The sequence below is a fragment of the Rattus norvegicus genome, chromosome 6 (genome assembly GCF_036323735.1).
Source record: "Rattus norvegicus strain BN/NHsdMcwi chromosome 6, GRCr8, whole genome shotgun sequence".
Taxonomy (NCBI): domain Eukaryota; kingdom Metazoa; phylum Chordata; class Mammalia; order Rodentia; family Muridae; genus Rattus; species Rattus norvegicus.
In genome coordinates, this window is record NC_086024.1 from 35945575 (window position 1) to 36017663 (window position 72089).

Genomic DNA, 72089 nt, shown 5'->3' on the forward strand with positions numbered 1-72089 from the left:
GTCTCTTGTACACCCTCATTGGCAGCCTTGTCACAAACAGTAATTGGCTTTGCCATTTGCTGTAGAATACCAGCAATTGTTCTAGTTAATAGCGAGGCAGGAGGATAATGTTGGGATGGGTATGCCTGCAAAGCCTACCGTGGGAGAAGAATGTAGAGATTTGGCTTTTGATGGTTTACAAACTAGAGTATTTCATCAGTGAAAGGGAAGAAGAAAAAAGGTAGGGACTGAAGAAGAAATATAATGACAGAAGGAAATATGGAGATGGAAAGCAGATAGGGGAAGGGATGGGATTGTAGGAGAAATACATTACTAGAGGAAAGTATAATAATACATAATCAAAAAGCATTTGCACCTGTCCTAAAAGAGAATGAGTTTTCATTCTGACAAGATTGGAGTGAATGGTGTGACACTATTTCTTTATCCAGAATACTGTTCTTCCTGACCCTAGCTGGTGATCAGATGTTCAAGGAGATGGGGAATGTATCTCTCGCTATTTAGATCTTTGCAATGGAAACTACCACTGCAATCTCCTCAAACTGTTAAATGCATTTTAAAGAAATTACTCCAAAAATCACATAACTTGCAGATGAACAGATATGGAGGAAATTGGAATAAAAGAAAGAGAATTTCAAAAAAATTATACTCTTTCTGGGTCCACTCGGGTGTTAAAGATGAAATATGTATTTTATCTTACTTAATTGTGTGAGATGCTATACATATTGGTCAAAATCACTATTGAACCTGACAAGCCATTGAGTATCAACAGTTCTGGTTAGAAGTGAAAATGGTCTTTGATGGTGTATTCTAAACATAGTTGTAACTAAATTAGAAAACTTGTAGTCTCTCAGAAGACTGAAATATAGAGTCAGATATAAATGATGTTGGCAGAGTTTCAGTGACAGAGACTAACCAAAGACCCAGATGAACTACTGAAAATAAGATGAATTTTTTAAAGTTAATACAACAGTGTCAAGACATAAGCGATGTCACTGAGTGGGAGAATCTTCCCATAGCATAATATATCCCATAGCATATATCAGTCCATGTACTGGGGTTTTGGTTTCTGATATCATGCATACTACTGATTTTAGATTGTAATGTAGAAATTGACAACATGGTTTGGCCAAGTATTTGATGGTGCTTCACTGCTATTATCTTTTAATGGTGGATACATCTTTTCCTAAAAGATACATTATTATTGAGGGAATAAAAATTTTATTTAGTACATAAACCAACTGTGATTTATACAGAGAAATATTTTAGGCATTAAATCTGTTATATCCTTTCCCTAAAACTGATTTTATAGAAGTTCATGAGAAAATATTAGATTCATAGCATATACCATGAATGTCAAAAATGTACCCAAAAATGTGGCTTTACCCCTTGACTCATTAAAGTTTTCAGAGCTAGAGTTTATATGAAGGCATAAGTGGCTGTTGGCCAAGTCTCCAGATGGTGTTAAGCTAAAATGGATGAAACCAGTGTCTGATGAGAGAGCTGGATGGAGGGAGAAATGGTAGGCTGAAACTAACAAGAATAAATTTAAACAGCATAAAAGTAAAACTCTATATTTTAGGTGAAAACATCAGAACAAACATAGGGAGTGTGGGACCATATCTCCCTATAATTTGTATATAAAAATAACATGTTTTCTTAATAAGGTATAGGCCTTATGCTGTTAGTATTTGATCCAGTGTTCAAATTGTGTTCACATGACTATTCCTTCTTTGTTTTCAACAGTATAACTCAGTATGAGTCAACATCCTAAAATTCTAATTTAGAATAGAAGTACAGTGATGGCATCATCAATAGAAAGGAAGTGAGATGACTTCATACTCCCAGAAAGAGATGCAAAGACTCACTCAATCCCTCTTCCTTCAATCTTGATTTTGGTGTGGAAGTGAAGGAGAGGCAGATTTTCTCTCCATATTTACAGCATGGAATCCTCCTTGTTTCTGTACTGCTATCTTCCTTGTCAATAAAATCTGGAAATTTTGAAATGCTTCCTCTAACAATCATTCATGCTGCAGTATTTTTCATTTTTAGTTAGTCTTATACGTGAAATGATGAAAATCTGTCTTATTTTTCTTTCCAGTGAGCTGTCTTCCATTTTCTTTATTTCAAAATATCTACATTTATGAGATTTTGTTTCTTTTAAGGTCTTTCTTACTTATCTTCCTATCAGAAGACTAAATCTTCCAAGAGTTTATGTAGAGTTACTGGGGGATGTGCATGTGTTTGGTGTGTGTGTGTGTGTGTGTGCGCGCGCATGTGCGTGTGCTTGTACATATGATGTATGTGTGCATGCATGTCTGTACTTAGGATAATTATTGGCTACATGATCTAAACTTACATATTTCTGGAAATACTTTTCTAAAACTCTTCACTTTCCTACATGTAATTCAAGAAGAGTGAATAAAGTCATCTTGCACCACATTTTTTTCTGTAAAATTCCATAAGTGTTCATTCATTATTTTTTGGGGGTGGGGAGCTGAGGACCGAACCCACATTCATTATTTTTTTAAACAGCTTTTACATAGCAAAAAAGGAAGATTATTTAAGATTAATTTCCTATTAAGAGGATGTATTTCTAGACGTTGTTTTATCCTTTGCTCAATGTTTAGGAAACATAGCTTCTTTTCACATTTGTTACCATTCAAATTTATAACTTTTATTATGAAGTATAAAGTGTTTCTTCTTCAGGTGAAAAATGGATATTAGTCTGTCCCCTCTCTTTCTGGTTTACATGGTGTTACTGACCAGAAATCCTGTATGTCACTCTTCTCTGCCTACCATATTCATTCATTTATCTTATTCTGAGATTTTTCTTTCTAATCGTGCTGCATTCTCAGAGACATCACATCAGTTTCCAACATTCAACGTTCAATTGTTGTGCCATCATACTTCTGCTTGGCCTTTACTTGTCTCCATCACCTTGATACTGTTCCTACACATCCTATTGTTTGCTCTTCATCTCCTAGTAGCTTTCATTCCCCATTTTATAAATCATAAGCTCCCATCCTGAAGAGATGCCAAGCAATAGCTCAAAACAACCTCTCAAGACTTTGAATATAATAGTTTCAATTTTTCTACTAACTTTCCCTTCATTTTTTCTGGATCCCCACCATTTCTTCGCCTCTCATTCTTAAACCAGGCAAGGCCAACCCATAAGCAACACTTTTCAGTTTTGAACTCAGTACAGAGCATGATGTTTCCTTTCACCCGGGTGTATTTTTACCTAATTTCAAATTAAGGGCATCAACACCGTGCTTGCAGCTGTATCAAATGCAACACATTAAAATAGTAATTTTCAAGTCATTCTAATATTGTCTCCCCACACTCACTTGCATTTGTACCCAGCAGTAAATATTAACAAATTCACGTCTTCCCTTTGAAGCCACCATGCCTCCCCCACCAAGGCACTGTGATCTCTGATTTGTATCATGTGGTTTCTGAGCTTCTCTTAATGCATCTACCCTTGTCATAGCAAAAATGACTCAATCATCTCGTGCATGGCTAGAGAAGCGTGCTTGCCAGGTTGCTTATTTATTTACATTACTTTGCTTATTCATTCAACTTACATCCAATCACAGTCCCCCTTCCTCCTGGTATCCACCTCAGACATCCCTGCCCTTCTCATCTGAGATAGGGGAGTCCCTATCCCTGCCCCATACCAACCTACCCTGACATATTAAGTCACTGAAGGACTAGGCACATCCTCTCTCACCTGGGCCAGACAAGGTAGCCCAGATAGAGGAAACAGGATCCAGAGGCAGGCAACAGAGTCAGGGACAGCCCCTGCTCCAGTTGTTGGGGGACCCACAGGAGCACCGAGCTGCATATCTGTTACATATGAGTGTGGAGGGCCTAGGATTAGCTCTTTAGTTGGTGGCTCAGTCCTGGGAGCCCTAGAGGTCCAGGATAGTTGACTCTGTTAGTCTTCCTGTGGCATCCCTGTTCCTTCCGTGTTCCTCAATCCTTGCCCTGACTCCCCAAGCTCCATCTAATGTTTGGCTGTGAGTCTCTGCATCTGTTTTGTTTAACTGCTAGGTGAAGCCTCTCGGAGGATAGTTATGCTAGACTCCTTTCTATAAGCATAACCGAGTCTCACTAATAGTGTCAGGGATAGGGTCTTACACATGGGATGCATCTCAAGTTATGCCACTCATCAGTAGACCACTCCCTTAGTCTCTCCTCCATCTTTATCCCTGTAGACAGGACAAATTTGGGGCCCAATGTTTTGTGAGTGGGTTGGTGTACTTATCACTCCACTGGGGGCCCTGCATGCTTGCCAACTTTTTAAAGAAGGTATTTCTTTGTGCCAAAGAATCTTTCCACCTGTTGTTTCTCCTGCCAAGAGGGCTTCTTATCCCCTAACATAGAAAACCCTACCTTAATACAAACTACACTCTGTCCACACAAACAGATCCTTCAGCATCTTCACCAAACCTCAGAGAAAAATCAAAGTTCCCTTTGCTCTCCCTAGAGTGAAGTCCTTCTCCTTTTTGCTATTATTTCACTCTCAATTTCTTCTGCATATCTAGAAATTCCATGAGAAGATTATTCTTTCTGTTTTAATCAACATTTGCCAAAGTTATAACTGTGTGCTATTCTCAGATCTATAATTCAGAAAACAGGCTGAAGTAAGGAATTTAAATTCAATCTTGCATTTCAGGTGTCTCTTCATACTCTACTAAAAGTGTAGTAGATATCTTTAAAAGGACAATTTCCAGTTTATTCTAGAAACAAAACTTTTTGGCCTTGCTTACAATAGTTTCTATGTGAAGACTCCTTTCCTCTCAGAATCCAGCTCTACTAGGTAACTAGTCCCCCAGCCAATTTTAGATCAAGTTGAACTCATATAAAAAGCAATTTCCCTCATATTGGTAAGCTGGCCTCTTCAGTTCACTATATCTTGTACCAGTATTTTATTTGATTCTTAATAATTAATGCAATTCATATGATTCCTTCTTTCTCTGGCTTCTCCAAAAAACTCACTTTCACTAGTCACAAGAGCACTACTTTTCCTATTCCCATTATATTCAACTGCACTCTGCCTTGGAATAAAGTCCGATTTAAATAAGAAGATATAAAGCAATAAGAATTGACTTGATTTGGAACTCCTAGGGAGAGCCTGTGGTATCATTCAGTGTCAGAGTGCTTTCCTAGCATACAGAAGGTCACCACTTCGCTTCCCAGTAACACTAACACACACATACACACACACACACACACACACACACACACACACACACACACACACACACACACTACTTACTTAACACTTTCTGTTCTCCTAAAGACATACTCATGGATGTTTCCCCCACTACACGTGAAGGACAAGAAAGGGAAGTTGCTGTGACTCATCCACATTTCTCCTTCAAAGATCACCGGGCCCCAGAGTAGCAGAAAAGGAGATAAGAGTGTTCCGGGGAGACTTTGTGCCACACTGCAGGCAGACAGTTCTTGAAAGGGACTGAAGCCAGAGTACTCCAGACATCCTCTCACAAGTATTCAGTAAAGGTGATACAAAGCAGAGGCAAGAATATGCAGCATACAGAAGCCTTTCACCCAGAACCATCATGTCTCTTCATATTTATCTCCTGTCAAAGCTGTTTTTCAACTGTCACCTGTGCCTATCAGTAATGAATGTGTACCTCATGATTAAAACTGAGGTGGCACCTTCTTAGAAATCAGTGTGGCCTTTCAGACTTGAACAGTTCCAAGGAAGCCTAACTCTGAGCCTTGAAGATACTCAGAGAAGAATAGTGAGCTGGCAGAAATAGAATACAGACCCAAATGATAAGGTGGCCCATGCCCATGTGGCCCCTGTTGTTAACTAGGAGTCCCAGGCCTGATCCAAATTGTCCCTTCTAAGCTGATCCTTAGGGGAAATGCCATGTTGTAATTATGACAAGGCATATACACCTCTCCCAATGCCTAGAACAAAAATTAGCCCTTTCTTTTCATCTATTTTTTTCTCAGTCTTACTTAACTCATGTTACTTTGGGAAGCACAGAAAGATTGTTCTGTCTAAAGAGATGTGAAATTTTCCAGACATATTGCGCCGGGGGTGTGCATCGCACAAATCAACTTGCCTTGAGCTTCTCTGACACACAGCCAGTGTTTTAATGCTCCCATTTATACTAGTCGGTAATACATCTTCATAGTGTTGGCTTAATCAGAAATGACAACGGTGGAAGATGCAATAAAGACAGGGGCACATTAATCCACTTTGTATGAAAATGTGGAAAGGTAATCCAATTTTGAATTGCTTGCTCTTAAAAAATATATAAAAGTTTGTAAGATTTCTGCCTCTTAGTTGAAGAAACAGCAGACAGTCTGAAGGACCCACATTTCAAGTAACAAGCTCTCAGTAGCTTGAATTTGTACACAGAAGTAGTGACCTAGGTTGAGAAATGAAGCCAGAGCCCTGGAGCATCACCTTGGTATCTTCTAGTAGCTTTCTAATCAGACCAGCCTTCGGGTGGCATGCAGGTATCCTCATCCCCTGAAGGCCTCAGAGAAGAAGTTCGTGGCTGGGGATGCTATTGTGTCTCTCCAATTGGCTCAGAAGGCCCATTCATATGAAAATGCAATTCTGACCTGTGCACCCAAGAGAGGCTAGTATTCATTTTTTTCTGAAAACTGCAACCAAGACCCAACTGCAGCTCACGCTTATATCAGGAAAGCAGAGAGGAAGGAGAAGTTGGTGATGACGTTAGTTTGTTTTTAGGCATCAATTGCTGTCATCCCAAGCATTATGTGAACTTGTTCTAAGTGGGAAAGCATTTTGTGTCTATGTACATGTGTATGCATGGACATGTGCATGTGTATGCCTGCGTGTGTGTGTGTGTGTGTGTATACAGCTGTGTCTCCAATGTTCAAAGAAGCATAAGGACTTCATATCCACTGAAGCCTGATCTCTTTCTTGGCTCTCTTACATGGTCATTGGTTTAACTCCTCAGAGCCTCAGTTTCCTTGTCAGTAATATAGAAAATGGGATACTTACATCATAGGGGTTGTACGAAATGTAGCCTTCAGCCATTTCATTCCCAGATTCTTATGTAAGAGAAACAAAAATGAAATAATACAACACTATTCAGAAGCATGTTTATGAATGCCCACAGCAACATTATTGCTAATAAGTAAAAACCGGAAACAAACATTAATCAACGGACAAACATAAAACAAAATCTGGTACATCAATGCAAGGAAATATTGTTTTGCTTTAGAAAAACAAGGTACTAATGTTTGCTGCAATGTGGATGAGTCTTGCTTAAATTCTTATGCTACTTGAAGAAAGCAGGTTGTGTAATGCCATATGTTATGTGGATCCTGAAACATGAAATATCTATAAAGCAGAGGGAAATCTGGAATAAATAAAACATGATATCAGTTTCCAGCTTTTGGCCAAGTTTCTCGTATGTAAAAGCAGCCTTTGTTTCCCATCTGAAGTTGATAGCCTCTTTCTTATGAACGTATCACAGTTGTTTCTGCCATTTTGTTGTCTGGCAAAAAGACTGTCTACTGTCCTGTATGCAGATCTTCCGCACATTTTGTCACGTCTACTACAAGGAGAGTCAAACCTAGCATATGAGCCACAGAAGGTAAGGTAAACATTTGGAATTATGAACACATCACAGAACAGCATGATCGTTACTGGTTTTGATCCTTCAAATACCCATGTGGAAATAAATTCTAGAGCCTTTGGGAATAATGAAGGAATGTTCTGTTGGACTGAGTCAAACTTACTGATATGATTTAATGAAAGAGAATTTGGATTTGGTGTAGTACACTTCAAGTGTGTAAGAGTGATCCTATAGCTGCTTGGGTGGATTGAATAAAATTTGGTCTCTAAATGGCCTGTATTAAATGAAGTCCAAATATTCCCTGGCATTACAGAAAAATATCCACTGGCTTGGGAAAACTAAAACATTGGAATGGATTTTCTGCACAATAGCTCACTTTGCTATTTATCTCCCAACGAACACGTCCTTCACCAAAGTTATGAGATATATTGACAGGTACAACCCTAGAATTCCAAAATAACTCAGTGGCAATGACTTCATGTATGCTAGGATTGTTGATGGAAATGGTTACCATTGACTAGGGTTCTTTGAATCCATTTCGGTATCGATGGGATTTAAGGTTGGCAAAGCCAAGAGATTCTACTTACTCAACAAGGCCAAATTAGGAGTGGTTGCTGTCACAAAAGATGGAATTAAAGCAGGCAGTAGTCACCGAGCAGTGTTGACTATTTGATAATGCTATCTCGACAACTGAAAGCAATGGACAGACTCTTAAAATATTTTTGTTCAAAAATACCTCTGGGTCTCAGATGCAGAGTTCTGACTTGACTCAGTTGGACAGTCATGGCTGGCCAACCAATTTCTAGTTTTGAGCTAATTCACAGATGGATAATCTCATTAAAAATGAAACAAACAGTGTACTGAGGTTCTTGAGAAAGGATGCTAGCATATTGGTAAAAAACTTTACCCTATCCCTTTACCTAACCTCTCATAAAAGAATCTCTGTCTTAGCTATTTACCATAGTTGATTTCTATTGGGAAAAGGAAAGCAAACGTGCTTGACTAATTTGAAGTCCCAGAGGCCAGTTATGACACATTAAATCACCCTTCAGAGCAGAGATGAAGGTGGGGAGGTGAGAAAATAAATAGAACTTTGCTGGCTTCTGAGCCAGTGTATCCAATGGTCACTTCATGTCTTATTTCTCCTGTTTCAGAGTATATATGAGAAATACTAAGCATCTGTCAGAATCACCATAGTTGCTACTTGTCCTATAGAATGTGTGCTTATGGGGAAAATCACATTTAAAACAGTGTAACTACATCCTGGCAAGATAGCAAAGACTACTGCTATATCCTTGAAAAGCTGCAAAGTCTAACAGAAGAATCAAGAACTAAAAGATAAAATAGTGGTGCTGTCTCCAGCGCTCTCCCTCAATCCAACCTGCCTATGGAAAACATCAACTGATCTCAAAAACTGACAGTGGAGTATTGAAAACTTAACTGTTTAGTGACTTAAGCCAGGTAGGCTGTTTTAGTGTTGGAGCAAATTTCACATGTCCTGCTAGTATGCAGAGTTGACCTACTAAATTTGTGTCTCTGTGTCTAACAGCAAAACATCAAAAGTAGTTTCCTACAGATAGGACCAGGAATAGGGCTATTTTGCCCACCAAGAACTAACTTCATATTTTATATAACAATCTGTCTATAGGTTCTTGGCTAGTCTTTCCCTTCTTTCTGCAGTACTTCTGCTGATTCATTATATTAGTACAAAGAATGCTAATATATTACATTACTACAAAGAGTGCATAGTATACTGAGTGTAAGACATCTAGCTTTAGACCACAGAGATATTTGAGTTTCTGGTGCCCAATTTACTAGGTTCTAAATCATCCAAACAGTTCCTAACTTCAAAGCTTTGGGCCAAATCAAAATTTTAATGATCCTTGGGTATTCATACACTGAAAAATGAAACTTCAGTATTTTCCTCAGAGGAGTTGAGAAGACTAAATGAGATAATGAATCCAAATGCAAAAGCTGGTTCAAAATAATGGCTAAGTAAACATTAGTTATTTACCTTGGCAGGTTCATGTGTGCAAAAGCAAGGGTGTAAATTCCGCAAGATTGTCAGAGTTTGCTGCCTCAGTGAAATGTCTGGGAGGATCTGGCATTGAAAATTATCAGAAACTCCTTCTAAAGGGAAAAGTAAATTGCTTGCTCTTGCCCCTCTTGGCAGTAATCATCACAATTCTCTCAGTCTCTTTTCAGATGGCAGAGACACCGCTAGAGTATGCTGGCCTATTCCATTTTCCAAGGAACCTCAGAAGTTACAAGAACAAAAGCCCACAACAAGGAAAGCTCTACACCGGGGGCTTGACAACCATGCCAGCTTTCTTGCCACTTAGCCCATGAGACCTAGCAGGTACTCTACACCTTGAAGTGTCTGTGGCAGATAGAAATGCTATCAAGAGTCCTTGTCAGACTTCTCTATGTGAAGCTTAGCACATACCGACCCTTAGAAAAAGAGCTTTGCCATCCACTAGTAATAACTATTCTTTTAAAAATCAGTTCTGGTTTGTTCCTCAGTCTTTGTAGAGACTGAATATTTAATTACAGACTGCTAAATTCCAAGGCAATCTGAGCAATCATCTTGAATTGGATGTTTTTGTCTCAAAAAGTCACAAAACTAGGTGTGTTTAACAGTCTCTCAACCAGTAGTGACATAAAGCAAATATGAGACTTAAGCAAATCCTTATTGCGAGGACACTTACATTTGTCCTGAATGCAGACTTGTATTGTTTCCAACCTGCAATATTTCTACTAAACACATCAATCTTAATCACTGGCATTCATAAGTATTGCTATTCAAGCAAGGTTATGATTTGAAAAAAATCAGCTACAGCAATAGGTCCATCTCTATGAAATCCCTAAAAAATCATATCTTTTTCTATCACCATGAAGTAACTGGCTCAAAGAAATCACAAACTGGTTTATTTAACAATTCTACAGTTCAAGCTGTAGCATATCTGCTAGGTCTCATGGGCTAAGTGGCAAGGAAGCTGGCATGGTTGTCAGGACCTGATGTAGAGCTTTCCTTGTTGTGGGTTTTTGTTCTTGTAGCTTCTGAGGTTTCTTAGAAAATGAAATAGACCAGCATGCTCAAGTGATGTCTCTGCACTCTGAAAAGAGACTGAGAGAATTGTGATGATTACTGCCAAGAGGGGCAAGAGGAAGCAATTTTCCTCCAAGAAGTTTCTGATATTTTTACAATACTTGGTAAAATATACAGAATAGGAAAGGAGAACTTAAATTTCAACTAACCACAAAACTTTCTCCCTCTTGGCTAGCTCATATAGAAATGCTCATAATAACTCATGTAGCTCATAACAGAAAATGTTATACAGTGTAAGAAAATGTATTAATGCTGTTGTTCAGCAGGGAATGCTACAGGTCATAATATAGACTCAACTGTCAAGATTAAACCCACTAGTGCAATAGTGTCATGATGGTTAAGGGGCTAACCAACTGCTTCCTGTTTCAGTATGTAGCTTGCCCCCCAAAAAGGTATATCATGTGTTTTACTGTAAATCTGATGAAAACTTCATGACCAGAAATATCATAAATACTACTTGAAGATCATTGTTGTCAAACTGCCTTTTATATATTACACTTCTCTCACATTAGGTCAGAGGAACTTCATTTTATAGTAAGTGACAATATGGGGATTCATAATTGGTCAAAGTTCCAAGTAACAGTAACCATAAGTGTTCACTTGTTCATGAATCATCTGTAAAAACTTATCCCCATCCAAGGCTCTGGGGAAATCATAGAAGGGTGGCAGAAAGAATAGAAAAGCTGGAAGATAATGAGGAGAGCTGGAAAATGCTGACTTCTGGATATGACATGACTGTTACATAAACAACACATAGCAACTATGGTTACCCAAACAGTACCTGAATAAGGTAAAGCCATGCAAAATTTGAACAGGGATAGGGAAGGGGCTTCCAAAGCCCCACCACTGGTGGAAGAGCTACAGACAGTTGTTGGCTGCTGGGGGAGAAAGAGAGAGGCACTCTCTATCTGCTGATTAAAGTACAAGTAGATTGCCATGTTTTGGTGGATGGGTCCACACCTTTGTCTATATGACCAGCACTGGCTGGAGTCAGAATGTTATCAAACAACAAAAATAAGGAAGAACATGAAGTCATGATGGAGTACAAATGAGTGTCACTAAGGAACTGGAGGGACATAATAATAGATGGAAATTATCAAAGTACATTGTGTAAATGAACAAAGTTTTTGTTTTTCTACAAAATGGCACAGCATTGGGGATCTGATAGAAATTGTACCGGATCTACAGGTTGCACTTCTTCACAGTGTCATCTTCTCATCCATGAACATGGGTGTTTTTCACATTTATCTGTGATGTCTTTAATGCCTTTAAGCAACGTTTATCTCTTCAGTTAATTCATAAGTATTTTATTCTTTCTAATACTACCATAATAAAATTTTCTTTGGGGGATTCCCATTGTGAATCACAACATGCAGCTAATTCCTCTATGCTGATTTTATAGATTGCTACTTAGCTTAATTCATTTATTAGCTCTAACAATTCATGAGCTCTTTAGTTTCCCACATCTGAATTCACATGATGTGAAAAACAGGGACAATTTTACTATTCCCTTTTCAGTCCAGGCAGACCTTGCCCTTTTGACAGACTAAGGGCTCAGCCTAGAATTTTCAGTGCCCTCTTAAACAAAGGTGAAGAAACCAAAAGGCTGACTATATAGCAGAGCAGTGAAGAGGGTTTATTGGTCTCTCAGAGGGCCTGAATTTTGTTCTAAGTCCTACATCAGACAGCTCACAACTGCTTATAACTCCAGTATTAGAAGATCTGATGTGTTCTGGCCTCCACAGTCTTCTGAATGCATGTGGTACACATAAAGCTTGTAAAGGCACATACACATAAAATTATTTTTACTTACTTATGTAAGTAAACATTTAAAAGATCATGGCATCAGATGGTTTTACTTAGGTCTGATCTTCATATGAGTGGATTTAATTTGAGGTGAACTCCTCCCATTTCTAGTTTATTGAAGGATATCAATAAAGAATGTTTAATGTTATAAGGAGCATTTTATGCATTGAGTACAATAATTTTATGGCTTTTTCTTTATTCCTGGTAATGTGGCACATTAAACTTTATAGTTTTTATATAGTGAGTCAATCTTGTGCCCTAGGAATAAACACAATTGGCCATGGTATATGAGTTTATGATATGATGCAGAAATTCATTTAGTAACTTTAGAATATTATCAGTGTTCTCAGAAGACAATAAAATGTAGCTTTAGTTAGTATTTTTATTAAATATTATAAATTAAATATTTGTTTCATCTTTAATTTATTATTTTTATTTCTATATTTAAATAATGTTTTATTTATTTTCTCATATGTTTCTTGGAGTTCAGAATTATGGTCCTGTTGATCTTGTGGATGAATTGGAGAATATTCTCAACTTCATGTTGTTTTGGGAAATTTTGCAAAGGCTTACTGTTAGTACTTGACCTTTAAATGGTTAATGAATTGCTCAATGATACCAGCAGGTCCAAGAATTTTATGTCTGGAGGTTTGATGAGACAGATTCAAGCCATTTAGTGATTATAGGATTTTTTTCAGCCCTTCTGTTTTAGGTGACTTAGTAGAATTTGTGTTTCTAGCAATTTGTTCATTAGAGCGGGCATCTAATTTGTGGCTATACACTACCTTTTGTACCCTCTTGTAATTATTTTTATCTCTATATAATTGATAGGAATGCCCCTGTTTTCCTTTTAGGTTTCAGTAAAAAGTTAGTTTATCATGCTTAAAATTTTGTCAATTTTCTTGAACTTTTCAAGGAACCTACTTTTGACTTTATTGATTGTCTCAAAACCTTTTCTATTCCCCATTTTTCTTATCACTAATCCTTATTAGTTCCTTCCCTCTGCTGACTTTGGATTTAGTTGGGTCTTTTTCTAGCTTCTTAAGTTGTAAAGTTCTGTTCTTTACTTGGTAACTTTCTTCTTGTGGAATGCTCTAAATATGTCTGTTAGATAAAGTGCTCTTATTGTGTTAAGTTCTCTGCTTCTAATTTATTTTTCTCTAGTTGCTTCATGTATTATTGAGAAGAAGATACCGCAGTTTCTCACTAATTTTCTTCATTTTTGCCTTCAATTCAGTTATTTTTATTATTACATCATAATGGTCTATTGGTAACGATGTAAATATTTCTAAGGTTTATACCCTCTTACTGTGTTGAATATTTTATTACATATAATGTCTTTCTCTCTTATAAGTTTTTCTATTTCTTTAAATACTCAAATTTTGTTTTATCTAATATTCCTACTGCTACCCTGCTCTGCTAGGTTATATTTTGGAACATGTCTGTTTCAACTTTTTCAGTATAGTTATGTCTTCTTACCAAAACTGCTGCTTTTTAGACATAATGTTTACCATTTTATGCAATCTTTGTTTTTTCTTGAATAATTTAATTCATATGCATAACTTAACTACTAAATATCAAGAAGAAATTCTTTCTATATTCACTTTATCTATGTCTTATAGCATACTGGCTTGTTAGGTTGACTATTTCTCCTAGGATGCATCTTACTATGTACCCAATTGATATTTGGGAAACATTTCTTTCTCATTTGTTTGTGAACACTCAATAGCTATTTAGTATGGGATTACATTCATTATCTTGGACTCATGACTTTCTGAGCTGAATTGATATAGGATAACATCCAAACATTCTGCTCCTTCATAGCTCAGACTTGTCTTTTTCTATTATTTATCTCATGTGGCTTCGGCATACTTCACTTGAACCTGACAGGGTCCAGTAAAAATTTCCTGGAGAACATTGAACATTTCTTCAGTAACACGTTCTGTTTATCTTGGAATGTTTTATTTTCTCCCTTCATAATTCATAAGGGGAGGTGCTTTTTTTTTCTTTGCCAAATACGGAAGTTGTGGTTGACAGAGATTCTTTTGTGAAAGTCAAAGAAAACTAAAATAATAATATTCACAACAGACAGAAAATCTCAAGAAATTAGGAGTGCTATATCAGAGATTGACTATGTAGCAAAGAACAGAAGAAAACAAAAAATACACATAAAATCTTATACCCATTAAGTTATAAGAATTTTCAGAGATCTGTCCTTGCCCTCTGGTGAATAATCTGAACCTTTGTCATTATTGCTAATTTTGCAAGTACTTATCCACATACCTCACTCTTGAATTTGCAAGATTTCCAAAGGATAACTCCAGTCTTGGATTGGTTTACTGTTCTTATGATAAAATATCCTGAAAAACATTACTTCAAGGGGAAAGGTTTTATTTAGTTCACAATTGCAAGTTACAGTCCATCACTCTGGAGCAGCCAAGGTAATAACATTCTCAAACAGCTAGCTACAGCCACTGTGAAGAGCAGAATGGATGGATGAGTACTTTACTCAGGCCCCTTCTCCACTCTCACACAGTCCAAGATCTCCCACACAAAGAACAGCTCTATGTACAATAGACAGGTCTTCCCATTTCAATTAACATGATCAGCATAATCCACCACAGATAAGCCCTTAAGACTCCACATATAGGGCCATAGATCAAAGAGGTCTAGACAAGTCCTCAATAAGACACTGCAGGTGATTCTGGTTTATGTCAAATTCACAATTGGAACTAATAATTTTAATTCAGAATAGAAAGTTATCCACTTCTCAGCTGGGCATACCTAAAACACAGCCTGTAGAGGTGAGCTACATGCAGTCCCTTGAGTCCCATCATCTAGCTCTGAGCTCACTCATCTGCCCCCCTCAAAGTGTCCTGCTTCCTTGTGGAAACCTTTTGGGGCCCCAAAACTAACCAGCTTGGAACATTGCCCCATCATTCCCTTGCCAGTGAAGTCCACCTGAGGCACAGCCAGTAGAGTTTGGTACACTGACTACCATTGTCTGGCCCATGACTACCCCAACTTCCCAAGAAAAACGCAATCAGCAAAACCCAGGGCAATAAAGCAAGTTCAGAGAAGCTATCCTGTGATAACAAACCCTGGACATCTTAACAAAACTGAAGCACAAGGATCTTAAATCTAGTTTTAAAAAGATGACAGCGGCCTTTATGGAGAACATGAATAAACAAATGCATTAAGGAAAAACAGGAAAATACATTCAAACAGGAGAAGGATATGAATAAAACAGTCTAAGAAGTAAAAATGGAAATAGAAGCAATGAAGAAAATACAAACTGAGGCAACTCTGGAGATGGACAAATCTAGGAAAGCAAACAAGAATTACAGACACATGCATCACCAACAGAATACAGGACATGGAAGCGAGTATCACAGATGTAGAAAATATGATAGAAGAAATCAACATATTAGTCAAAGAAAATGCAAAATCTCAAAAGTTCATGACACATAATATCTAGAAAATTTAGGACACTATGAAAAGAGCAAACTTAAGAATAGTAGGATAGAAGAAGAGTCCCAGCTCAAAGGCCCAGAAAACATCTCCAATAAAATAATAGAAGAAAATTTCCCAAACCAATGAAAGAGATGACTATACATATATAAGAAACTTACAGAACACTGAACAAATTGGACAAGAAAAGAAAATTTTTCTACCACATAATAACCAAAACACTAAATATACAGAATAAATAAAGAATTTTAACAGCTGAAAGGGAAAATGGCCAAGTAACATGTAAAGACAGACCTATTAGAATTATACCCTTTGTCTGAACTGAGACTCTAAAAGCTAGAAGAGCCAGGGCAGAGGTTTTGCAGACCCTCGGATACCACAGATGTCAGCCCAGACTACTATACCCAGAAAAACTTCCAATCTATATAAATGGAGAAACCAAGATATTCAATGACAAAGCCAATTTTAAGAAAACCTTTCCACTAACCCAACTCTATAGAGGATACTAAAAAAAGAAATTCCAACCCCATGAGTCTAACAACACTTAAGAAAGCACAAGAAATAAATAATTTCACATGTTAAAACTAATAAAAGAGAAGCACATCACACTACTGCTACTACTACTACTATTACTACTACTATTACTACTACTACTACTACTACTACTACTATTACTACTACTATTACTACTACTATCAAAATAACATGAAGTAACAATCACTGGTCATTAATATCTCTTGACATCAGTGAACTCAATTCCCAATTAAAAAAACACAGGCTAACAGAATGGATTTATAAACAGAATCTATTATTCTGCTATATACAAGAAACATATCTCAGTCCCAAAGATAGTCATTATCTCAGAATAAAAGGCTGGAAAATAGGTTTTCCAAGCAAATGGACCCAAGAAACTAGTTAGAGTAGCCATTCTAATATTTCATAAAGTAGAATTTCAACAGAAAACAATCAAAAGAGAAAGAGAAGGACAGTTCATACACAACAAAGGAAAAATCCACCAAGAGGACATCTCAGTTCTGAAATTCCATGTCACAAATGCAAGGGCCCCCACATTCATAAAGCAAACATTACTAGAGTTTAAATCACACATCAAATGCCACACATTAATAGTGGGAGACTTCAACACCCCATTCTCATCAATGGACAGGTCACAGAGACACAAACTAAACAGAAAAATAATGAAAGAGAGGTTATGATTCTAATGAACCTAACAGATATCTAAAGAAACATTTCACCCACACAAAAGAATTCAGTTTCTTCTCAGCATTTCATGGAACCTTGTCCAAACTTAGCCTTACAATCAGTCACAAAGCAAGCCTCAACAGATACAAGAAGATTGAAATAATCCTATGCATCTTATCAGATCATCATGAACTAAAGCTAGACTTGGGCACAGAGCCTACATATTCTTGGAAATTGAATATCTCTTCTGAATGATCACTGGGTCAAGGAAGAGTTTCAAGAATTCAATGAAAACGAGAACACAACATACCCAAACTTATGGGGCACTATGAGAGCATTGCTAAGAGGAAAGGTCATAGCACTAAGTTCTCTCATAAAGAAAAGTGTAGAGTTGTCATACTAATGAATTAAAAGTACATGTCTTAGTCAGGGTTTGTACTCCTGAACAAAACATCATGTCTAAGAAGCAAGTTGGGAGGAAAGGATCTATTCAGCTTAAACTTTCAAATTCCTGTTCAACACCAAAGGAAGTCAGCACTGGAATTCACACAGGGTAGGAACCTGGAGGCAGGAGCTTATGCAGAGGCCATGGAGGGTGGTTCTTAATGGATTGCTTCCCTTAGCTTGCTCGATTTGCTTTCTTATAGAACCCAGGACTACCAACCAGGAATGGGACCACCCACAATGGATTTCATGGAGGTATTTCCTCAAGGGAGGCTCCTTGCTCTGTGTAACTCCAGCTTGTGTCAAGTTGACACACAAAATCAGCCAGTATAGTACATGTGAAAGTTCTAAGAAAAAAAATAGAAGTAAGAATACCCTGCAGGAACAGACAGCAGGAAATAATCAAATATAGTGCTGTAATCAATCAGTTAGAAACAAAAAGATCAATATAAAAAAAATTATCAAAACCAAGAGCTGATTCCTTGAGAAAATCCACAAGATAGAAAAAGCTTTAGCCAAACTAACTAAAAGTGAGAGAAATAGCACCCAAATTAACAAAATCAAAACAGAAAAGACAAGAATAGCTACAGACACTGAGGAAATTCAAAGAATCCTTAGTTCTAAGTTCAAAAGCTTGTACTCTACAAAATTAGAAAAGCTAAATAAAGTGGATGATTTTCTAGACAGATACTAAATACAAAAGATAATCAAGACCAGGTAAACTACCTCAATACTCCAGTAACACCTAAGGTAATAGAAGCAGTCATTAAAAGTCTCCCAACCAGAAAACGCCCTTAGCCAAATGCTTTTAGCACAGAATTCTACCACATTTTCAAAGATGAGCTAATGCCAATACTCCTCAAACTACTCCATGAAATAAAAACAGAAGGAACACTGCCAAACTCATTCTACAAGAACACAGTCACCCTGATACCTAAACCACACAAAGTCTCAAAGAGAATTTCAGACCAATTTCCCTTATGGACATTGAGGCAAAAAAAATAAAATAATTTCAGCCTACAGCTGAAAAACACCTTCAGATATGTGGGTGGATACAAAATTAAATCAAAGATATAAGTAGCCTTCTCATAAGCAGGCTGAGAAAAGATAGCAAGACAAAGAATCTAAAATACCATGGTGTAACTCTAATCAAGCAAGTCAAAGACTTATATGACGAGAACGTCAAGGCTCTGAAGAAAGAAATTGAGGAAGATTTCAGAAGATGGAAAAGTCGTCCACAGTTTGGTAGGATAAACTTAGTGATGGACATCCTACCAAGAGCAATCTACAGATGCAATGAAATCCTGATCAAAACTCCAACACAATTATTTACAGATCTTGAAAGACAAATTTTCAACTTCATATGGAAAGACAAAATATCCAGGAGAGCTAAAATGATCTTGAACAATAAAAGAACATCTGGAGATATCACTATGCCTGATGTAAAGCTACTACAGAGCAATAGTAATAGGCCCATCGTGAGGTGCCCTACAGTTAGATACCACACCAAGGTCCGGGCTGGCAGGGGCTTCAGCCTGGAGGAACTCAGGGTGGCTGGTATCCACAAGAAAATGGCACGCACCATCGGCATCTCTGTGGACCCAAGGAGGCGAAACAAATCCTACTGAGTCACTGCAGGCCAACATGCAGCGCCTGAAGGAGTACTGCTCCAAGCGCATACTTTCCCGCAGGAAGCCTTCTGCTCCGAAGAAGGGAGACAGTTCTGCTGAAGAACTTAAATTGGCCATGCAGCTAACAGGACCTGTGATGCACATCCGGAATGTGTACAAAAAGGAAAAGGCCAGCACCATCACGGAAGAGGAGAAGAACTTTAATGCTTTCGCCAGCCTTCACATGGCCCGAGCCTATGCCCACCTCTTTGGCATCCGAGCAAAGAGGGAGAAAGAAGCCGCAGAGCAAGACGTTGAGAAGAAAAAGTAATGCGCTGTTGGAAAGTTGTAATAAATTTTCCATAAAGCAAAAAAAAAAAAAAAAAGAAAGAAAGGAAGGAAGGAAGAAACAAAACAAAACAAAACAAAACAAAAAACCCTGTATTGTATTGGTATACAAACAGACAGATTGATGAAGAGATTGAATCAAAGACCCAGAAATAAACCTACACAACTATGGACACTGGAATCATACAATGGAAAATGGAGAGAATCTTCACCAAATGGTGTTGGTCTAACTAGATGTCTGCATTTAGAAAAATGCAAATAAATCCATATTTATCACCCCCCACAAAACTCATGTCTAAATGGTTTAAAGACCTCAAAATAAAACCAGATACACTAAATATACTAGAACAGAAAGTGGAGAGTAACATTGAAATTGTTGGTATAGGAGACAACTTCCTGAAGAGTACTCCAATGGTACAAGCATTAAGATCAAGAATTTTTTTTTAATTTTATTTTTCTTGGAAATTTTATGTATTTACATTTCAAATGTTATCCCTTTTCTCCTCTCCCTTCCCCCTGCTTCTATGAGCAGGCTCCCATTCCTACCCACTCATTCCAACCTCAACATACTGGCATTACCCTAAACTGGGGAAATAAGATTTCACAGGAACAAGGGCTTTTCCATCCTCTGCTACATATGTGGCTGGAGTCATGGGTCCTTCCATGTGTGCTCACTGATTGGTGGTTTAATCCCTGGGAGCTCTGGTGAGTCTGATTGGTTAATATTGTTGCTCTTCCTATGGTGTTGCAAACCCCTTCAGCTCCTTCAGTCTTTTCTCTAACTCCTCCATTGGGGTCCCCTTTTTCAGTCCAATGGTTAGCTGTAACAATCATCATCCATATCAGTGGAGCTCTGGCAGAGCCTCTCAGGAGACACTCATATCAGCCTCCTGTTAGCAAGCACTTCTTGGCATCAGCAATAGTGATTCGGTTTGATGGCAGCATATGGGATGGCTCCCCATGTAGAGCATTCTCTGGATGGCCTTCTCTTCCGTCCCTGCTCTGCTCTCTGTCCCTGTATTTCCTCCCATGAGGATTTTATGCTCCCTTCTAAGAAGGAATGACGCATACAGGAAACACACTTCAGTGACAAAGACACACATTACCTAAAAATAAAAGGCTGGGAATTTTTTTTTCAAGCAAGTGGTTCCAATAAATAAGCTGGAGTAGCTATTCTAATATCAACTAAAATCAACTTTCAACCAAAAGTTATCAAAAAAGATAAGGAAGGACACCTCATATTCATCAAAGGATAACTCTCCAAGATATTCATACTTCATACTCATCCAAGATAAACTCTCAATTCTGAACATCTGTGCTCTAATTACAAGGGCACCCACATTCATAAAAGACACTTTGCTAAAGCTCAAAGCATACATTGCACCATACACAATAATAGTAGAAGACTTCAACATACCACTCTCATCAATGGACAGATCATTGAAACAGAAACTAAATTGAGACACAGTGAAACTAACATAAATCATTAACAAAATGGATTTATCAAACATCTATTGAACATTTCATCCTAAAACAAAAGAATATAACTTCTTCTCAGCACCTCATGGTACCTTCTCAAAAATTGACCGTATAATTGGTCACAAAACAGGGCTCAATAGATACAAGAAGATTGAAATAATCCCAAGCATTCTATCAGATCACTATGGACTAAGGCTGGTCTTTAACAACAACAAAAACATCAGAAAGCCCATATACCCATAGAAGTTAAACGATGCTCTACTCACTAACAATTTGGTCAAGGAAGAAATAAACAAATTAAAGACATTTTAGAATTTAATAACAATGAAGGCACAACATACCCAAACTTATGGGATACCAGGAAATAATTAATAAATAGTACTTCATGAAAACCTTCTGTAAGTCAAAGGACACAACAAAGGCCTACAAATTGGGAAAGATCTTTGTTAACCCTACAGTCTGATAGAGGACTAATATCCAAAGAACATAAAGAACTCAAGAAGACAGGCACCAACAATCCAAATAACCCAATTAAAACGGAACTAGAAAATTGCATCCTGAGTGAGGTAACCCAATCACAAAAAAACACACATTGTATGCACACATTAATAAATAAGTATTAGCCCAAAAGCTTGGATTACCCAAGATTCAATCCACAGACCACATATAACTCAAGAAGAAGGATGACCAAAGCACAGATACTTCAACTCTTCTTAAAAAAGTAAGCAAAAATATTTATAGGAGAAGATATGGAGACAAAGTTTGGAGCAAAGACTGAAGGAATGGCCATTCAGAGCCAGCCCCACCTGGGGATCCAGCCCATATACACACAACCACCAAACCCAGACAATGTTGCTGATGCCAAGAAGTGCATTCTGACAAGAGGCTGATATAGCTGTCTCCTAAGAAGTTCTGCCAGAGCCTGACAAATACAGAGGCAAATGCTAGCAGCCAACCATTCAACTGAGAACATGGTCCCCATTGGAAGAGTTAGAGAAAGGATTGAAGGAGCTGAAGGGGCTTGCAACCCCATCTGAACAACAATACCAACCAACCAGAGTTCCCAGGGACTAAACCACCGTCCAAAGAGTATATGGCTCCAGCTACATATGTAGCAGAGGATGACCTTGTTGGGCATCAATAGGAGGAGAAACCATTGTTCCTGCCAAGGCTGGACTTCCCAATGTAGGGGAATGTCAGGGCAGGAGTCAGGAAGGGGTGGGTGGCTGGGGGTAACACCCTCATAGAAGAAGGGAGAGGAGGATGTTTATGGATGGGAAATCCTGGGAAAGGGGATAACACTTAAAATGTAAATAAAAATTATCCAATAAAAAAAGAAACCATGGAATGCAGAGATAATCAGAATGCTGAACAGAGGTATCTCAAATAACCATGAAGCACCTAAATAAACGTTCAATGTCCTTACTCATCAAGGAAATGACTCTGATTCCACTCATAAGAATGGCTAAGATCAAAAACTCAAAGATCAGAACATACTGGCAAAGATGTAGAGCATATGAAACATTCCTCCATTTTTGGTTGGAGTGCAAACTTGTACAACCACTTTGGAAATTAATTTGGTGACTGCCCCTAATCGAGACCAATCCCTTGGGCAAAAACCAATCCCTGTCACTATTCATGATTCTCTTTTATGCTTGGAGACAGGAACCTAGCATAACTGTCCTCTTAGAGGCTCACTCAGCAACCAATGGAAAGAGATGCAGAGATTCACAACCAAACATTATGTGGAGCTTGGGGAGTCTTATGGAAGACTTGAGGGAAGCATTGAGGGAATCTGAGGAAGACAGAGACAGCACAAGAAGACCAACAGAGTCAACGAATCTGGACTCTCAAGCACTCTCAGAGACTGAATCACCAACCAAGCAAGCATGGGCTGGACCTAGGTCCCTTGCACATACATAGCAGAAGAGCAGAAGGTTCTTCATGTGGGTCCCCCAAATAACTAGAGTGGGGAGGTACCTGTTACCTGCCTGCCTGTGGATCCCGTGCCCCTAAATGGACTGCCTTGTCTGGCTTCAGTAGGAGAGGATGTACCTCTAGTCCTCCATGAACTTGGTGTGGGGAGGAGAAGGGGCAATTAGTATGGGGAAAGTAAAATGGGTGGAAGACTAATATGAAGAAGTACAGGGAGGAGGAAGGTTGGTGTTTGGATGTAGAGTAGAAAAAATAATTAATGCTTTTTTAAAAAAAGAAAGTTGTTAACTAAAGATGGTTAAACACACACTTTTAAAAAAAAACAAATGATCTTCTTTGGGAAGAAAATGTCAGTTTGGTTTTCATTGTACAAACAATATTTTATACTAACCAGCTGAAAGCTAATTTTGTAGCTATCTCTATTGAAAGTTAATCATAGAGGTTTTAAGAATATACAGTTTGGCATAGCATGCTTGATGCTTTGGGCAATGACAGACTGCCTATGTGAAGATGATGGTAGCCTTATCAATACATAATGAAGCTGGAAATTTGCTACCCTCTCCTAACACTGTAACTGCTATAAATTTGGGGCATAAAGCAAAACATTGTTCTTTTTTTTTTATTATTAACTTGAGTATTTCTTATATACATTTCGAGTGTTATTCCCTTTCCCGGTTTCCGGGCAAACATCCCCCTCCCCCTCCCCTTCCTTATGGGTGTTCCCCTCCCAACCCTCCCCCCATTGCCGCCCTCCCCCCATAGACTAGTTCACTGGGGGTTCAGTCTTAACAGGACCCAGGGCTTCCCCTTCCACTGGTGCTCTTACTAGGATATTCATTGCTACCTATGGGGTCAGAGTCCAGGGTCAGTCCATGTATAGTCTTTAGGTAGTGGCTTAGTCCCTGGAAGCTCTGGTTGCTTGGCATTGTTGTACTTTTGGGGTCTCGAGCCCCTTCAAGCTCTTCCAGTTCTTTCTCTGATTCCTTCAATAGGGGACCTATTCTCAGTTCAGTGGTTTGCTGCTGGCATTCGCCTCTGTATTTGCTGTATTCTGGCTGTGTCTCTCAGGAGCGATCTACATCCGGCTCCTGTCGGTCTGCACTTCTTTGCTTCATCCATCTTGTCTAATTGGGTGGCTGTATATGTATGGGCCACATGTGGGGCAGGCTCTGAATGGGTGTTCCTTCAGTCTCTGTTTTAATCTTTGCCTCTCCCTTCCCTGCCAAGGGTATTCTTTTTCCTCATTTAAAGAAGGAGTGAAGCATTCACATTTTGATCATCCGTCTTGAGTTTCGTTTGTTCAAAACATTGTTCTTGTGCATGTGGTAATACTGCAGGCTTATGAACAAACCTGCTTCCAGTACCGTCATGTAGGGAAAGCATAATACAGTGGTGTCTTCTGCTAAACACTTGATCATGATGATAAACGTCTGTATTATTAGTTTATATTCTTACTGTATTATGCCTTTTATGGATACTGTGGAGTATATCCCTCCCATTATACATACAAGCTATTAACCGTAAAGCATGCTATGTCATGTAAACAATGGCTACATAGATCTGTGTTTATTGTCTCTTAATGTACAACATTTAAGTTCATATATATTTTATGATATATTCACACTAGTAGAATGTCTTAATAGTATATTCTTCAGTACACATCCCTCAGAACACATCTCTGTCATTAATTTCATGTCACTGCATACATGCCAGGTTAAAAAAAGCTGGACAATAGTGAACTTGTCCCTAATTGTGAATAAATCTGTAGACTGATAGTGAATCAACTTAGCTGAAATGTTTGTTTACTCAAATATCCTACACTGAATATTTCTCTGTCAGCACCATCAGCAAGAGATACTTGACAGAAGACTTAGGAACTAGAAACTAAGAATATTCTTCTCAGTCGCTGTGGGTCAGTACAGGGCACCAAGCACAGTTGCCAAGGAAGAATTCTTTTGCTTATCAACTAGCTCGCCTGGCTCTCTTAGAATACCAGCAAAGCCAGTTGGACTAGTTTCCACCTATTTTCTTGGTTTCTCTGACTTTTGGACCATGTGTATACTTAGCATCAAATGAAGGCAAAGTCTCATATATCAGGGAGGTTGAGGGCTCGGAGGCAGTGGGAATCTCCTTCAGTTTTAGTGTGTATACCTGGGTTTCTAGCTCAGGCTTTTAGAACTTAGATTTTTTTCTCTTTGTTCTACCTTACTTTATATTCATCTTCCTTTTGTGAATATATTGCTTTCTTACCAAACTGTCTGCACTGCTCACTTCAAGGCTCCATGCTAAACACTGAAGCCGTAACTTTTTCAATACTGTTTAACCAGCTGTCACAGTTGTCTAACGGAATCATTATAATAAATTACATATTATCTATTATTCATATTGGGTCTGCTTTTCTGGTCAAAGCAATGCATTTATAGAGTAGTTTATACAACTCTAAGACATGGAAAAGAGAACACTGAGCAGAACCCCCACACTCTCCTGCCATTACTGAGCTCAAAGGAATCACAAACTGGATAATGGTGTTGAAATTCAGACCATGACAAATGTCTAAAGTGCATATTTTACATACCAAAGCAGACATTGTCTCCAGGTTCTTTCAGCATCCCTCAGCCCCTACCTGTTACAGGGCATGGCTGGCATAACCCAGCCTCTGCTCTGAACTTTCCAGCTGAGGGGCTGGGCTTCCCCTCCCCGAGAAGCCCTTCCCTAAATAATCCACACATTTTGGATTCTCCCTCCCTCTCTCTGCATTTTCTTTCTCTCTCTGCAAGCATGCTCTTTCTCCCTTTCCCTTATTCTTGGCCCTTCCCTCTGTCTCCCCATGGCAACTTCCCTGGCCTCATTCCTTGGCACCAGTGAACCTGTACAAGAGAAGCTTCCAATAAATATGCCTTTATACTTTAATTTTGCTTAAATTGGCTCATTTAATAGGTGCAGAATACCTATCAACTGGGGCAAGACTTCTGATTAATGCCAAAGGTGAAAAGTACATTAATGGCTGAAGTGAAAGAAAGTATTAAAGGTCACTTATATCAGGAAAAGAAGCGTTAAATTTAGAATTACTAACATGATGTCTATTGTTGTTGTGAGGTAGCTCCTTTAGAGAAAACATACACTCTTTAATAGAAAGTCTTTACTCACAGGCCAACAGGCTACATTATGAACTTGCTCAAATCATGTAGCCTTACTGTTGTTGGCTTTTTATGCACACTAGCATGTTCTGGTTGACATAATTAAATTAGCAAGAAAAGTTAGTAATAAACAGAAATGGAGGAGAAGAAGAAGAAGGAGGAGGAGGGGGGAGGAGGAAGAGGAGGAGGAGAAGGAGGAGGAGGAGGGGGAGGAGGAGAAGGAGGAGGAAGAGAAGGAGAAGAGGAGGAGGAGGAAGAGGAGGAGAAGGAGGAGGAGGAGAAGGAGAAGAAGAGGAGGAGGAGGAAGAGGAGGAGAAGGAGGAGGAGAAGGAGAAGAAGAGGAGGAGGAGGAAGAGAAGGAGGAGGAGGAGGAAGAAGAAGAAGAAGAAGAAGAAGAGGAGGAGGAGGAGGAGGAGGAGGAAGAGGAAGAGGAGGAGGAGGAGGAAGAGGAGGAGGAGGAGGAAGAGGAAGAGGAAGAAGAAGAGGAGGAGGAGGAGGAAGAGGAAGAGGAAGAGAAGAAGAAGAAGAAGAAGAAGAAGAAGAAGAAGAAGAAGAAGAAGAAGAAGAAGAAGAAGAAGAAGAAGAAGAAGAAGAAGAAGAAGAAGAAGAAGAAGAAAGGCAAGATTAGTGCTGGGCTTTTAGGTCATAATGCTGCCTTAGGGCCTCTAACATGGTGTTAATTCTGTAATAGACCTATTACATGGTCATTATCTGAGAATACAAAAGTGAGAGAAATGTCTCTCCCAATAACTCCAGGATGCATGCACCAGTCCTGAACCAGGCAAGTGTTAGGGCAAAAAGTCTAACTGGCTCATAAACTAAGCTGAATGGAAATATATCCTGAAGACAGAGCCCAAAGAGAAACACTATTTTCTATATATGTCTACAACTATATGTGGTTGTTTGAATAAGAATGCCCCCACCCTGACAAGTAGATTTGAATGGTCACTCGGGAGTGACACTATTATAAAGTATAGCTTTGTTGGAGTAGGTGTGGGCTTTGTAGTTTCAAATGCTCAAGCCAGGCCCAGTATCATATCTCTCTCTCTCTCTCTCTCTCTCTCTCTCTCTCTCTCTCTCTCTCTCTCTCTCTCTGTATGTGTGTATCTCTCTCTTCCTGCTACCTACTAATCCAGATGTAGAACTCTCTACTGCTTCTCCAACATTATGCCTGCTGTGTGCCATTACCATGCTCTCCATTTTGAAGATAAAGGACCAAACCTCTGAGTCTGCGAGCCAGCCCCAAGGAAAGGTTTTTCTTCATGTGAGTTGCTGTGGTCATGGCATCTCTTCACAGCAGTACAAACCCTAACAAGACATTGTACATTAGGTTTATGGCGTCTTTAAACTCTGTCTGGGGCTGACATTCAGCAGTGGCCTTACGTTGCTTCCTCCATTGGTTTCATAAGACACTAAGGTTGACAAAGGCTGATCAATTTCTAAAGGACACAGAAGCACTGACTGAGGGAAATTTCTTGAATTGTATCATTACAATTTTTTCTAGATCCCATCCATACATGATTTTTTCTTCCAGGGAAGCCATTACATCCAACACCCACCAGTGCATAGGCAAACCCTAATTTAGGACTGAGATGGAATTATCTTTTATAATTTTTTAAACATTATTATTTTGTGCATTCACATGCATGTATATGCATGTGTGTGCATGTGTGATTGTGTGTGTGTGTGTGTGTGTGTGTGTGTGTGTGTATCTGGTGTATCTGTACATGCACCATATTGTAGATGTAGACATCAGAGAACAAACGTGTGGAGTTTTTATTGTGGGTTCTTGGAATCAAATTTATGTTACGAAATTTGCTCAGAAAATGCTTTATTCACTTAGCCAACTCACAAGCCTATGCTTTGGAGTATCACAAGGGAAGAATGTTACACTGAAACCAGACTCAATGTCTGGAATGATCAATGCAGCATGGCATTGTGAAACCCAGTTAAATCTATAGGCTGAGGACAGGACTAAGTAGTACAGGTAATGTCCTAGAGGACAAAATATCTTGGTCAGGGTTGAGAATTGACAGAAATCTACATCAGTCAGGATCAACAGTGACCATAACAAGCAGTTAATGCTAATATCATCTTAGATCTACACCAACATTTTCTACTTTAAAAGGCAATTGAAATATTTATTCAGTCGATGCTGTAGGCATAGTTCTACGCAGTAGACTATGGTAGTGATAAAATAGAAAACAAAAAGGGCCCACTGCCATAAGGCTCGCTCTTTCAAGGAAAACAGTCAAATCACAAGTAAAGAGATAATTGGTGTTATGGACTGTGAAAGACAGGAGGAACATGGGAATAATGGGGGCATCTATGTCATAGAAGAGAATCAGCCAAAATAGTAGTCTGAAAGCACCCTTTATTTTGAGCCACCGAAACAGGGTGGTAAATTATGCAAATATCTATGGGAGAAAGAGGCATCATGTAATCGATGTTACATTTGAATCCAAGGTTTATATAAACCTGGTTTATAAACTCACATTTTCTTTCTAGTATCCTTCATGCTATTCTCATTCTCAGGTGACACTTAACCCTTGAGTATATTAAATAGTATTTTAAAAAGCTGTGTATGACATTTATGCTCAATCTTCAACTTCTCCCAACCTTCCAAGCTGATGTCAGTTCGTTTTGAAGGGTCTAAGATACGGTAGGAGGGGTCAAGCAAAGGCCCTTAGACATAAACCAGAATGTCAAAGGCCATGAGACACTACTGTCAAATGGATATTCTTCCATTAAATTACCTGTGGAGGCCTCACATTTGTGATATGTATCATCAGCCCAGCATTAGAAGCCATGCTCTTTGAACTGTGATGTAAAAGAAAGAAGCCAGTTTTGAACCTAGACAACTTAAGCAAACATTCACTGTAAACTCAGACTTGCTAGGTTGCAAATTCTGGAAGCTGAGATAGGTTCCCAATACCTTTTACTATGATGGTGCTGGCCTGGTTACCTGATATTTGAATGCTTTCCCTTCCACAGCTTTTCAGTTATCAGAAGAACAGCTAATAGCACAATAGCAAATTTTCAGTAGCTGCCTCAGTTTTGTCAGAACCTAGCTGCTTAAAGAGTTCACTTGCAGAAACTTATTTCATGGGGAAGAAAGAAAGAACCTACGGAGAAGAATGAACAATCCTCTCCATGCCCCTCAGTCAGGGAAGACATTCATGCCCCTCAAACTTAAAGTGAAGGTATGTATTTGAGCTAGTTCTTAATATATTTTTGTGAAGTCTTCATTGAAATATAGACTTCAGGTGTGTGGTGGTAGCATACACCTTGGATCCCAGCACTCACGAGGCAGGGGCTCGCCTGCTCTAAGACTGAGCTTCAGGACAGCCAAGCCTACAACACAGAGAAACCCTGTCAAAGGGAAATATATAAAAGAACAAGAAAAAAAATAAGCTTCATGAAGAAAGTACACATGAATGCTCTTCTTGGTAATAATTATCTAAACTTCCTTATGAAGTCCCAATTATATGCCCCACATAATAACTGCCATTCACTGTCTTTGTTGATGTAGAGCAAGAGGAATAAACATCACGTACTAATCTTTCATAGCTACCATCTTTTCCTCAAGATTATTTGTGTTTCATCCATGTTGCTGCATGCTGAAGAAGTGTGTTCTTACACACCGTATCCTTTTGGACAGCTTTTGTGCCAATTCCCAAATGAAAACCCTATTTCACTAACTGCTGTATAACATAGCTTTAAATTCAAAGACCTAAGAGTGACAACTCTGTCTATCCGGGGAAACATTAAGAAGTGCAAGAAAGGATAAGATTAAATGTAGACCCTTAGACCTGCAAAAGAGCTTAGACATGAGAAAGAAACTAAAGGGAGATGTTAGATCATTAAAATCTAACGGGGATTGTCCTTAACACAGGAGTAAAGGCATATCTCCCTATCAGGAGAGCTGGTGGCAGTATACTATTCTACTCTCTATTGAGCATTACATATATAAACATTGAATTAAAAATTAATTTGAAGGTAAGCAGGTCGAATATACAATTGTGAGCATTCTCCTAATGCCCCCAAACAAAAAGCTGAAAAAGATCAAATCGCAAAGATTTGAGAAAAAGCTAAGAAAAATGCTGGCTGGAGACAGAAAGTGCAAAGCTGACAATGAGACTGTGAACCCCGAACACTGAGGGCGGATGCCCTAGAAAGCCATTCTTGTGGACAAAGGCAGGTTGTCTGTTACTTTATTTAATTAACTGCCACATTCTGTTCATCAAAGAGATTTTGGTTTCTATTGTGATATAATTCACTCCAAAAATTTCAAACAAAAATTTTTTAATGTAATTTTCTAAGCCTTGGTTGATTTCCTTATCTATAACCTAAGTTCCAATTTTCAAATTATTATAGAGGGAATCAGATGACTCAAGGTATAACCAATGACTAATATGGTAATCTGTAAAAATTAATCAGCCTTTGACATATTTTCACAAGTGATTGTCTAATAAATACAAAAATGTTAACTTAAAAAAAAAGTAGAAATGAGAGCGTAAACTGCTGATTTTCTATCTGGTCAATTTGTGCATTCATGTAGGCACTGATATTCATGAGTCAGACAGAAACAAGTAGAGATTTTGAGCTGTCATCTGTGTTATTATCTGTTCTTAAGCCACCTGCCCACGACCGCTTTCACTATCAGCTAAAAAGTCTTCTATCTGGCAGCTGCATGTCCCTCTAAACAGAACAAAGGTCACCAGAGTCCTGGCTTCTTTATAAAATATCAGACCCCGAAAGCTGTAACGGACTCACAGGACATGTGACCAGTGTCCTCCTAGGGCTTGTATCTGTGGTATCTTTGGCAGAGGTCATTCGCCCTCTGTTAGAACACCATCCTTGACAGGAAGTGCGGTGCTTTATAAAGCAATATGCCTTGTTGTTGAGCCTCCCTGATCACTACAAGTTCCGTGCTAAACTGAAGCAGTGTCTTCCTGTAACACCTCCGTTGGTCTTCCTTCTGCCCCTGCAGTAGACACAGTCTCATTCTTACACATAACAATCATTCGGGGAGATTTCTTTCCCTTTTGAATATAGGTCACTCACCAAAAATGTGATTGGCAAAGGAGCCTGGAGAATTATATCGCCTCTTCTACTCTTTACTTCCTTAATGTTGCTAGAATAAATCAACCCCACACTGTGTGTGTGTGTGTGTGTGTGTGTGTATGTATGTATGTGTTAAGTTTTACATGTAGCAGTAGTGAAATAATTGTTCATAAGCTTCACCAGAGCTTTTTGTTTATATGAATTTAACTTGATAGAAAATAGTTCCATAATTGAAATTCAGCAACAGGTTGAATCTGGACTGCTAGGGTTTGTGGCTCGATGTGTTATGATTCTTGGAAGATGCTGAAAAAAGATGTTAAACATGTGGCACATGGGATTTGGTGGAAGTATTCAAAACAGTATCTCATGTGGCCGAGACTGATCTCAAATTTGTTTTATAACAGTAAATGACCTTAAGATCCTGTTCTTTTTACACCTCCTTCCCAAAGTGCTGAGATTGCAGGCATATGTCATCATGTTTGCTTTATGCAGTGCTTGGGATTTAATCTCGGGTCTTCTGCATGCTAGGCAGCAACTCTATCACTGAGCTGCATTCCGAGCTTAGAATATGGGCTGTGCAGTCAACCTGCCATAATGAAAACTTCGCACTTCTCTACCCTCTACTTATTAAGTCACCTTGAACAAATCCATTTTTTCCTGAGAATCCTTTTTCTTATTTTTCAATAGTTTATTAAGAATGTTATATGAGAAAAATTATGAATATTTAATGCAGTAATACACAGGACATAACCAATAAAAATAAATCTTATAATGATAGTTATTATTTTGATTACTGTTATTCTGGACTGTCCCTGACCTCATTTGAGCACATTAACCTGAAATCCATTTTCCCCCCACCCCAAATCTGTCAGGGCCACATAAGTAGCAAGAGTCTTCGTAGAAAATCAACTTTAAAGCATTTAACTTTAAATACTGTGATTCTGTTAACAGGCCCAATTTGTCCCCATGTCACAGACCTGATTAAATAAGGAGGCAAGGCTTCAACAAAATATGAGCCCTTTTCTTTCAAATAGTTCCCACAGGAACTAATTCCTATATTCCAAAGATGTTGCCTGCTCAGAATATATCTAGATTCCTTATAGAAAATATTTGAGAGCAAGCTGAACTTTGAAAATAAAGTCTCAGTGGTAGCAAATTGTGCCTTTTGTTGCCAAAAAATAAAACTCACCCTCACTCAAATGTCATTTAGAGTGAAGTCTGTGGAATAAACTAAATGATAGAGAGTAGGATTAGCTTTATGCTACCCCTGGCGCTATGCCTATGAAACCGGGTCATTTTCGTGTGTGAGGCTCATGAATGAGCTCCCAAAATCATTCCCCAAAGGAATTTCCATAATAGTTTTGGATTGTTCTTTCATGATTAAGCCTATGCCTCAAAGAAATTTCATTCAAGAAAGACTACATTATTTGAGGGCATAAATTCTCACTTGTTTGTTAAACACTGAAAGCCAATCCCTGTAACTTACCTAAAGGCAACAATTTGGTAAAATGTCTTTACCAAATGCTTCAGATTGTATCCTAAATCTTAAAGATACAGACTTGTGTTACTAAGAGTTTAAAATGTAGACAGGGAAAAGAGCTAGTGATGATGCCACGGGAACTGATTCATGTACAGGGTGTAATGAAGAGGAAAAGTAGACATTTGGACTCAACAAGTACACAGGGAGGCTCCTTGGAGATGATGACAAATAACTGACTTTCAGTGGATATCTATCCAAGAGTTAATCAAGGAGTTGGTAAAGAGAAAAAAGAAAACAAAGCAAAACTGCACATACAAAATACAGTCAACCTAAGTACAATGGCATGAGAAAATACAGGACCTATATTTACAAAGTCTTCGTATGGCTAATTTGGAAGTTGTTTATTTTGGCATTATAGAAAGACTTGCTGAATCATTATTTTGTAGAACTATACTGGAAATATAAAGAAGGATGCTTCAGCCTTGACAGAGTAAGCAGAAGAGCATGGCCAATTTTCACAAATTAGAAAAACTATTCCTTAAAACCAGACACGGTGACCTGTCACTGTAACCCAAAACTTGAGCAGAACATGCAGTAGAATTTCAAATTCAAGGTCATCTTTGATTACATAGGAACATAGCAGGCTCAAGGCCAGTCTAGGTTACATGAAAATGAGGACAAGAGAGAGAGAGAGAGAGAGAGAGAGAGAGAGAGAGAGAGAGAGAGAGAGATCCTAAAGGCAGCATGAAGAACAAGGAGTGTGTGAGGCACACACAGGTGTTCACAACAGACACACACACACACACACACACACACACAGAGAGAGAGAGAGAGAGATATCAGTGAATATGTTTTATTATTTTTATTATTTTTAGTCAATCACAGAGTCATCACATAGAAAGTAAGTGAGACATGAGCTAAGGAATAATTTTAGACCTCTGTGTTTGGCATTTATTTAAGGTTATTATCAAGAGATAATAGTCTATGTGCTGCATATAATAAAGCTGTAGAGTTTTCTTTTTTCTTTCTTTCTGCAAATTAAAGTAGCAAGTAGCGAAAGTGCCTTGGGCATGACGGTGATAGTTAAGCATCTTCCTTTAGTTTCTTTCTCAGGTCTAAGGTGATTTTAAAGAGTCTTCGGGGACTGCTGAGAAGTTCTTATCGGTTCCATATGCACAGAGACTCCAGGTGTGCTCCAATGGTGCCCGTTGTTAACTGTTTTTCAAGGACGAAGGGCCTAAGAGGGGAGAAAAACCACATTTAGGAATTTCAAGACAAAAAAAAAAAAAAACTACCAGCTAGGTGGAGTGGCAGAGCATTTAATTCCAGCAACTGGGAGACAGAGGCAGGAGAATGTCTGTGAGTCTGAGGCCAGCCTGGTTTACAGAGTGAGGCACTAACATAATGAAACCCTAAAATGAAAAGGAAAGGAATAGAAAAGAAAGACAGACAAAAAGATTACCTCCCCCAAAAGACTGATGTACCATTACAACCCCCTCATTGCTAGAGCATTTTCTTAGTCCATGGGCCACAGTGTAAATAAAAGTATAAAACATTTCTTCTGGAATGCCCAGTGTATTTCAAAATAAGCAAACAATCAAACAAACGCAAAAACTTTGCCAAGAAGGAAGGAGGTAGACAGGTAAGATGGAAAGGGTCTGGAGAGGGAAGAAGGAACTGCCCATTTCTCTACCAAGGATGATTAATTGCTAGAGAAAAGAGCTCTAGGATAGCTAGTAACAATAGGGGAGCAGGCTCCACGGAACAGGAGGCAAAGTCACTGTGGCCCTAGTGACTGCAGAGGGAGGAAAGACAGCATCACAGAGGAGCCTTCCACCTCAAAGTTCAAGGCCTGCCTCACAGAAAGGACTTAATGCTGAGAAAACAGTCAGGTAACTAGTTCTCCTATCTCAACAATCCACATTAGTGAAATATTTTAGCAAATTTCCATTAAGCCCCTTGAATTCTTTGGGGGGGGGGGGATTTGTTGGTCAGTTGCAGACAAATAGGAGCTGCTCACATTGCTTTCCCTGAATGAATCCATGATTTAGAGATAATTCCTTCCATCCCACGTCACTGTGTTGAGTAGTGGACAGGGTGGCATATCTCAAAGCCCATGGACACACCATGGAAACAGGAAGAGAATCATTGTGATCACCTGGAAGATATGACATTTGAACACAGCATGTTACAGTTACATAGGGCACACTCAAGTTAAGCAGGAAGTATTAGTGCCTAGGCTTATGTCTTGGGCAGATGAGTGTGACAGAAGCATTTCCTTAGTGAAGACACAGTTTACCACCACCATGTATATTCATGGTTGAGGCAACATCAAGACATTCACCCTAAAATCTCCCTCTATCTATACAGAACACAATACCTTGAGAAAATGAAATTGGAATTTATTATTTGATAGAGATCTGAAATCTCCCAGAGAGTAGGCCCCACTGAGGAAGGTGAGAAAGAGAAGGTGATTTGAGAACCTGCATTACTTGTATTTACAACAGATAGGGGTAGAGAAACAACCCTGGCCAGTGACAAGACCGAGACAATTACTTACAGCACTCTGAATTTAGTCACAGCACCTCGAAATCCCTCTCCTGCTGCACTTGTCTTTGAATCACTACAACAGCAGTTCACCCTAGTTTGCTCTAAAACTAGGCTGGTTTTGTCTCTTTCCCCAGAAAAAGTAGTTATCACAGTAACATGATTTGGAGATAGTCTAAAGTAGATCTGTCTTAGTTATTTGATAATGTTGTAATAAAAGAAAATTAAGAAATAAAGGTTTATTTTGACACACAGTTTGAGGTTATAGCCCTTCATGGTTGGGAAGACAGAATGGCAAGAACTAGGGCACCGGGTCATATTGCATTTACAACCAAGATGTACAAATTGATAAAGGGTCGGACACAGCTTCCTTTCTCCTTTTAATATACTTCAAGGTTTCAGCCTAGAGAATGGTGATACCCACAATGGGCAGGTCTTCCCACCTTAACTTAATCAAGAAACTCCTCCACAACTATGTACAGAGACCAATCTTCTAGGTGGTTCTGTTATATTAGTATAGAAAACCATTTCTTTCTTGTTAAAATAATAGATTTTACTTCTGGGAAGAAGTATGTTGTTGTCTCCTTCTTTCTGAGTTAATATAGTTTGTCCACTCAGTCTTCTGAGTGATTCAAGAAGGCATATTTACCTTAAACCTCCTATGGTATCCACATGGAAGCCTATAAACATCTGTAAATCCATTTCATAGGAATCTGATACTATCTTTTGACCTCTTCAGGTACCAAGGTATACCCACAAATATGCAGATAAAAACTCATGTGCATTAAATATATTTTAACATTGCCAAAGAGACAGGAAGAATAATTATACCTTTAATGATATAGACTATTCCTTTTCAAAAGGCCTACCCTTGATACAATTACTCTAAATCATCATGAGCCCTATCCATGGGGGTGCTTCTCCTTCTCTGAGAAGAAAGGGAGAAGAGAATGAGAGAAAGGGAGGTGAGAGGGAAGGACTAGTAGGACAAGAGGGAGGGGAAGCTGTGATCCTGTGATTGACCTAGATATAAAGTAAATAAATTTTTTAATTAATGGAACAAGAAGAAAATATCTCTATGAGGTTCTGCTAGATCTGCATACTATTTTGAATCCTAGCTCCTTTTCCATTCCTATCTCTTGTTTACAGATGTTGACCAGAGCCTAAGTACAACTAATTTTGATTTTCCTTACTTTTACTGGAAGGTCCACCCCTCCTTTACTAGCACCACCATACTGCTCCTTTTGCTATACGGCTACTTGTTTTATACATTGTCTAACGTCTGTTGTACCAGGAAACATTCATGAACTCCAAAAGACAACCAAGGAGCTAACTCTGATGGAATCACACTAGGGTCTTATATTTATAAGCTCAAGCCCAGGCCACATCATCATAACAGGAAGGGAAGGTGGAGCCCTGAGCCTAGTTTCAGGCAAGCATTTATAGAGGCAAGAAGGAGATATCTAGCCTGGCATACATCTGATTGGGGGGAAGGGGACATTATGACCTTTAACATAATTGTCTGGTGCTAGGAGACAAACCATAAACTTAACTTCTGCTTTCCTCCCGATTGGTGGTTGTTAAAAAGTGAAGTGTCAAAGGCAGGCTTATAACATGGAGGTCCAGATTTTTTGGAGAATAAGCTGAAAAGTGGTGCTAGACACAGGTTTTATTAGGGAGTGATCTTAAAACTGGTGCTAGGTGTCAGTTTGTTAGTTAACTCAAGTTCAACCTTAAGTCAGGTTCAGTAACTTAACTGGATGGAGCCTGAACCCAAAAGATCTGGTCTCTCATCTCCAGTTACTGAATAAACATGCCAGCCTACTCAAACATATAGCTTTCTCAGATATAGAGATGTCTAGCTTACTTGCGCTCTCTCTCTCTCTCTCTCTCTCTCTCTCTCTCTCTTATTAATAAAATTGCATTCCAACTTGTGAGTTCTTTCTTAAATTTGTTTATAAGGAGACAAAAGATCACCAGATATTGGAACTAGAGCAATGGCTCAGTGTCTAAAGGCACTCACTATTCCTTCAGAGGAATTGGTCCACAGCATCTACCTGGCAGCCTGTAAACAGCTCTGAATCCTGTTCATAGCAATCTGATACTGTCTTTTGACCTCTGTAGGCCTATGTGACCTAGTGGTATACATATGGTACACATACATACATGCAGGTTAAATACTCATAGACATAAAATATTTTTAATTATTAAAATAAAAGAACCTCCTCCCAGATGGGACACCAATTTTCCAAATAACATGTGTCACCCTACATGGTAATACTCAAATTTTCTGTTCCCAACTCTGGTTCTCATTGAGTTGACAACTGACATGTATCATCATGAGCTCCACTTTAAAAAAAAAATAAAAGGAGCAAAGAGTTGCATTTGAACTTGGAAGAGAAGTACTTCTTTTATATCTTAGATACCCTGGAAATTCTAAATGGAAAATAATGCCTATACATATGTGAAACCTCTTAATAAGCACAGGCAATCCATACCTATGCATGGTAAGAAAGAGGTCACCATCCTTCATAGGTGAGACATGAAAAGACCACAGTGAGGGATGGTAAGTCTCAGTTCTCTCATGATAACTGACAGGCTAAGTCAGTTCTGCAAAGTCTCATTCTGTCCAAAAGCAAGCAACACACCCTCACTGCCCCATTGGCTGCCAACTCAACTGTGCGCAGATCTGCTGCCTGTCTTTGTCTCCCTCCTCAGAGACCACAGAAGAAATATATTTACATGTATTTACACACATTCTTAGAATATTAAGTTAACTTGAGTATTGTAGGAAAATTAATCTAAACAGTTGTTAAAATAGAGCCTGACATTTATTGGGAGTGTTTTATGGGAATTAACTAATTCATTTGCTCCGCACCGTTGATGATTTTTTAAATGAATTAACGAAGTTGTTCTCTTACTTCATCAATAAGATGGTAACACTTTGTAATCCTTGTTGTAAAAGTGAGGAATGGGAACCTGAGCAATGAGCCCAAGCTTGTAGAGTGTTAAGTAGAGACGTCTAATTTTACACTTAGTCTTTTGATACAGATGTAGTGTGGTTTAGAGTACAAGATTAAAAGTGGATAAACAATGATAAAAGAACTTCAAAAACATTGAATTTCTAAATGTATCTCTTGGAGTAAAGGCCTTTCTCTTCTTTAAAGATTCTTTTTATAGTACGTTTAAAGCAAATGAGCTCACATATGACCTGTTATACATACTACACATTCATGACTTCCAGATGATTCTGTTACAGTAGTGTTAAAGACCCATTTGTCCATGCAGCAACTCCTTCACAAACAGTTCCTGAAAGCAGAATGCTGTTTAAATGCAGCCGGTATGGTCTAAATTCCCTCCCAAGGAGGAAGGACGGACCCCATGAATGTTCCCTGGTGACTTTGCACTTTAGGAGCCTTGCTTGTGGGTTGCTTTGCACTCTTCTAGAGTTCTGACTTTATAAAGGCAAGCTTGATAAAAAGTAAGTTAAACAAAGACCAGATGTAGTAAGACACTCACTACTTCTCTATCCTTGGGGTTATCTAGACACTACCTTAAAATGAATTAGTTCACCACCCAAAAAAAGCAAGGAGAGAAAGCAGCATGAAGTGAGAGAAGGGGGTATCAAATTTGATTTGACAAACGCAAGAAATAAACAGCCCTAAGAGACCCCATGGTTTGAGGCTGGAGTGCAGGGAGGGTGAGAAAGTTGACAGAGGACACACAGTGAAGGCAGGGCTTGGTTGGCACAATGGATTCAATGGGATGGCTGTGAGCATATGATGAGTTCCTTGTTCTTGGCACAGACAGTAAACCAAACACTCTGCTAGGCACAGGAGACCCCAAAGAAATCAGCATATGTCAAAACAAACAGGGGAGGCAGGAGGGAGAGAGAACCTTTGAGAGTGCTTTCAACAATGCCATTCACCATCAGTCAAGCATAGCTAATTAAAGACATCAGAAAGAACATTGGGATCTTTCTTGGTGTGGTTACTAGGAAGAAAGAGGTCGTCAGGGACACAGAATCCTTCAGTCCAACTGTTCATCCAACTGTGCCCAGCAGGTGTATCTGGAGACAGTTGTTGTGGACAGATAACTCATTAATGTCGGAAATTGGGAGGGGGAGACAGAAATGGCATGGTAAAAATATTCTCTGAATGTAAAAGAAGCCAAAGGACAGTACAGAATGCAGTGAAGGTTTTACTCGTTTGAGCTCTTACCGAAGGGTTTTACAAACTACAGGACTGGTGGCTCCATTGACAGAGTGGCCACCTGCTGAATGAGAGCAGAAGCTTGGAGGTCATGTGGGAGGGAGAGTGGCTTGTTCTGACGAAATGCCCCCAACTGGAAGAGGGAGCTTTATAGTCTGATTCATTTTCACATTTTTCATTAAGTCTTCGGTAATATTTCACATAAAGTCAGATTAGTAGTGAAAATGCACATGTTTCTCTCGGTCCTTTTACGTCCTGTTGTAAATGTTGTTGGCTCTTCAGAAGTTGTATTTTTTTTTTTTTGCCTCTCTTCTGGAGGCCTGCTGTTCCCTTAATTGATGTGGTAGCATTTGACTGGCTTGTTGCCCATCCTCACATAATCAGTATTTTCCATATCTCAGTTGTTGCTCCATTTCATTAACTTTTTCAGAAAATTGCTCCCTATTTATCTATTTATAGGTTTTGAATGTGTGTAGTCTTTGTCCAAGCCCAGTATGATTTCCTTTATCTCCTTGCTTTTGATCTTTAATTTTCCTTTGTTCAGAATCAATCATTTTTCCCCTCGATACTTCCCTTTGATATCTGCTTCTTAAAAGTGCTGACACTATAATTGGAACTTTCCTTGAATTTGTGCTTTATGTAAATTCTTCTGGTTATAGGTGGTCAGTCTGGGAGACAGCAGGTCTCCAGGTGAAGGCTCCTGATCTAGTACCCCAGTATTGTCTTTACCCCACCCTTTCTTCATCAAAGTCAATTCCTTCAATGGTTCCCTCCACTATGTAGTTTTACCTCACATTCTCTTTGTCATTTCCCTAAAACTGTAGAATTTTCATAATTTAAAATCCGATTTCTTTTACTGCTTTCTGTCAGTTTATTCCTTTTAATTAACTTTTGACAACTTTGTAAAGACTCATTTTAAAAAAATTTAATATGTATGACTGTTTTGCTGGCCTGTATGTTTGCAGACCAGATAAAGGCCTAATGCCCGGGGAAGCCACGAAAAGGTGTTGGATACCCTGGATCCGTGATTTCAGATGACTATAAACTGATACACCAGCACTGAGGATGGAGCTCAGGTCTTCAGCAAAACAGCCAGCGAGTGTTCTTAAACACTCTTTCCAGTCCCTTGATAACTTTTACTAGCATTATTTACCTATGGCTCTAAGACCTTTAATTTCTTTTTCTCCTCTATTACTGCTATTAGGAACCGACCTTGTATTAGCTCCATGTATTCATTAGCTTAAGTTCATTTCAGTGGACTAAGTCCTATAGCATCTTCTATATTCAGACCTAAGCTTAGGAGAAACTGTGACATGGAATTCAATATATATCTGTAAACTGAATGAGCGAACTGAAAGCTGCATTGACTGATGAGAGTCCCAGAATATCTCACCATCTCCTTTTGTGTTGCTTTCGCTGATGTACATTTAGATGCAGTCAGGCAAGGTGAGACTGTGAATCTCTGGTTTCTCTGATTTCAAGATTTCACTAACTGTTTATAAAAACCTTTTATCTAGTTAACTCAGCTTCTTGCTATTAAGATGTGTTATCTTCTTGGCTCAGAAATAAAAATCCCAGGGTAAAGAAAGAAAGAGGCCCTGTGTTCCCTGTCTTTGAAGGCCTGTTTGACTGTCCCCGGCTTAAGCTTCCTAGGGCTAAATTATCTAAAACGGATCTTGTTGTAACACATGAAATGTAAATTCTAAGGACTAAGAGGGCACTTGCCAGTGCCTGAAAAAGCTGTGGTTCTGGGGAATGGTAATATAAATTATAAGCAAAGCATACATTCACGCCCTTTATATCTGAGATGATGTTTTTCAATCCTCTCTAGGCTCCTCATGAGTCCTGGCTGCACACAGCCCATACAGGATCACCATATTTTATGTGAGTGCACAGGATACCACTAGGGCCACATTAGCTGGGGACTGACAGTCCCTTTCTACTTAAAGCAGTATAGTCACTCACTCATTTCCCTCTGGAACTGTGTCATCTGCTTGTTCCCACACTTGATTCTTGCTATCACGTGTCGCAGTGCCAGCACATCCTCTGACTTTTCTCTAATTGATTTTGAAGTAGTTCCTGAAAGTGTCCCCCAATTGCACAGCACTGCATCGGTCTTCTGAGATCTCACTACAAACCATCCAAGTCCCTTCAGTTATTGTACAGCTGGATCATGATACCAAGCTCAAGTGTATCTGTCCCCTTGTATAAAAGCATCCCTTGCTCCCTGCTGTCATCAAATTGGACGCAATAGCCAATCTAGGAAGTAATAATTTTGTGCCACAGTCATTGGTCCGTTGCTGCTTTTATATACCTCTTCTGGTACAACTAGAACAGATGTTTGGCCCTCACCAAGCTTCAACTGGCACAATATGACCAAAGACAGCTACAACTTCTACATCTTGAATTGTATTCCAGACTATTCTGTTTCATGACCTCTATTCACATTGGAGTTACATTTTGGTACAGGAGAACCAGAACAGCGTACCTTACCACATAGTCTCCTAGAGATTTCAATAGATACATTTCTTTTTTTGTTTTGTTTCGTTTTTTACTTGTTCCCTGTCTTTGTTGTATACCTTACTTTTCAGGATTCTGTAAGCAAAGATAGAGACCAAAGGCTAGATAAGTCTGAATGTTCCCTCCCCTTCACATTTTATTTCATTCACTTGAACTATCTTAGAGATATTCTTGAGAGCTCAATTCCCTTATCAATATTAATATTCTCTTCCCTAAAATCTTCAGAATATAGTTGTAATTAGGCCTCTTTTGGAACTGCCTCATGGGCTTCCTAGTGTTGCTCAAGTGCATCTGATCCCTAAAATAAACACACCAGGTTAATTGTGAGACCCCTATCCCCTCATTTATTGTCTCAGAAGCATTAACACTTCTTGCCCTTGCCACCTTTATTACCCACAATCCTTTCTGTTTATATGTAGCAGTTTGGGTTCGAAGATACTTTGACATCAATCACTTCACTTTCAAAATAACACTACTAGATAAACATCACAGGTACCATTTTAAGTATCTTAATCTTCATGTACATGATATATTCAAAGTTGCCTTTTATCCAGAACTACTTGGTCTGGTTTTGTTTGTGTGGTTGTCACAAAAATAGCCTGACAAGGAACAACTGGGAGGGTGGGGGGCAAGGGAAGAGAGGATTTATTTTAGGTAACAATCCACAGGTCATCCTTGTCAGAAGCCAAGAAAAGAACTTTAAACTGTCAGTCATATCACACCCACAGTCAGGAGCATGAGTCATGAATGCATGCATGCTACTATGCTTCACTTGTTTTCACCACTGATATACCGCTCAAGACCCTGCCTAGGGAATGGTGACACCCAGAGTATACTGAGTCTTCTAACATTGATTTAGTTTTGACAATCCCTCCCAGGGCAATCTAACTCAGAAAATCCCTCACTGAAACTCTCTTCCCAGTGATCCTAGGTTGTGTCAATTTACAACTACACGAGTTGCACAATGTGAAGGGGCCTCAGGTATTGCTTCTTACAATTCAAGTGTATAGCATTGATTTTCGAAATCTCTGGGTCAAGTTAATAAAGAAGTGTATATAAGGATAGCCTACGCTTAATCATAATTATACTTTATTAAGGAATTTGAAATGTTCATCAAGTTTGGTAACCTCATAAGTTACTTGTAAACACTCAGGAGTCTGGCAAGAGAAGATTTTGCTAGCGTTCCCTGCTAGCAAAGAAATGTGAGGATGATTTCACCTAACACAAGAGGGGAATCAGTTTTAAGCAAAAATTAAACTCATTTAATTCTTGTATCAACTCTTATCCAGAGGAGCAGTCCTGTTTACAGGTTTAAGAGAAGTTTCAACTCACTTCATTGAGCACTACTCCGGTTGCTTCTTTGCCAGGTCCTGTGCTGAGTTGCAAGAAGGGATTATAGAACTGATTATGAACCAGATCTAAATATCAAAAAAGTTCACAATTTTCTGGGCAAAATAAACCTCAGACACAAACAACTAGGAGAGGGGTCGACAGCGATAAGACACAGATAAAACACTGAGCTAATCCAGGAGACAACACAAGCTAACATTCTTTAAAATGTAAATAGCTCCCCCTCCCTTGCAGATAGGAGTAAAAATCAAATCCACTTGATAAATCAAATATGCAGGAGATGACCCCAAGCACCCACCCAAGATATACCCATGTATAGGTCCCTAGAACAGCAGTTGGTCTTATGGGAACACACGTGGTCTAGGAGCATTGAAAGTTGTTAGTCCTAATCAGCAGCAGATTTTAGAATCTTTGGTATTGACCACTGGATGTCAGGTCACTCTACTGCCTGGGTGGTCTGACTCAGCCCAGTCCCTTCTGTCACAATTGATGTCCCTTCATTAGGGGGTATTAGATTTCTACGGGGCAGATTCCCATTTTCACAGGGTGCACACAACTCACTTAATGATGATTGCAAATGAGAAAGCCATGCGAATCCACCCAAACTGAGATCACACCTTCACCCTTGGAATATAGTTGTGATTACATTAAAGACACATTACAAGTCTGTCGCCTCTCATTCCGTGTATTGTGTGTGAGAGTTGCATCTGATCCCTTTATCTTGCATTGAATTGCGAGCATTTCCTTTGGATTCAAATGTGCCTTCTCTAGTACAAAACAGCAGCACACCCAACAGTTTCAGTTAGGAAGTGAACAGGAAACACTGCATCCAGTTAAAGAAGCCAGAATACGGTCTTCTAAGCACAAACATGCTTTTCCGATTCCAGAATGTGGATTACAGACATTATGCCTGGGACTTGCCTTCAATTTTCTTTTGAAAAGACAAAACCTAGCTGGTTTATACCCCCTGTGTCTCATCTTCAGTACCTATTTGCTCTTTAAGTGGCATTTTTTTTTCATTCTACTTCATGCGTAGAGACCTGATAAGGTTGATTGCCAGCACGCAGAGGTTTGGCAGTGTGGTGTGTGCCTGGATTAGAGGTCAAAGAAGGGAAATAAAAGACCTCTACCTAGAATGCCACCAAAGGGATTTCCTTAAATGGATAACCTGTATGTCGGTTTTAAATATCATGTATTGAACATTTTCTTTTTTCTATTAAAAGAACATTACAGAGCCTTTTATATAAAACTGTAATTACAAAACTTAAGTAGATAGGTTAATCTTTATTGCCCTCACATTGTGGGAAAGAAATAAAAGGCCAGGGATGTGGTTAAGATGAAATGGGGAGGACAATGGAAGCAGATGCTGCAAAGATTGGTTCTGTCCTCTCCGCCTGGATTCTTCCAGCACCATGGACCTGGTCCTAGGAAAACAGGAATATCAAAGTGCATGAGTTTTGGACTTTGCCCGAGTCATCTCCCAATGTTATAGCACTGCCTTTCACATGAACATCAAAGCTCATCTGTTCTCTGTCTGCATGAACACAAACCACACAATGCCTGTCTCTGGGTACCTATAAGAGTCAAAGGCAAAAACAAGCAAAAACAAACAAACAAAAAATAAAAAAAAAAACAAATCCCACAGAACAAAAAATTGGAATGTGAAAATCGCTCAAAGAGGTTGTATCTAAGGTTGTGCTCAATGGTGTAGAACCCAGAATATAGAAGACTTCTCTAACGCTAGCATACCCAGCCCGGAGGTGTATTCATTCATCACAGATATTAGTTCCTAACTCTTTGTGTGAACTGATGGCTGCATGCGAAGACAAAGCTCATCATTCAAATGCAGGCAGCTATGAAATGGAAATCTCCTGGGAAGATGGCTATGCACGCACATTTACAGGTCAGGCAAGAGGTGTCTCAGATGCTGGCCAGAAAATGGTATCTCCCATCCCTGGGCAGGTTACTTTGATCCTCACTGAGTTTTCTACCTAAGTCTCCATTTCTATCATGTCTGATGCAGACAACCTTGAGTTCTCAAAACTCTGTTTCCTGCTTTTTTTCCCCACTAGGAGAGGCTGCAGAATCTTAAGCTTAGCTGTTGTTCTTGTGAAGAGAAATTATCTCGGGGATTGGTAGATAATGCATTGATAGATGCCATCCTATCTCCCTGCATGATTGTATTAATTCTTATAAGTACATATCTGCCCCAAATCTTATGTTCTGGATCAAAATGCGTTATAATGAGCTCAACATTGTTTTTCAGCTTTGCTCACAATCAATTTCCAAAGCCACAGATACACTGTGATTTCTATTTTCTGGCCCATCATAGCCCTTCTGGTTTAAGCTTACCACAGCATCGGCGGTACTGAATAGAACAGTTTCTAATCTATGGAGCACAGTGGAATCTCACGAGCTCTAAAATGTAGTGCTTCCCACGGTATGCTTTATGCCTGCTCATGAGAGACCCACACCAAGCCCTTGGGAAGGGAAAAAAATAAATAAAATTTAATTTGATTCCTTTGCCTGGCTTTTAAGACCATCATAAACTGTCATTGGTTAGTTACTAGGAAATAAGATTTAAAATATTTAAAGTAATTGATTTTTCCCTGTGTAAACAACTTCAGAGCTAAGCTAAGGGTTAGCATATTATCCTTACATTTCCCTTGGAAGACACTGGGGAGAGGAGGGAGGGGTGTTTGGGAAGATGTAGCTATAATCTTTCCCAGCCGAAGTTCTTAATTACACTCAGGTCTTGAATCCTCAAGTTAGCATATTTTGCCCATTCATTGCTCAATAAATATTAATTGGTGTAGATGGGTTATAATTTAGCATGTGTATGATCTATAATTTACCTGTAGCCTATAATTATTTTAAATGTTTGAATAAGAAAATTGATTGGAGTGAAAAGAAAATAACTTATTTAACTTTAAAAAATGTTATTATGATCTAAGTCTTCATAAAAATCACCCAAACTCATGTGGCATCTCATGTAGACTAGGAAAATATCATCCGCCATCCCTCATCCCTAAGACAGGACCATAGTTGGTACTGAACTCAGGTTGATGTAAGCACTAAAGTTTTCTGGTTAAAAAGAAATAGTTCCTGCTATTGACCCAGATCAGAATGACCATTTTCAAAGACAAAGGAATACCTCCTTCCTACACAAGAAAAAGCCCCAAGAGCCCACAGATTTTAGTTCCAGGGTGTTTATTATCTCTTCAAGTTCACTGACAGCTTTGTCCATCTATCTGATGGATTTTAGTCAGAATGTTGTCCCCATCTCCCTCCCATCCTCCTTCCCTTCCTGGTGAGTCCCTTCTCCACAAGTCCCCTCCTCTTTCTTATTGTGTGTATATGTGTGTGTGTGTGTGTGTGTGTGTGTGTGTGTGTTCTTATTGAATGTGGCCACACTACATTCCGCAGCTACACACAAATAAATAAAACATTTATTGACTTTATTCTTTAACAACTAGATTTGTGTATAAAATGCATTCTGACATCCATGAGCATGCCTACCCAATCTAATCTCCCTCCCACCCTTTTCACCATACTCTTCTCTCTATCAGCCATTTTGTCACATTCACTCCTTTCATTTTGTTTGTTTGTTTGTTTGTTTCTTTTTGTTGTTGTTTTGTTCTGGAGAAACAGTAAGGTCATGGGAAATACACATTAGAAAGCTCTGATGGTAGACTTTTAACTATTACAAATGAATGTTATTTGTTAATGACACTATTGGTTATTTCTATACATACAATGTGTACTACTCAAATCTAGGAGAATGAAGTGTATTATTGACATACTACTTACACATACTAATAAAATTCAGTGCAATATATCTGTCACCTCCCTACAATGGACACTTATCAAAACCAACTGCAGTGTCTGATCCAATCAGATTCTCCTCCCTAGAAGAATCTGGGATTCTTATCTTATTATGAGAGGACAATTTTACCAGTGCCTTCTCACTCTGTGTGCCTGGGAGTGCCTAAAATGATTTGACTTAGGATGTAGACAGGATTCCTCTATTTTCTACCCAACATACATGTTAGAGGAGAAAGGGAGAAAGCTCATCTGAGAGAACACTAAGAAGATACAATGAACAGAGACTGAAGCCAAGGACATTGCAATGTCCCTACCAAAGTTTGCTCAAGCCATTTCACCCCATCCTTCTACATGGAGAAGAGGCCCATTGCTCTGTACCTTCCAAGATGTAGCAACCATCACATCTTCCCAAACCCCTTCCCCTAGTGTCTATTGTTTATGTTTAAAAATTGTTATACTATTTTGCTTCTTAAAAAATGATTATACCTCCCTCCCTCCCAATTTTTACCCCACAGTTTTTGCAGTCCACATGCTACCTACCTTCCAAAAACATTTCTTCAAAGACCAAGAATAAAACCATATGTTTAACTTTGTAAGTTCTTGAAGGAGGGAGGTGACAACATACCTGAAACAGTTTTCAGTCTCATAAAGCCCAATACTTTCATAATCAAATTGGCCAGCAGGGATAATCTACTTGCCCATGGTGTCACATCTCCGTGACTTTGAGTGCCAGAGGGAGGAGGCTTAACATGTGCAATTAGAGGGGAAAGAGAATGGAGCCACTCTCTCCCAGTTGCTGGGACACTTGCACCTGTTAAAACACCTGTGTCTTCCAGCCACTTGGACACTTGCACCTGTTAAAACACCTGTGTCTTCCAGCCACTTGGACACTTGCACCTGTTAGAATACCTGTGCACAAAAAGGAGGAGAGAGAGAGAGAGAGAGAGAGAGAGAGAGAGAGAGAGAGAGAGAGAGAGAATAAAAAAAGGAGGGGCTAGCCAAACCAGCAGTAACATCTCTGGGGTATTTGCCAAGCTATGGGAACACTCTACCAATCTCTTGGACTTTGTGATGACAATTGCTATGCTTTCTGCACTGTCTTCCAGGCTTTCTTGCTAGGTTCTGTTATCTCATGAAACTTTAAAACTCTCCACCCTTCCTTCATTGTAGTCAACTTTAAATAAATTCAGAATGTCACTTGTTAAAATAAATGACATTTAAACAACCTCAGCATGGTAACTCATTCCTCATTATCATAGAGAGCTCTCCTGAAAGGTCTATAGTACATTATCTCTATGAAATGGATTTTACCTTCAATATTAACCTCATTGCTTAGGGAGAACAGGAGGCAAGCACTCTGGTGAGAGGTGGCGTAGAAATGCATAGGTAGATTGATAGAACCGCACAAGTGATGATGATCTAAAACAAAAGCAGAGAGAGGGTTTAGGTTAAATATTAGGTAGCAAATCTGAGCGGCAAGAGAGCTGCGCTGATTGAGCGAGCTGCCATGGAAGACAGAACATTGCCTTTATTTCGGCTGCTCAGAGCTCACCGTTTATGCTTCGGTTGAAAGAGAAGTGACCTACAGGGTGAGTGTATTCACTAAAATGCACCCCGCTTGCAGAAACTGAGACCCAAGGTGCAGAGTAATTAAGGAATGTGCCTCACAGTGGAGATGAGGTCAGCAAATACAGTACCCCTGCCCTTAGGGGACTCAGAGACCTTGCAGTCTTTTGTGTATCCAAGTACTTACTGGCCTACCTGGATATGGATGTGTGCATGAGGAAGCTTGAGATTGACATCAGGAACCATCTGTGGTTATTCTTTATTCGCTGAAGCAGGCTCTCTCATTTGAACCCAGAACTCATCCATATGGCTAGTGTAGCTACTCAGCTTGCTCTGTGAATTCCTGTCTCCACCTTCTGAGTGTTAGGATTATAGGCAGGCTGCAGCACCCATCCAGCATTTCATGGGTTCTTGGTGGGTATCAGAACTCTGCTCCTGATACTTGCTTGACAAGCACTTTATCCCTAGATCCAGAGACCCTGTGGTCCTTTGCTTATTCTGTCTCTGAAGGCCTTTTGAAACAAGATCAGACCTACTTCCTCATTTCATTCTCTGTATTTCCTTCATTTTAACTTCTTCGTTTCCTCTATTTTAAGAATATAAAACCAATGGGCCACACTGCTTTTTGTTTTGACTCTGAAGTTATTTTCTTTGCAGCTATATTCCCAGGGGAGGGGGAAAAGCTAGGAGACAATGTTTCTATTTAATAACCCAATACACAAAGAGAACTTCTGCTCAAGGAGAGAGCTCTAAGCCATGGCCCAAGTTGAGTTGCTAGAGGGATACATCCATACTCAACTGAGGACTGGGGAAGCTTTGAATCCTGGGACACAGAGGCATGGTTCTCTATCTCTAAAAGACCACCTTTTGAATCTTGACCTTTACCAACTTCCTGGTTTTAGTACAGACTCTCCTAAATTCTGGCCAGGGGCTATGAGCTCTGTGCCTCTTCTGAATAGGTGTGCACAGTGTTTGTGCTATAAACCTAATCCTGAGTATGTGGTGGGACAGCACATGTTTAAAAGAAAACTAAACCTTTGAGGAATCTCTAGACTAGGGACAGTAAAGAAATGAGGCAGGTTTCACAAGCAGGTATATAAAGGACTTAGGACACAGGACTCCTGAGCTATTACTTTTGCAGCAAGAGCAAATAAAGGTGATGTCATGAGGCCGTGGAAAGGATGTTCAGTATGAATGAATATTACTTTTAAAACCTGAAAAAAGTGGTTGTATTTTATAGAGAAAGTAAAAGCATGGAGGAAAAGTCTAGAAATTCTATTTACAATCTGCGAATCTTACTTGCAAATCACTTTGTAACCTGGGAGTTGTTTTTCTTAGATCCTCAACAGGAACTGAACACACAGGATGTCTGGGCAGGAGATACTTAAATAACAAGGCCAATTTCTATGTCTCATACCCTTTGCTTATTGGTTAATATGATAAATCTGTTCCCTGAATGTGGCAATCTGGGCCCCAGTGATTCTAGTGAGCTTTAATGGTCAATTTGACACAGGTTCCAGGTACTGGAGAAGGGAGTGTCAATTGAGGTAGTACCCAGATGAGTTTGCTCTCTGGGTATGTCTGTGATGAATTATCTTACCTGTTAATTGATGTAAGTCTACCATGGAAGGTACCATTGCCTGAGCATATGGTCCTCAGCTGGATATGAAAGCATGAGCTCAACTGAGCAAGCAAGTAGTGTTCCACTACTGTTAGAGCTCCATGTTCTTATATGAGTTCCGATCCAGACTTCCCTCAATGATAGACTGAATCTTGTAAGCTAGAATAAACCCTTTCCTCCTGTAAGTTATTTGTGTCATGGTATTTGTCCCAGCAACAGAGTGAAACACAAACAGCATACTGTACGATTTACCTCATATTAAATATATTCTTATAAGACCCCCTCCCCCAGTGGTCCAAAGCTTAACTTTGGAACTCACACAAGCTAAGAGTTTAAAATAACTGTTTACTAGCAATAATGAAAATATTTGAGATACTCTTTAAAGTTTTAGTTGGAAAATATCAATAAAATAATTGCCTAATTCTAAACCATGTACAATTCTAATTAATTCTGCGTGAGACATTTTTTCAGCTTCAAAGCTTGCCTTACTTGTATTGCATAACAAAATAATAGTATAATTAGGAATAAATTTGTCACTTTTATAAGTAATTCCTTTTTATTATGTGTTTGGAAGCAAAGCACAAGCGTGATTAAAGTCTCTTTTAAAAGGTTTTATTAATTACTATGATTATTATGGGTAATCAGGGTCCACAAACTGCAGAATGCACCCCAGACAAGATGTATAAAGCCACAAAACATGATAGAAACCCTGATAGATCCTGGATCCAGGTTTGGCTAGTCTCTGTGGTCTGAGTCTCCCTATCTACCCTTTTCCTTGTGGAAGGCAGGGCAAGGGACCAATTTTCATATCTCTTGCTATTTGCTGGCAGGTGACCTCCTTGTGGTACAATGAAAGATGCAGTGTTTTGCCTCAGTCAGCAGTTCTTTACCTGTGGGTCATGGTCCCTTCAGAGATCAAATAACCTTTTCAGAGGAGTTTCCTAAGACCATCTGCTTATCAGATATTTATGTTATGATTCATAACAGCAGCAAAATTACAGTTATAAAGTAAGAAAGAATAGTTTTATGGTGGGATGTCATATAATATAATAAACCATATTTAAGGGTCACAGTATTAGGGAGGTTGGGACAAACAGACACACATAGGCATGGTTGTCCTTTTCCCTAACACTTCCTTTTGCATCCTAATGTCTAATATGTTGGTCTCGGTGCTTTACTGCTCACCCTTGAGTTTCTCCATTACCTCTAGCCTTGATTAATTAATCCTAGACACAGAGAACTGGAAACCCTCTAGCCAGGGTGGATCTTTCTGTAGATGCCACACTCACTTCAGCTATGGCCCCTTTCATAGTGACAAGCTATCCTAGTTCCATTTCTGGTGCTCTAATAAAACACACTGGCCAAAGTGACTTGGGAAAGAAGGGTTTTTTAGCTTACAGTTCTAGGTTATGAGCAGTGAAGTCAGGAGCACCAGAAAACTGGTCATACCACACCCATAGGAAGGAAAGAGTGAGATGAATGCACCCTACTCACTGGCAGCTTGGCACATGAAATCATGATGCATTCATTTGGGAAGCTTTTCCCTATTCCAATTAACCATCAAGACAATCCCTACAGATATGATTGTAGGCCAAGCTGATCTAAAAAATTCTTCAACCGAGACTGTCTTCTCACTTGATTGTAAGTTGTAGCAAGATGATATTTAAAAACTAGCCAGCATACAGAGAGACAAAGCTACTTAAAGATTAGGACTGGGTCTAGATCCCTAACTTAGAGCCACTGACAGCAAAGGTTCAAGAATATTCACTGAGCCAGGCACTATGGCATGTGCTTGTAGCATCAGATGAGAAAGATGAGGCAGGGAGACCACATAAGTTCAGAAGTTTGAGAATAGCTTGTAGAATATAACTTAACTGCAACTTTAAGAAGACATAGTTCTTGAATATATGGGACAATTAATGGCATAATAAATTACCTTAGTTTGTGTCACCAAATTCTACTTCCAAACTTGGACCCCAATAGCTTTGTGTAGAGTTCTTGTAAGTTCTACTCCTTGTTGTGGAATAGAATGTTAACTCCTCGATAATGTCTAGTATGTTCTACTAGAAAAGCCATACTTCAGCATAAAATCTGTCACTCCAGTATTCCATTAGCACTTATAGTAAGACCAGAAGTTCATAGATCATCTTAGCCACCAGAGTACTTAGACACCTCAAGTCCTTCCTACTGCCGAAGAAAACCAAGGTGCAGGTACAGATGGAGCATAATCAAAGTCTTCCTGAGTTACATCTAGAACACAGCATTTCCAATCCACTTACTGTGAATTCAGGCTCTTTCCTTCTGGAAATCAAGACCAGTACCTCAAGGAGAGCATAAAGGAAGTCCATCAAATAAGGAAAGAGACCAAGGGGTCACCAGGGAGAGCTGTTCTCCAGCAAACCTTTCACTATAAGACCTTCATTCTCTGTTCTGTTCTTTATAACCATACACATTCACAAGTATTCTTGGATTCATACCACTGCTACGGCCATCTGTCCACTTCTTTCCTAAGTCTTGTTTCTCTGCTTCTGTCTTTTCCCTCTGAAGCCCTACTGCCCTCTCACTCACTCAACCCATTAGCTAAAAGACAGCACTATCTGCTAACAATGACTGACATCACTGCCAGATGATGATTCCCATGGAAACCACATAAAAATGAACATTAGACAGAAGACATGTATCCTATTTTAAGTCCAGATTCTGGTTTCCTAAGCTTTCTCTATCTGGTTTCCTTTAACCCATTCTTCAGACAGAAGACAAGTGACTAGTCAAACATCGGTTTATACTATGGGAGAACACTGGAGAAGAACATGGACTGAATGGCATGAAGAGAGGTTCAATCCTGCATAGCAAAGGTCATTGCTTGTTTTTCTCACAGCTCAGCACTACTCCTACCCACCACAGTTCTGCCCGCTACAGGCAACTCCCATGGCAGCTGGAGAAAGCCTTGATGGCCCCATGATGAGGAATCATAAGAGAGTTTTCTCCATCCTGCTTGGATTCTCAGAAAGTCTCCAGAATCCTGTGGATGGTACCTAGGAATACTATTAGGATATAATTTTTCTCCACTTTAATGAGATCTTTGAAATTCCCCAAAATCTTTTCTAAAACCCATCTCAAAAATTGCTATAAATACTTCACTTACAGTACCAGTAAGGTGCTGAAATAAGGAAGAAGGAGAGAGAGGGGGGAGGGGAGAAGGAAGGAAGGAAGGAGAACAGAAAGGAAGGAAGAACAGAACGAATTCTGTCTGTCTGTGGTAGCAGATCTGGTGAGTGGATATGGCTATCACTGACGTCATAGAATAGAGCACAAATTTCCCAAGGACATGATAAAGCACTGGGTCTGGCCCATACATGAGGAAGAAAAAGAGAGAGAGGAGAAAAGCTCCTTTTTGGGTCAAGGTCTAGGCTAATCTTAGAACTCGGGCCTTAGATCTTGGGTTGATGGTAGCATAAGCAAATATATCAGAGTGCTCGAATTTTACAGCAGGTATTAAAAGCAAGGAGAGTTATAGCAGCCACAGCTAGGGGATCTATTAAAATCTGTGTGGTATTCCCCATCTTTTCACGGTTGTATTCTTTCTAGCTGCTCCCTTCATGTCTGAGCATACACATGGGTGTTTTAAGAGTGTTTGGTCAAAGGTGTCCTCCATGTCTCCCCAGAATAATAAAAGAGGAAAGAGAAAGGATGGGGGCTTCATGGGGCTGAACCTATGATTGTGAGAATATCCGTAGATTTAGATGTTATCGTAACATGAACCGTTTACCTCACAGAAATTAGGGGTTTTTTTTGTTTTTTGTTTTTTTTTACTTTTTATGTCTCCCAAGAGCCTGCTCATCTGTGACAGCACTCAGAGTCATGATCCCTGCTTTACTAATCACTTTGGAGAAATGACCAAGTGTTTGTTTGGGATGGTCAAGAATCCCTATTTTCAACAAGATACATATCGTCATGTCTACAGGTTTCCAAAAGCAATTTAAATCCTGCTATTGTGACTTTTCCTTATTTTCTCCAGAATTTATAGATTCCGTCAAACTCTTAGAGTATTTACTACATGAATCTATTCAGCATCTCATTGACCACTAGATTTATTCTTGTCTGAGCTACATAACAATTGTCCCCAGGAGGTAGAGGGTGTGGCCCCCATGTTTCTTCTGGCAGTCACAGTGACAATGAAATGAGAACTACCAAAACCAAATTCATCTGTTCCTCTGCTCTTCAAATGATTATTGAGTACCCATCGCTATCCCAGGATTTATTCTAGGTGTTAGATTTATATTCAACCACCAAGTTTGAAAGTTCTCAGTATAATGAGAGGATCAACCATGCGGAGCTGAAATGATCATAGTGTACAACCACATGCTGCAGAAGTAAAGGCAGAGTGGGTTCCACTGGGGCACATATAGGGGAAGAACAAACTCCCAGAGGTGGCAATGGAATTATATGTCAAGGCATCTCCATACATACTTGTTGATTAATTAGGGGAGGAGTAAGTGTCTTTGGGGATCACAGGGACAAAGTGCCCTCATTAGCTGATGATAAGAGAAACGTTTTCCTTTAGTGAGGGAGCTCATGGGAGGGTGAGTGAAAATGTGTGTTAATGATAAGGAAAGGAAAAGTTCAGATGCAAAAGGCTCACATGTATCGTTAGTATTTGACCAGTCCCATCTGTCTAGCCCCAAGAGAGAGGGGTTATCCCTCCTTTCTGTTTTCCTTCCAAGTCTTTGGAGATGCTTTAGTCCAGAGACAGACACACAGTCACAATCCAGGCCCAGGAAGCCATGTGGACCCAAGCTCACAGCTGACCAGCCAAGCAATATACACAGATCTCTCTTAGAGACCCTGACCTGGCAAAGGATGGGAGCCTGTGTGTGATTTGGGCTTTGCCTGCATAGTTTATTTATTCTGCAGCATAGGCTGGCTCAGAAAATGAAGGCAGTTCCAACTTTCCATGTTCAGTTTAGTCCTCCCTTAATTCGCATAAGGTGCTTTCTGCAAGATTCTTATCTTTATGGTTTATAAGTGAAACATCTGTGATACTTTGTGTCCTTTGAACTTTTGAGCCAAATGGCTTAAAACTACCAACAGATACCCTTTACCCTGGATCCATGACTGACAGCGTGGCACAGAGTAATGAGCATCTTATGCAAAGTGGTGATGTTTTCATTCTTATAACTCAGTTCATTCTGTCCTTGGGCTTACCTGTCCTCAATCTGCCTGTGAATCAATGTCAAAGAGAAAGAAAACATGGAATGATGAGGAAGAATGCTTGGCCCAGAGGAAGAAGCAATCTAATCACAAACATATCATGTGAGGCATACCTAGCCCTGCTCCCAGCTCATGTTCCATCACTTTTAATGGGCTTCTATTCATGCCCACCTTCACAGTTCGTAGGACTACTATTCTTTCTGTGAGGCAGCGGTAACTCAGGATTTGTAGCTGTCCATTTAAATAGAGAGAGACAGAATTGGGTCTGTCGAACAACAAACTCCTAAGAAAGACGTGTACTTTTAATTCTATTTGTGCCTAAATAGCAACAAACATAAAAGAACCCATTACATTAAAATTCATGGGAGTGGCCAGCCAGGGTGGACCACATCTTTAATCCCAGGAGTCAAAAATAGAACAGTGAGCAGTTCAAGGTTAGCCTAAGCCATATTGTGAGTTGGAGGCCAGTCCGAGCATCATAAGATTCTATCAAAACCCCAACCAAAACTAAAACAAAAGCAGAATAATAACTCTCATAGTAGTGAAACGGTAAGTTCTAGAAAGTGCAATGGCCCATCTCTGTCAAATAGCATGGTATTTTTTTTTTAAATTGACACTATGAGGCCATGTAGCACCATTGTTCTCCTATCTTTTGAATTCAAAGTTCAAGTGCATCAAGTCCAGCCCCTCAAAGTCTGTGCTCAGTTTGAACATTGGACTATCTATGATATATCCTGAAACAGTTTATTCGCCACTCTGAAGTGCTCTCTCCAAATTCCCTACCAGCAATACCCTAAAGAATTTCAGTTCTTATTTTAGTGCTCACATCTAGACTAGGGACACAAAGGATCGGAAATTAATTCAAAGAAATTGAACCATCGGAAACTGACAAGACAGAAAGCTGAGAGGAAGTGAGCTTTGGAACCTTTATTGCATCTGTGGTGTGTCTGGCTCTGACACAGTCTTGATAAAAGTTTGGGTTCCTAACTAAGGTGCTGACTTAAGAAAGATGGGTGATAATAGGTTACATTGGATACACTGAAGGCATTACAATGATGAAATGGAAATTATAAACCTGAATTAAGAAAGGGAGCATTGGGAGCATTGTGTGTGTGTGTGTGTGTGTGTGTGTGTGTGTGTGTGTGTGTGTGTCTGTGTGTGTGTGTGTCTGTGTGTGTGTGTGTGTGTTCTTATCAATGTGATCCAGACTAATGTGTCACCCCAAAATCTGCTGCTGACAGTGGGCTCTAAGACAAATTCGTTACATTTTATCAAAGACCCAAGGTAAGGGAGATTCAGGACAGCTACTAAATGTTTTGACTAAGAATATCAGTTTCAAAGATTAGATCTGTCACTACCTGGTAATGTGTATTGCCTACCATGCACTAACACTTGGGTTTAATCTTAGCAATGTAACAAATAAATAGATAAATAAATGAATAAATTAACAATAACCTGTAAAAGCATTTAATATGGAGAAGAAAACATCTTGGTGAACAATTATAGTCTAGAGTGGTTGCTCTGTCTTAGGAAAATCATTTTGGAGATGTGTATTCACCTGCAGGAACATAGCATGGGCTTGGATGTTAGAAGAGAAAATGACAGTTTTGAATGGCCCTACCAAACATGTAAGAAAAATTACAAAAGATTCATATTTAACCTCAACCAACACTGCCTAAGGCTGGCACTGTTGAATGTGTTCATTACTCTATATACTACTCCATTATAACTACCTCAAAGGAGAACTCAAAGGAGTTCTCTATCATCCACTTAGAGCAGAGTATCACTGGAAACAGCAGTAAAGGTCCAAGCATACAATCAGCACAACTGTTCTGCAAATAGACCTACCCCTGACTGATTCAACTAGAGATCAGGTAATAATGCTAGATTGCATACTGAAATGAGGCCGTAATGAATGGGGACATTAAATTTGGGGTAAAGTTTTCTTCATCTGAAAATTATTTAATATATTGTCACCTCTGGCTTGACTCTGCTGGAGACATGGGACTTTTGCATATGGCACCTATCCCATCCCAATAAATCAAAGGCTCAGAAATAGGCCTCAACCTCAACAGAACTTGGGTCACAGACTTTGGACAGCAGATAGGAAAGTTTCCAGGAATATCCTTCTCCTCAATTATCACTCTCTCCAGCACTGGTCCTCAGCAAGATAATATATTCACTCAAGGGATACTTAGCAGTGTTTGAAGGCATATTTTATTGTCACTATTGAGAAGTCACTGCTTGTATTTAGAAGGGACAAATCAAGATGCTGTTAAAAGCCCTGTAATGTACAAGCTGTTATTCTGCTCATAAAAATGATCTAACTTCTGATACTGACAATGTCCAAGTTCTAAGACTCTGCCCTAGTCACAGTTACCAGAGAGAAAAGGGTTTTCAAGGGGTAGCTGGAGATTAGAGAGGTCACTCGAAAACACCCAGTCAAACTGCCATGTTCTTATCCCTATCTTATCCTCTCCTCACGTTATGTACTTACGTGAAAGAGTTCCTTGCTTATACATACATGTAATATGTGTTTATGCCACACATGCCCAGCTTCAAATAATATTCCTGATATAGCAGCAAGGCCAGTTATATGGGGGAAAGAAGGTTAGGAGCTGCCTTTAAAATGCTAGTTAATGCTTTGGATGAGGCAGATAACCTTGCTGTTATAGTTACTATTCTATTGCTATGAGGAGATGCTATGACTCAGGTAACTTATAAATCATTTCATTTCGGGGATGGGGGTGGGGTTGCCTTGCTTACGGTTTCAGAGGATTAATCCTTGATCATCATGGTAGGGCGTGTGGTACTAGACAGTCAGTAACTGATAGCTTGTGTCTGAGCCTCAGGATGAAGGCAGAGAACGACACCTGGTATGACTTTTTGAATTATCAAAGCTGACCTCCAGCGACACACCATCTGCATCTCAGAAACAATTCTACCAACTGGTAACCAAGCATTCACATATAGGAGCCTGTGGGGAATGCTTGTTCAAACCACTGCATATTGGGTTTCCTTTCTAAAGCCTTACAATAACACATGAATAGATTCCGCCTGTGATACCCATTCTAGTCATCTGATTAGTGAAGATACTCTACCTCTTTTTAGTTAAATGTTTTACCCACTATGACTGTGCTGGATAGTTTTATGTCAACTTGATACAAGATAAAGTCATCAGAAAGGCGGGAATCTCAATTAAGAAAGCACTTCTACAAGATTGAGCTGGAGGTAAGGCTGGAGAGCATTTTCTTAATTAGTGGTCAAAGGGGGAAGGGCTCAACCCATTGTAGGCAGTGCCATCTCTAGCCTGGTAGTGCTGGGTTCTATAAAAAAGAAGGCTGAGCATTCCATGGAGCAGCAAACCAGAAAGCAGCATTGCTCCCTGACCTCTGCATCAGCTCCTGCCTCCAGGCTCCTGCCCTGCCTAAGATCCTGCTTTGACTTCCTGCAATGGTGAACTGAGTTGTGGCTGTACAATCTGAATAAACCCTTTCCTCTCCAACTCAATACACATTTGGTTATGGTGTTTCATCAGAGCAACAGAAACTCAAACTAAGACATTACCCATACGTTTGAAACTTATTCCACATTCTGTAAGGATACCTTCCCTGCCTGGTCCAATGCACTTTTCTTTCACCTTCTCATATTCTCAAATTATAATACCCAATGCTTGTTGATACAAAATTCATGCCAGTCATAACTGGCCATTAAGAACATTGAACATAGGGGGGAAAAGTAATTCATTGGCTTGTCCAGTTATAATCACCTAAGTCAGTGTTTCTCAACCTATAGGTCACGACCCCTAAAAGACTCATCAGAAAATATATATTTGCATTATGATTCATAAAAATAGCAATATTACTGTTATGAAGTAGCAACAAAATAATTTTATAATTGGGAATCATCAGACCATGAGCAACTATATTAAAGGGTCACTACATTTGAAAGGTTTAGAAGTATTGGTCTAAGCTTTGATGCTTATTTTTTTTTTGGGAAATGAAGTCATCAATGTATACATACACCCTCAACTCTACAAGAAACATATTACCCATTTTACAGATGAGTAAATCATTGCTTTTACATTTCAGACCAGCAACTCAAACTTGGCCAAGCTGAAGCAACATTCCTAACCCTTTCAATTCACTTCCCCCTCCCGGTGTTCCCCATCTATCAGAGGAGCAGGAGCACACCTTTAAAATTCCCCAAGTCAAGTCAGGCTGATGAGCTCTTCTTGCTCCTTATCCACAGGTTCCAGGCAGATATCCCACTGAGAACTCTAATGCACCTTTTCTGAAAGCCTCCTTGAGGGCCGGCGAGCACGTGGCTCAGCAAGGCACAGACTTATGAATAGTAATGAAATCCAATCAGGAACAGAGGCCCAAGATTTTAATTGAGCTATCCTTTAAAGGACTGCTTTTTCTCCGTGTCAAGGTCATGTTCTCCTAGCTAGCGCAAGTTATTTTATGTGTGCAGCAGAGATAATAGACACTAGAGACACATTGGGGACAAGTGGCATACGGCATGGAAGAAAGGAGGAAATATACGAAAAGCAATCATTGAAGTATACACTATAGACCTTCCCATTGATAATTGGTTTAAATTATTAAAGCACATAAGAGGTTATTAACTAGAGAGAGTATAAATTACTTTTTTTTTTTTGCTGAGCATGACTTTTCAAAGTCTCCCAAACTTCTATGAAAAAAAAGAAAGAAAGAAAGAAAAAAAAAACTTCAAATTTTAAGTCTTTAGGAAAGTTAAAAAAAAAGCCTTTAAAAACTTATCAGCAGAGTGGATGGATGAGGAGAGAGCAGATGCCTCATGAATTTGAGATCATGTTACTTGCCATGAGAATGTAAAATGGTATTTAAATAATGCTAATGGTGTTCTTGATGGGTGGTTGGCAGTGCCCTGGTCTGCAGAGTCGGGGTTGGAGGCCCCCTGGGGGCTCAGCATACCTGATACCTGAGGTTGGCAGCCGAGAACAGGTCCCCTCAGCTCTCACTGCAGTGATCAGTTCCTGCAGTACAGGCCTGTGAGGACAAAGTAGACCTTTCGGGAGAGAAGCTAGCCTCACCATGGTCACTGCGCTGAGGTGTAGCAGAAGAAGCCAGAGGACTTATCAACCCCAGGAGACCTCAGGAAGAGGTTGAAGCCTGAGGAAAATGAATGGCATCCTCTGTCCTCCTCATGACTGATTGCTGATTTATACTCCTGCTCTGGGGCCCTTCCTGACGTTTCTGCAAATAGCCCTGATGAGCCTGCTCTTATCTAACGCAGCCCCAACCTTCTGGGGCTTTGCATTAGCATTTTTAGGATGTACTGTTCTGGCAAGAGACCTTCTATCTAGTAAGGCCAATTATCTCCTTAGATTCCTACTTCTATCTTTATTCATTAACTCCTGATTCCTCTCTCAGAAATGAGCTCATTTGGGCTGCTAGCCTCTTCTTTGAATGACTTTTCTCCTTGCAAACTAAATCCAGGATCATTTTTTTTTTGCTCAGCATTCCCTCTAGGCCTGCTCCCCTATCCCACGCTTCCCTCACCTCTGCCTTATCAGCAGTGGAAGAACCCCTACTGAAAAATTAAGATGGCAGTCAAAACCGCCCCTCCCTACCAAGTCCAGAACAAGGTTTGATCTTCCTGTCCTCCAGTAGTGCAACAAATTCAACAATCCTTTGAAAGAGGGTTAAGTTATATCAGACATCACACAGACTAAATCCTCTGAAATGTACGTGCACATGCACTCACATACATATTCATAATCATGGTCATGACTATCTCCTATGTGGCTTCTTAAAATATATTTTTGGAGTCTCATTATTAAACTTTTTAAAATTTATTTTTATCTTTTTGAGATGGTTATGCTAGTGATTGAACCTAGGGTCTTTTTCGTGCTAGAAGAGTGTTGAACCACTGCATCATATGTTCAGTCCTCTTTTAACTTCCTTTAGTTGTTGGCTTGTTCATTTGTGCGTTTCCTTTGTGGTTATTCCTTCTCTAAGTCTGATCAGGTTTTCATGTGATATCAACTGTCTTGTTCCGGATCTGAATCAAGATAATAGAGCCAATAAGATGCCCCCCGCCTCCTGCCACAAATCAGAACTTTTATCTAGCTAAAAACCATTGGAAATTCTTTTCTACTACCGTTAGAGTTCCTCCACACACAGGAGACTGGCCTGCAAAACTATGTAATAAAACTGGTCAGATAGAGGGGGCAGTCAGACAGAGACAAAGAGTGAGAATAGTAATGGAATCAGAGGCTCCAGTTCCAGTGACTCTCCTCGCCTTCCTATAATTAGAGTATTAGTCTCTTGTTTGATTATGTGACCTTATTAGAGTCTTTCCAATAAATTCACTTCTTATCCAAACTGTTTTCTTTACCTGCTGCTGCTTACATCCAAAGGACTCCCGAATAACAGAGAGAAAGAGGCTTGAAACAATGAGCTCCCGAATATTAACGGCACGTATCTTACGGGAATTTTTTTTCTTTGCTTATCTTCATTTACCACTGCCTTAAAAAGAATCCAGAATATTTACATAATTTTGTGAAAGAATACTCTTTTTGTCACGATGATTTGTCTACTGATCTGATTAAAATAGAAATACTGATCAAAGGAATAATGAATGTATTTGGAAATTCAGTAGATATGAGCCACTCCACTAGAACTAGGTCAGGATCACATTTTTGTGTGTTTCGTAAATATTTATTAAGTTCCAAGCATTACCAGGCTTTGTACATATAAGTCTGAGCAAATGTAGACATGATATCTGCTGAACTCGGAAGCTAAAGGGGATTTAATTATACCAATAACCACCCTAGCAAATGTAAGGTTGCTACTTTAATGAGTGTTATGAGGAGAAGAAATTTGTAAACAAAGAGATGTGGCCTAGCTGGGAAAGTCAGGGATACTGAATATAGAAAATACTAAGATTTGGAAATAAGCAAGAGATCACTGCCAAAGACAAAAATAAAATAAAATAAAATAAAATAAAAAAATAAAAAAAAGAACATGCCTAAGAATAGAGACTATATCACAGACTCATGATAATGGGAGAAATCTGGTGTGTCTGAAGTGAGTGGAACAAGGGAAGGACAGTATAAGAAGAGCTGGAGAAGCTGGAATTGTCAAACCAAAAAACAAATTTAGAATCAAGTCAGAGTTTAACATTTTTCCTCAGGAGGTCATTAGAGGACACATGTGCTTTGTATTTCTGTGTTTGAGATGAGCAGTGATAGTCAATCTTGCTTGTCAACCTGACAGGATTTGAAATCACCATGAAAACCAATCTTGAGGCATGTCTGTGAGGGATTATCTAAAGTAGGTTAATTCAGGCAAGAAATTCAAATGTAGGTGGTACCATTCTTCAAAGGCACTTATCTCACTCCCTGGTTGTGGATGTGCCCTGACCAATCACTGCAGGATCCTACTACCCTACCCTGCCACAACTTAATAGACAGTGTCCCTTAAGACTAAAGCCAGAACAGACCATTCTGTCTTCAATTGTTTTCGGGGATGTTGTCACAGCAATGAGACAACTGATACAGCAATGAAGTGTGATTAGCATTGTATCTAATGAATATCACTCTGAATATGGCATGGAGAACAGATTCGAGAAGATCTAATGAAGGTTCAGCTTAATTAATGACAGAAATCCTTGGACTGGTCATCTGCTAGGTGAGAAATGATGGCAGCCAGGTGAGAAATGACAGTAACATGCCTGATAATGGTTGTCATGAACATGGAGAAAGTGGGACAAATATTTAAGTAGCTAGTCATTGGTCTTTTTTTCCGAAAATTTAATTTCTATTGGAGACATAAATCCCTTTGTCATAGACAGAGGAATCTGAATCTATAAAAAGATGATGTAGTTATACTTAATTGAGTTGCATTTTGTTGAGTCTTGTTTCCATCAGAAGTAATTAAAGGAAAGTTCACAAGAGTTGGAATTCATACTATGCACTAAAAAAATAGCTCAGGTCCTGTGGAAAAAGAAAAAACAATCCTATGCAATTAAGCAGTAAATAGAAGGCATTCTCAAACTGGACAAGTTATTACATTTGCTTAACAAGGGAGTTAAATAAGAGCATTAACAATATTTATAGATAGTGAGGTAATAAGGAAGAAACATAATGCTGACATCTATACTAAAACCTAGAGAACATGCTATGCAGAGAAATATCAACCAGTTTCCCTACCTCACGTCTCTTCCTTGTGATTCAGATTTATGAGACGCATTGCTTCAACTAAGCTATGACCTATAGGAATGAGAGCTTTGTGATGTAATATATACATGTGAGACCTCCAGAGCACAAGGCAAAGAAGGACATTATCTATAGAAGAAATCCAAAGACATTTCAGCTCATATGTCCATGAGCAGTACAAAACAATTATCTAGTTAACAAATGGTCTGTTGGGGATTGGTTCCAGAGATATGTCTTAATTTGGCTCCCCAAATCATGGGGGAATCTACATGTCCAGACTCTGAAGTTCCCTGTCTCCAATTGTTTTTTCAGTTGGTTAATAAAGTTACTAACAGCCAATGGTTGGGCAGGGTTAGATTTCCCAGAGAAGAAAGAGAGGGAGGAAAGCTGGGGAAGCAGAGAGATCAGATTTTAGAGCCCGTGATATGTAAGAGTCAGGGAAGAAGCCCCAGGGGCCACTCCCCAAATTGGGTCTGGGGTACCAGAGATGAAATATAGATTTTGCACATATTAACTCAGGAATATCGGAGTGGAATGTGTCAGTCAATTGGAGGCTCAGGAGTGGCCCAGTCATTGAACTAAGAAGGCATATTACAAATTACTGTGCATGCATGTCTTTCATTTGTGAATCCAGAGATCTTGGGTGTGCCTGCTGGCAGGATAGAGCAGCTTTTGAAATATTTACTGCTACATTGTTCACTAAATATATACTCTGTCCATGAAATGACTGAGAATCTCAGGGGGAGGATTAGAAAGAGTTTAGTTATGCTCCATCTGTACCTGCGTCTTGGTTTTCTTCTGCAGTAGGAAGGACTCAAAGGAAGAGATGTCTAAGTACTCTGGTGGCTAAGATGAGCTATGAACTTCTGGTTTTGCTGTAAGACCTAATGGACCACTGAAGAGACAGATTTTATGCTGAAGTATGGCTTCTCTAGTAGAACATACTAGACATTATGGAGGAGTTAACATTCTATTCCACAATAAGGAGTAGAACTTACAAGAACTCTATGCAAAGCTATTGGGGTCCAACGGTGTTTGCTGATGCTTTAAAGATCAGAATTCAGCTCCTAGCTCCCATGTCTGGTAGCATATCACTGCCTGTAACACTTGGGAAGTCAAGGCTCTCTTCTAGTTTCTCTGACCTTTCTGGCAAACTACATACATGTGCATATATATACTCTAGAGATAGATGTACATATAAAAACATTTAAAAAAATAAGCCTTCAAGAAAATAGTATTAGTGGATAGAACAGGCCTAGAACAACCATTAATTAAAGTATTTGTTGGAAAACAGGACAGTGCACTGGGGGAGTGACTTACTTCTAGATTACTATAATTAAGTAGTACTCCCCTAATAGTAGGAGGCTCTGGGTTTTATTTTCAATACTGCAGAACAGTGGGTGGAGACCTCTTGAGATAGGGGCTGTATATCAGATATCCTGCATATCAGATATCTACATTATAACTCACAACAGTAGCCAAATTATAATTATGAAATAGAAATAAAATAATTTTGTGGGTTTGGGTCACCACCCTATGATATACGGTACTAAAGGTTCTCAGCATTAGGAAGGTTAAGGATTACTGCTATAGGCGTGGTCGGGGAGAAGCTTGATTAGAGCCAAGAGAGAGATAAAAATATTTTGAGATTTGAAGAGCAAAGGGATAAGCACAGCTTTGCCAGGTAGAAAATGAGTATCTGCAAAATGGAAAAAGAGAGAGAGAAAAGCAAATTATATTTGAGAAATATGATTTTGGAGTTATTACTAAGACCATGTAAGCAAGCAAAAATCAATTGTGCTGGAAATGTTATTTTATTCATTGATTTGTTTTTCAAATTGAGCACTAGGTGCTGGGCACCACTCCTAGCACTGAGGATAACACAGTGTGCATGATAGATAAGGTCCCTGGGGTTATAGAGAAGATATCGCAGCCAGGCAAAAAGAATATAAATAAATATATATGTTAGGCAAATATCAAATGGTGAATCCTTCAAAGAGGATTACTACTGGGTGATACATAGGAGAATGATAGTATGATAACTTGTAGAATTTTCAAAGGAAATCTCAACAAGAGGGGGGGCTCTGAATTCCAATGAGACACACGTAGTGATAATGTTCTTGTGCTATATTATGAGGAGAATTTCATATTAAGAAAGGAATTTCAGACAGAGAAAGAAATAGAATCCATCACCTGAAATGGGTGCCTTTTTGAAATAATGTGCCTGAGAAAAATAAATGAAGATCAAGGTAGCTACAGTCTTTCGGAGAAATCCATATGAGGTGCAGACTCATTTGTTCTTGGTAAGGAAAAGCTAGTGCATTCACAGGATTCTGTGAACTAGTTGACATGACATTGATAGTTTACTATTAGGCATGTGTGAGAGATTTATACTAGGGAAATAGACAAATGCCATAAATTAGGTTTTTTTCAAACAGTCTTTAGGCATCTCTCCCACTCTACCTCTATTCAGACACCCTGCTGAACATTCGTCAGGATGCCCCAGACTAGAAATGAGTGACAGATGAGGGACTAATACAGATTTATGACAACAGACAGGAAGTCAGATTGTAAAGACATTGAGAAAGAATGAGTATGTAACAATTATGATGTGGTTAGTTGTTTCTTTTGGTTCAGTGTTTGAGACCTAGTCTTGTTATGTAGCCCAGGCTGGCCTTAAAGGAACAGCAAGACTCATACTTCTGACTTTCAAGTGCTAAAATTATAAGTATGTGCCACCTTGCAGGGCCTTGGTTGACATTTTCCAAAGATAATTCAAGTTTCAAGGTAGAAAACTGAATGTGGGTGTTGGGGAACAAGAAAATTGGTCGGAATGCTAGGGCTTTGTCTAAAAGAAGTGTGCTAATGGTATTGATGGGGGAAGAAATTATTAACAGGCTGTGGGTGGTTGAGGGGTAGAAGGAAGGATATGTGAGCCTGGAGCTTCATTCCTCAGCACTGAATAAAGAAAAGAGGAAAAATATGCACAAAAGAACTGGTTTTAGAGATAGAGACCATAGTACTTATACTTTTGATTCAGGGGTTGAGGGAAAGAAAAAGACCCAGGAAATATTTTGAGTTGAGGAAATATGTATATGGCAAGAAACACAGAAATGGAAAAAACTCATGGGAGAAGCAAACGTAAGTAAAGAAAGAACCAAACTGTGCCTCTTGTGTAAAGTTGAGATACCTCATGGCACCCAAGTGCAAATGTCAAGAGAACAATATATTCATATGTGGATTATTAATTAGGGAGTAAGAAAAACTGAAGCTACCACTTGAAGGCCATTGATATAGAGAGCCTTTTAAACCAGGGCAAAGATGATATTATCCAAGGAGAGAACAAAGTAAGGAGAAAAGTGGAATATCCAATGAACTGAAGAAAAAGGGTTAAGACCAACTCCCAACAGACTGAGATGTAACACTAGCCTGGAGAAACCTCCAAACCTGGTGAATTGGATGTCTGGATGCTAGAGAATGTGACAACTAAGAAAGAGCAGCTCAGAGAAACAGGACTGTGTTCTGGTAAATGTTACTGAGGACTCCAAGACAGAAGTCACATGAACTAGCAACAAAGAAATGACTGGAGTTCCTTACAGTAGAAGTTCATGAAATACTGAGGACCAGCTAAAGACCTATTAGAAGAAATTCAAAAAATGTATGTTCAAAGAAGCAGAAAAGACTATAAAAGGAGCAGAAGGGAGTGATAATGAATGGTTGCCAAGGTGATGGATCAAAAGGGGTGTTGTGTATATGTATGTGTGTACATGTTCATGTATGTGCAGATGCCCATGTGTAAGTATATGTATGTACCGATGAAGATAGAGGTTTGTGAGCAAATTGGGTATCATTCTTGAAATACCATCGACCTTTATTATGAAGAGGGTCTCTCAAAGACTTAGAGCCTTGTCAAGCAGGCACGCTCCATGGACCTGCCCATCTCTGGCTCTCATGTCACCATCACTAGTAGGACCCACCATTTTGTTTGGCTTTTGTGTAGGTTATGAGGTTGGAGCTCATGTCCTCACAGTTGAGAGACAAACACAGCACTGACTAAAATCTTTATATTTGTAAGGTACCAAATATTTTACATGTGTTTAACATACCAATGCCAATAATCTTATTGAAAGAGAAACATCAGAAAAACAAACAAAAACAAAACAAGGAAAAGCAGGAAGGAACAGAATTTCCAGCACAAGAGGAAGAGGTGGTCAATCAACAAGTACCTACAAAGACCAAAAATCCTTATCCCGACCCCACCCATCTACCCTCTGTGTGATTTGTATTGTTCCTGTTTCCGATGTCACTCTTAGAACATTTTCCAACATCTCTTTTCTCTAGTGTAGCGGCTCTCAACCTTCCTGATGCTGAGACCCTTTAATACAATTGCTCATATTATAGGGACCCACCAAAATGAAATTTATTTTGTGGCTACTTCATAACTGTAATCTTGCTACTGTTTTGATTTGTGATGCAAATATCTGTCTTGCCCCATGGTCTTATTTACCTCCTGTAAAAAGTTGTTCAACCCCCTCAAAAGGGTAGTGAACTGCTCATCTGGTGGCCTCGAGCTGAGTTAGAGCCTCTCCCTGTTTTGTTCTTGTTCCAAGTCTCAGCTGCCACCCCAATTTCAGACATGCAGGAAGAAATATAAGCTGAACATGTGTTGAGCAAGACTAAAACACTTTAACTTAAATTACAGTAAGACCATTAGCAGTTATTTGAACATTTGATTTAATCATAGTCAGTGTTGAGGAGCTAGACATAACTAGCAAAAAATAGACAACGTCAATGACACAGTTTTTTTTCTTACTTTAAATTTGACTTAGATTGACAGAGAATAAGGTTGGGGCCAGATGGATGTGGGAGTTGGGGGGGAAGAGATAGCTCTCTCTGCAAGTCACCAATCAAAAAGACTGATTGCCATCTTACATATAATCCTGTTTAATTCTTGACAGGAACTAATTATACGTGTAACCCCAACTTATCTACCAAGACTATTTAGTCCAAATTCTTCAGTATTAATTTTAGTGTACCTTTTCTATTACCTGAAAACAGTGGAAACTCTGGCCCTTGTTTGTGTCCTTGAGGCCAATGAAATTAACACCAGTCACATCTTCTAATGATAGCCTTACTCCATCCTTCACATATTATGCAAGTTTCAATGTCTTTTCCCTGAAATAGACTCCATGTTCTTCTTTTGTCATCCAGAATTTCCATCTTTTGCTTTCCAATTCAAGTCACAACTACTCCAAGAAACCTTTCCAATGGGGAAACATAACTTGCTTAAACACTATAGTCAGTACTATGTGAGTGTGTGTGTGAGTGTGTGTGTGTGTGTGTGTATGTATGTATGTATGCATGCATGTATATATGCATGCATGTATATATGTGTGCATGTATGTAAAGCAAGAGAGAGTCAGTTATTACTCACCAGTTGTAAAGCATCACTTCACTGATTTGAGCCTGGAGAGAGGGAAGATGGTATGGAAATTGAGGAGGATAAAGAAGAAACTGAGTGAGGTGGAGTGGGCAGATATACTTTGGCTCAGCAGACAAGACTTTGGGCTAGCATCTAACATTTCTTCCACCTTCAGCAGTACCAAAAGCAAGATAGAAGACTCTGAGTGACAAAATTCCATTGAGCTCTACAGGCTGCAAAGTCAAAGTGCCCATGGGTTCAGAAAGCTGTTGACTGCCTCATAGCATTTTCTAGACCTATGTTTTGGAAGACAACAAATGAATTCCTTTGAAGTCTTATTGATGATGATTTCAACCCCATTCACAAATATCGGGTCCTTAAGGCTTGAAAATGTCCCAGGAGAGCCACTCCCTCAAGACACTCTACTGGAAATGAAGCACCCACAGATAGCTTTTGAAATATACAGCATTCAGACCATAATAAGGACAACGTGGTTTTAGGAAACACAGTTTTTACTATAGATGGACCATGTACGTCTCACATCGCCCACATTCTTCCAGGTAATAGGTTACTGATGCTCCTCCTTGTTTTCCCAGAAAGTGATATATACATGTTTTCTAAATTTTACCTTTCTAGGTAGATTTTTGAAGCAACCATGACTACTGTATCCTGTCTAAAAAATAATAATAATAATGAAGTGAAACAACACACTCTGTGAGTAGGAATGCAGAACAATGGAAGCTCTGTGCTGGAACTAGAACATTCTGAAAAAAAATGCCTATGGATAAGTGGTCTTGAGGGACTCACCCAGACCGTCTGCTTTCTAAAACTAACAGTTTTAATCACTAGTCCCTCAGTTCTTTCCAGCTCTGTCAGGCCAGGAGACAAAGGTTGTAATTGAGGGGCCCACTTCACCACTATCCTTTGATCAACACTGCAGGCTGTACTCTTTCCTGACACCCTTCCTTTTTGGAACATAATTGAAATAATGTGGATGATATAACTGCTTTCATTTCCCAGGCAGAAGTGTAAGTCATCAACTCTCGTCATTTAACCTTTCAACAAATAGCTCTGTTTGTTTCAGCCAGCGGCAGAATAAATAATTATAATAAAATGTCTTAATATAAAGCTGAACAGAGAGTAGTCAAGCCACTAAATTAGAAAATATCCATGTGCCCATATGGTACCTAGAAATCCTATTCCCATCAGCAGACTAGCTTTTAGTTAGTAAAAATGGAAATCAATTTGCCAAACATCATGTAGAGGTTGGAAGCAAAGTGGTTCTAACATCTAGTCCAGTAGCATCCTTCTTGTGGGGGCCAGTGTTAGAAGCTAGCAGTGTGCCCCAAATATTATGTGGAGGTAGGGCTTTGTTGTTAACCACAGCATATGCCCCCTGGCAATCCTCACTGGTGCTTGCCTTGGCAACAGAAACTGGCTGCCTCTTCCTATTTGTCTCTTTGCTCCTATAGGCATAATGTGAGTATTTGTTATACTAAAGGGTTTGCTTCGCTCACTTGGTATTAGACTTAGGGATCAGACATGAAATAATTATTCAGCCTGGAGCAGGTTTTCTCTCATGCTTCCATTTCTAAGCCAGCGGCCAGTTTCTGCAGGGATCTGCATTATAGGAAGAAAAGCCACTCACAGCCCTACTGGAGTCTGTGTTGACTGAGAGCAGACCATTAAACCCTTTATTTGTGTTACCTTGAAACTAAAAGGAAATTCTCCAGCTTTGGCCTGAATGACTGGGTCCCATGAATGCAGCAAATGCCTCTTCTATTAGTATCTGTGAGAGTCCATTTATAATGTGCCCCTCTGGTGGTGTTGACTTTCATCTATGACCTCAAAAGTTACACACTCCATCTAAATGCTGTCTATTTGTTGAATGACTCACCATCTGTATTTCAAGAAGGCCAAGTATGCTGTCTTTGGGGGTCTCAATGTCAGTGTCTTGTGCGTGGTATTTCTCCTCTGTTTACTAATTGCTGCTTTTAAGACTTTCATAGAAAGTAGGAAGGGAAGGCTCCCTGGTTAACAGCCTAGACCTCTCTTGCAAAAAAGCCTGAATTCAGGTCCCAGAAGCTATGTCAAATGACTCAAAACTGCCTGTACTCCAGGCCAAGGGAAATGTGATTCCTCTAAGTCTCTGTGAGCATACATACAGATGCACACACGCACACATGCACACACACACACCATGTGGACATGCACATGCATACATGAACCCATGCACCAAAGCACACATGCACACACATGTACATACTCAAACTCTTACACACACAAACAATTTAAAAAATAAAATATATCAGTTTTAAAAACTTGCTAAAAAATGAAATTCAAAATCCACTCTCCCTGAACTGAGTTGCAGTTGCTGAGAAAGCCACATGGCACATTTTCTATTTATGAAACTCTTTCGTGTGTGTATCATGTCTTAGTATCAGGACTGTGTTTCCGTCCAATCCAGGCCAAATGACTCCTGCAGTCTATTTAGCATCTGAAGATGTAGATAACCACAGATAAACATTTTCAAATATTCCTCAAATATGTAATTAGCAGCCAATAGCTAGACCCATAGATAAATGGTATTTGCCTTTCTAGAGACCATGGTAGAGCAAGAAAGTAAACAATTGACAGGCATACATGCTATAAAATACAGTACTGCAGGAGGAAAAGAGGGAGGTGAAATACGCACATGACAGGTGACTTGTTTGAAATGAGAAAGCCCACCCTAAAATGACTTTCTATGATCTCATATTGTCCTCTTTGCTCTTTCTGTAGAGTTGGAATGTTATCATTGAATCAATGGTACTCAAGAAATAGATCACATTCTCATATACTAGGCAGCATGCCACAGTACATGTGTGAATTGCCCCCTCCCCCATGAAAGTCTCTCAAATTGAAAGCTTGGTCCCCAGCTACCCACACT

General features: G+C 39.3%; 1 long non-coding RNA gene and 1 pseudogene across 4 annotated transcripts; one reads left to right on the forward strand and one right to left on the reverse strand.

Annotated features, from left to right (window-relative positions):
* The first annotated feature begins 19019 nt into the window (after positions 1–19019).
* Positions 19020–19566, forward strand: Rpl13-ps8 (ribosomal protein L13, pseudogene 8; annotated as a pseudogene).
* A 13962-nt stretch (positions 19567–33528) lies between these two features.
* LOC102556100 (uncharacterized) lies at positions 33529–52906 on the reverse strand. Of its 4 annotated transcripts, none has more exons than XR_005505776.2 (4): positions 52799–52906; positions 48446–48553; positions 34702–34839; positions 33529–33918 (listed from the first exon to the last, which is right to left on the reverse strand). It is a non-coding gene; the product is annotated as an uncharacterized LOC102556100 (long non-coding RNA). The 4 variants fall into 4 exon arrangements; XR_005505777.2 differs by lacking the exons at positions 33529–33918; positions 34702–34839 and adding exons at positions 44574–44733; positions 47760–48043; XR_005505775.2 differs by lacking the exon at positions 34702–34839.
* Positions 52907–72089: the final 19183 nt, after the last annotated feature.